The sequence below is a fragment of the Staurois parvus genome, unplaced genomic scaffold (genome assembly GCF_062004578.1).
Source record: "Staurois parvus isolate SC_StPar_1 unplaced genomic scaffold, SC_StPar_1.0 ptg001566l, whole genome shotgun sequence".
NCBI lineage: Eukaryota > Metazoa > Chordata > Amphibia > Anura > Ranidae > Staurois > Staurois parvus.
Genome location: NW_028319362.1, coordinates 240,257 through 312,345, shown reverse-complemented (window position 1 = coordinate 312,345; position 72,089 = coordinate 240,257). Strand labels below are relative to the sequence as shown.

Sequence of the window (72,089 nt, the reverse complement as noted above, 5' to 3'; positions counted from 1 at the left end):
GGTCTGGGAGAGGGGTTTACATGCCTTGTGCTGTATTTGGTCACTTTCTGGATGTTAGAAGCCATTCTGAAATCATGGCAAAGAATATTAGTTCCTCTTGACATTGTAATTATGGAACACATTAAACATCCCTTTGAATATCTCTCAGCATCTAGGGGCAGGTTTTTAGAAGTATACTTATCCAAGTATTAACATCTGACAAAGGTCACAAACCAGAAATGGGCTTAGCTGGAGCTGGTCTGTAAACTACAGCACTTGTAGAGTTTCTGGTCAAAATAATCAACATTCTAGCCAGAAATAGAGGTGCTAATGTGTTATGGTCATTGTGAAAAAATGTATGGCGAGAGATTAAATAATGCTTTCATATAAATTAAAAATAGAAGGGAATGGTGGAATTCAGAACCCAAGTTACTGTTAAATGATTGGATTGTACTGTCACATCCAAGTGTTGGATCATGGAGATGGCACAGTTTGATTTTACTTCTATAGATATGGGAAGACAGAACATCTCCATGTATAAAGTTTTTTGAAAATTAAGTGTAGGAAGATGATGTGGATGGTAAACAAATGGCAAGAAATCAAACACCCTAAATATAAAGAACATTAGTTTGTCCATTTAACTAGCTTATCTGTTCCAAAAAGAGTAGACTACTATTTTTAAACTAATTTTTTTTTTTTTTAAAGAAACTGTTTTAAATGTGTTAAGTAACCTCAGAAAATGAAGGTGTCCTGGTCCATCCTGCAGAGTTTGGTTTGTATTTCTTACCTCCTTCCTGCAGTGGTTCTCCTAGATCTGTGATTTAATTCACATGTGCTGCTGGCTTCTCTGTTTACCTATGGGCGTCACCTGCTCTACTGTGGATTTATAACCTTTTCCCTTATATTAATTTTTGGGACACTCCCATTTTGTGTGTTCAGTGCAGTCTGCTTGAGCAATGTCAGTTCTGATAGCCTGGATCAATACATGGGAAGTCAGTCAGCCACCCAGGCATTGTCCATGGTCTGTGTGCTTTTCTGCCTGTCCTGATCCCAGCTTGTCTACTTGATTTCCTGTTTCCTGCTGTTGTACTCTGCTCACGTGAGTGGTCTCTGCATCCTCAGCTGGGTGTACCTGGGGGCCGTGACCTGGTTCCAGCTTGCTGCAAGTCCATCCCCACCCTCAGGGGCCCTGGTGAAGAAGCAGGCTGGGGCTTAGGCTCCACGACCTGGGGAACCTTGAGTTGGCCATTGACAAGAGCTCACTACCACAGATGATTGACAGAAGGTACAGATGGCTTCTCAGCCAGTCTTCATTATTATAATTATTATTATTATTATTATTATTATTATTACATTGAGTTTATATAGCGCCAAAGGGTTTGCTCAGCGCTGTACAATAGGGGGGAGAATACATGGCACAGTACAACAAGAACAGACAGCGTATGAGGGGTAAGAGGGCCCTACTCTTTCAAGCTTACAATATAGGAGGGAGGGGGTAGTGGAACAATAGGAAGTGGTGGGAGGAATGAGGGAGGATGGCTGTTAGGTGAGGGTGGGGTAGGCTTCCCTGAAGAGATGGGAATCTTTTGTAAACTTCCCAACTGGTCAGTTCTTCTTGAAATAATTGCAATATGACAGTTAATCCACCCACATGCTTGTATGCATGCCTGACCATATCTGGGTATGCTTCTGAGATGGTGTCTTGGGGTTGTTCCTCCCAGATCTGGACCAGGGCATCACTGAGCTCTTGGCCAGTCTGAGGCGCAACCTGGCGGCTTCAGTTGGACCTAAACATATCCCAGAAATGTTCTATTAGATTTAGGTCAGGTGAGTGTGGGCCATGCAATGGTATCAATTCCTTCATCCTCCAGGAACTGCCTGCATACTCTTGCCACATGAGGCTGGGTATTGTCATGCACCAGGAGGAACCCAGGACCCACTGCACCAGTGTAGGGTCTGACAATGGGTCCAAGGATATCATCCCGATACCAAATGGCAGTCAGGGTGCCACGGTCTCACCTGTAGAGGTCTGTGTCCCATGGATATGCCTCCCCAGACCATCACTGACCCGCCACCAAAACAGTCATAATGGATGTTACAGGCAGCATAACATTCTCCATGGCTTCTCTAGACCCTTTCATGTCTGTCACAATTTTTTTTCTCCCAGGGTGGGTAAACTTTTGAGCACAACTTTCAAGTACCTGACCAGATCAATATCACAAGTTTAATTGACCTGATGCTAGACTGATTAAAGTTCCTTAACTTTTTTGAGCGGTTTATATTTTTATATATGAGAGGGTAAGATCTAAAATTCTAAAAAAGGGGGAGATTTACTAAAACTGGTGCAGCTGTGCATAACCAATCAGCTCCTTTCTTCAACTTGTTCACTGAAGCTTTGATAAAACCTGGAAGCTGATTGGTCTCTATGCAAAGCTGCTCCAGATTGTACTCCAGCTTTTAGTAAACCCCCAAATATTATAATCCATACCAAGAGTAAAACTCCTCACAGCCTACTTTTTTACATATATCCAAAGCTTGGTGATTGCCAAAGGTCTGACATGGAGGGGATGAAAGGGGAAGACCTGGATCTCTGCAGCATAGCTGTCCTGTCACAATATCCTAGAATGTATATACAACTACCATCCCATTATATCTCACTTTTCCATCAAACATTCTATATTCAATACTTGTTGTTTATAGGAGCCCAGAAACACTGTTGGAGTGACCACCATGCTCCATTATAGAAAACAAAAATCAGAAGGAAGATATGTTCTTCAGTGTTTCTCGTCATTGGTGACATCCACTTAATCCTACCAACTCCCCTTTTTCCCATACAGTGACCAAACCTATAATTCAGGAAAGCTGATCCAAAGGTCATTACTGAATTGGCTGTACCAAATTAAAACTTGAAATGGAAGGTTGATCCAGAAGCTGGTGCAGCATGATCAGATCAGCATTTTGGAATTCATTATTATTGGACTGTTGAGGATCCTTTTTATAACTTGTTAAATTTAGAGCCAGTAATGGACGTCAGATACTGAGATCCAGAAATCTGGTCTGTACAGATCATTAGGTGCTTAAAGGGTCTTTTCAGAATACACTACCAAAAGCTCCAAATGTTAAAGGAGACGACGTATAAACCATTGTGTCCTAGTCTCAGACCATAAGGTGATCTGAAATCTCCATTAACAGATGTATTTCTTGTAATTAGAAATATTTTTTGTTTGAATGTGGCTGTGTAATGTCTTGCCTTATCTGTTCAATCCATTTCCAACTATCCCCAGAACATGATTTGGCTGTAAAGGTGCCAAGCAGGGTAATCTATTCATTACGGGTGATACTGTTGAATGGCATGACAATAGGCTGAGGGCAATCTGGTGCCAGGATAGTTTATCCAAACAATAGGAACCAACTCCAGATATCGGCTTAAAGGAATCCATTGTTCAGATAAGCACTAAAGCTGGCCATAGATGGGCCATTTATAGGCTGAATTGTCGGCCGATAAACAGTCAGTTGTTGCCACCAATGCTTATGAAAAACTGATGTTTTATTCATGGATTTTCCAGCATGACCGATAAGAAAAACGAGAAGATGTATGAAAAACTGTCAATGGCATTGGCCCACTAACAGCGTGAATATCAGCAGATTTTTATTTTTGTTTCTTTAATACTTTATTTTTTACATAAGTATATAAAAGATCCTTTAGTTGGAGTATCTCACCTGTACTGGATGCAGAGCTTAATGTACCACATGACAATACAGTTAAAATCGTACAATAAATAAATTCACTCAGCAGTGTGATGTGCGCAGCAAATTCCCCGGACCATGTAGTGGTTTATGTAATTTATTCTAAATACATAGGGCGGTGTCCTCTCCCTTAAACAAAATATCACAGTGCCTCCAGCCGGTAAAATACGGCAAATATTTAATGAACCAATAATTTGGACACCTTAATAATTTGATCACCACTTATTATACCTTGAGTCCTTTTTAGCCAGTATGATTTCGTACCATATACACAAATTGCCTTAAATATAAATTTTGTACATAAATGTATCAAAATTAATACAAACGCAAAATACTGGTGATAAATGTATTCTTGTACATATAATCAAAAATATAACAGGCTAATTTCTATGATCCAATAATAGTAAAGAGATGGAAAAAAAAATCAAATTTCTGTATAAGTTGTAACCTTATAGTGCTTCAGAAATTATTTCTCACATTCCGTGGCCATAGAAATGTTAAAGTATTCTCTGATAAATTGCACTCTAACAAAATTACAATCGGTTACTATGCAATATCTAATTTCAATATCAAAATCCGTTTTTTAGCGATAATTATATATAGATCCTAATATTTCTAAACACACAATACAAATGCTATCAGTCTTTGATAAAATCAAATACAATATCCTAGCAATCTCACCACTCCTAGAACCTTGATTTTGAGGGCTCCCCCAGTGGAATGCAGTTGGGCCTTCAAATGGTCCTCAAGACAAAATGGCAGCTGGACTCCTTCAGCAAAATGGCCGCAGGTAGCAAGTGAGTGCAGTCTGGACTGTAGTGTTTAGAGTGGAGTTATTATGAGCAAAATAGATCAGAAGTATCATAGAAGTGTAGAAGTTCAGAGGTTCAGAAGTTTCAAAAGATTTAGAAGATCTTTAAGTTTCTCAGATGGTTCAGATTTCAGCTTCTTCAGTGTTTCCCTCCCCCCCCCCCCCCAATCTCACCCTCTTTCAAGATTTTTCTCTATTTCAGCTTGATTTTTTAGCTTTTTTTTTTTTTTTTTTTTTTTTTTGTGAGGTGCATGGCTTTTTATGCCATCCAACCCTTATGTTTTAAAAGACCCTCCCAACAGGCTTGTTTGGCCGGTCGAGGTGTGTGTGTAGATAAGATATCTCTCACCTGTCCACTGGGGGACAGCTGGGGATCAGAAAACAACTTGTAGTAATGATGACTCATCCTTTGATTGAAATAACATGTCTTTAGGTATCAAATATATATGTATCCTATTCAAGTATAGTTGATATTACTCTTGAACGAGAACCACAAAGATTTTGGAAATGTATAATTGACACCAATTCACGAATCATCTTCTTAATCATTTCACACTTAATTGAGTGGTATGCAATACCTAATCTTCTCAAATATTTCCCTTGATAAAAATTGTTAGTAATATGCCTTTGATAATGTCTCTGTGGGTAGATATCAAGTTCTTAGCTTTAGATGACCTAAGCTTCACCTTTTTGCTTAAGGAATGATGTTCCCATGAATAGGAAAGACCCTCTGTTTACCTGTTGATTGTGTGGGAGCTAGTGTAAACAGACAGTTATATTTTTACCTCAGTGGATAATAGTGTATTGTCCCATTTCAAGAAGTCTCCTCTGGGAATCCACACTTCCAAGGTTTTGTGTGAGCTCTCAGACAATCAGGTTTGGTTACCCTATTGTCACTTCCATACCTCATATGTCACCTGCTGAAGTCCAAATAGTGTTTGACTACCTATAATAGGGTTTCCTGCCATTGAAGTATCTCCTAGCTTTCCATAGATCATGGCATTTGTTTAGGAAACCTGTATCTGCCAGGTCTTAGACTAATCAACATCAGATCCCCCATTGTCTTTTCTGGGACTTTGTTTGATCACCTGTAGGCATTTCAATAGTGTCTCATTGTCTTTCAAACAAGCTTCTTCCACTCACTGGTTTTTGTGATAACCTCTTGAAATATCCCTTGAAATTCACTCTAAACTGTTAACCCCTAACAGTCAGCTGGGATTCCCAATTTTGGAATAAAATCCTTTTTTTAATACTCCCCCAAAAGTCACTACAACCATCATAACATGCATGACACCACTTACCCCAAGACTGTGGCCCCCTAAGGGTCCACTGGAGTATCCTGGTTGTGCGTTGTCAGATGTGCAGTGCTTGGGACAGACCCCCTGTCCCACACACCCTACATGGCACCGCCACATAATCACAACATGTAGAAACCTTACCGAATAAACCAGTTCAAACAAGCATCAAGTGTGTTTTTGGGGGGGAGGGGGGGGGGGCAGAGCTCACAGGCCCAAAGCCCCAAAGCTTTGTTGAAAGGACAAAGACATGCAAGAGAGTAAGGAGAGAGTATGTCTGAGGGTCTCCCCTTCCCCCTAAAGTCCAAGGTAAACTGAGGATCAGTCCTCAATGGACATCCCCCTCCCACTGGTGGATGAGGCACTTCCTGGCACACTATAAAACTGCTTTGTAGGCCTTAAATTGTGTTTGTGCCAAAGTCAGCCCACTATACAGCCAATTCCTAATGCCGTGTGGGCTAAATATGTAATAGCCGTGTTTGTAAGTGTTCTAAACATATGTATGGTTCTTGGCTGTCATTTGCAAAATATTTTGGTTGACAAATACACAATACTGTTATGTTAGACTGATCTGTGATCTTCCATCACATAACTTCATTCTTTTTAAAACCGGTTCAACCTTCAATTTAAGGACAGCATGCATAAACATAATTGAGAATATACTATCACACTATTCCTAACTAACTATATGACATTTCTAAGCTATAATATAGTTGGTTTTCTTTATAAAAGACATATTGCTTGGCTCTTAACTGCATTCCAAGTGATATTATTTTATTATAAAGTATTTACATAGCGCCAACAGTTTGCTCAGCGCTGTACATTATAATGGGAGACAGTACAGTAACAATTCAATACACGAGGGTTCGAGGGCCCTGCTCCTTGGAGCTTACAATCTAGGGGGGAGGGGATAGTGGTACAGGAGGAATTAGCTTTGGGGGATGGAGTGGTAGGAAGAGTGGAGGAGTTCAGTAATTAGCTGAGGGTGGGGTAGGTTTTCAGAGTGCGCCTAAAGGTGAGCAGAGTAGGTGATAGACTGATGGATTGGGGTAGGGAGTTCCAGAGGATGGGGGGGGTGAAGTCCTGGAGACGAACATGGGAGGAGACCAGGGAACTAGAGAGTAGGTCTTGTGAGGAGCAGAGTATGTTTTGGGTGGTATTTGGATACCAGATCGGTGATTTAGTTTGGGGCAGTATTATGAACAGCTTTATACGTCAATGTTATCATTTTGAATTTTATCCGTTGGGCAATCGGGAGCCAGTGTAGGGATTGGCAGAGGGGGGTGGCAGATACGGAGTGATTAGTAAGGTGGATGAGTCTGGTGGATGAGGGAGTTACAGTAGTCAAGTCGTGATATATAATGGAGTGAATGAGTTGCTTAGTGGTTTCCAGGGTTAGGAACAGACGTATTTTGGAGATGTTGCGGAGGTGAAGTCTACATGAGTTTGTCAGCGATTGGGGCTAGAAGGACAGATTGGAGTCTAGGATGACACCTAGTACTCTGGCTTGAGGGGTGGGACTGATGGTGTTGGTCTTGATGGAGAAGCCGGGGGGGGGGTGCAGGCTGGGGGGAGAACTAGCTCAGTTTTGGAAAGATTTTAGTTTGAGGAAGTGGAGTGACATCCAATATGTCTCAGTAGGCTTGTGATATGGGAAGAGACTGAAGGGGTGAGGGGTAGAGATTTGCATGTCATCGGCATAGAGATGGTGGTTGAAGCCGTGAGACTGTATCAATTGGCTAAGGGTGGAGGTGTAGATGGAGAAAAGGGGCCCAAAGACAGAACCTTGAGGGACCCCAACAGAGGGGGAGAGAAGAGGAGGTGGCAGCATTATAGGTAACACTGAAGGAGTGCTGTGATAGAGAGTGGAGTCTGAGGCCAAGAGTGGTTTTTTTGAGGGGGTTGTTAACATGTTGAAAGCCACGTAGAGGTTACGGAGTAGGAGCACTGAATAGTAGCCATTAGTTTTGGCGGTTAGCAGGTCGTTGGTGAGTTTGAGTAGGGTAGTTTTCGGTGGAGTGTAGGGGGTAGAAGCCGGACTGTAGGGGCTCAAGGAGGCTTTCAGTGAGGTGGGAACTCAGGCAATTATAGACTAAGTGCTCAAGGAGGTTGGATGTAAATACAGCAGGGAGATGGGTCTAAGTTTGTTCAGGTCGGTGGGGTCCATGGAGGGTTTAAGTATGGGAGTGATGTGCGCATGCTTTAGAGGGGAGGGGAATGTGCCAGTAGAGAGGGAAAGATTAAATATGTGAGTGAGGGGTCAAGGGGGCAGGTGGTGAGGCGGGCTTCTGAGGAGACTTTAGTGACCTCTTCAGTAGTAGCGAGGTTGAAGGAGTGGAGTGTTGAGGGGGTTTTAGTGTGAGGGATGCTAGGTGGGGCGGAAGTCTGAGCAGTGGCAATGTCCCTACGAATTGCGTCGGTCTTGTTTTTGAAATGGTTGGCAATCTTGTGGGCGGTGAGTGAGGTACTGGGTGGAGGTGGGGGCAGAAAGTTAAAAGTAGAGAAGAGCCAGCGAGGACTGGAGAGGGTATTGAGGGTTACAAAGTAGTCTTGCTTGGCAGCGTGAAGGGAGGAAGTGTAGGTTAGGAAGGCAGGTTTATATTTGGTGAATGTTTGTGTAAGGGACCACCTGGCAGCACCTCTAGCAACCCACTGGTCAGGCCTCCGGAGTCTAAGTCTCGGAGCACTTGTTCACCAGAGCCCCTGATGGTGGGGATGGACTTGGAGCGGTCCGAGACCAGGTCACGACTACCGGGTATACCCACCAGTGGTAGAGGAGTCTGCCAGAGGCTCCCGCCGGGTGAGAGTCTGATGTGAGGGGACCGGAAGATCCCAATTGGATGGATGAGCTAAAGCGAAGTCAAACAAGCAGAGTCGGTAACAGGGGGGTTGGTGCGGTGCAAAGAATGGTCGGGTCTCACGCTCAGTCAATAACAGGAGATCAGATCTAAAGGGCAACATCCAGGAGCAAAGTTAGACAAGCCAGAGGTCAGGCCAGGGAGAAGGCAGCAGAAGTCAAAACAATCTGGGTAGTAGTACTCAAACACAGGTAACAGGAATCACAGAAGTCCATTTGGCAACAAGTGACAGCACAGGGCGATTTAAATACCACGCCCTGCGCTGTCATTGGTGCCAGGCGTGCACTAGCGCACGCTAGTGTGCATGCGCAAACTTCGCTGCGGCGGGCCGGGCCCTAGCGCCCGCATCCCCGCCTGAGACGGCCTAATGCGCATGCGCCAGGGCCAGCACCACGGCGATCCCTGACATTGCCCACCTTTAAGGGCAACCTCCGGATGCCCAACTGATCTCTCCACTGCAGATGGGAACCAGCCCAAAATGTCCATGCCCAGAGACTTGTCCGGGAGTTTTTTTCATAGCCAAGAGTTCTCCTCTGGACCATAGCCTTTCCATTTGATCAAAAACTGGCTCTGGCCCCCCCTCTTTCGGCAATTTAGGATTGCTTCCACTTTGAATTCCTCTTGTTCCTCAATAGTGATGGCTTCAGGAGGTCTGGAGTCTCGGTCCGGGAATGGGTCTGGTACAACTGATTTTAGCAGAGAAACATGAAATACCCGGTGAATCTTAAAGGTTTCCAGAAGGATGAGTTTGTATGCCACCTTGTTAATCATGCGTTTCACACAGAAAGGGCCCAGAAATTTGGGTCCTAGTTTCTTTGAAGGACACAACATTTTCAGATATGTTTTTGCCAACCAGACCTTATCCCCCGGTTGCAGCACCAGTTCCCCCCTTCGTGTCTTGTCAAAGGCCTTCTTGTTGTCTTCCTGGGCCTTAGCCATGGCTTCCTGAAGCAATTTATTGTCTGGAAAAAAACTGATAGTGCTTTGGGTAGCTGAGACTGCACTCTCAGCAACCAGATAGGGCAAGAAGGTGGGGTGAAACCCATAATTTGCAAAAAACAGGGATTATCTTGTGGTTGAATGGTTCGCATTATTATAGGCGAATTCTGCCTAAGGCAGAAGCATCAGCCAATCATCCTGTAGGAAGGACGTGTAACCTCTTAAATATTGTTCTAAAGTCTGGTTGGTTCTTTGTGTGCCCGTTGGTATCAAATTGTCTCTCTCCTCTGCATTTCATCCACAGACCAAGTGCCTTACATAATGCCTTCCAGAATTTGGAGGTAAATTGAACTCCCCGATCTGAAACTATATCTTCCGGGACTCTGTGTAACCTAACCACTTCTCGAATGAAAATCTGAGCGGTTTCAGGCGCCGATGGGGTACTCTTCAGGGGTATGAAATGGGCCATTTTTGACAGGCGGTCAATGATCATGAATATCGCCATGTGTGGTCCAGGGAGGGAGAAAGTTCGACCGTGGCAAATGATTGCTATGGACTTCATAGTTGAACGGGTATAGGTAGTGGGTGTAGTAGCCCCCAGGCCTTGCTTCTAGGTGGCTTGTTCCTTTGGCAAGTAGTAAATGACTTGACGTACCGTTCTCTGTCTCTGGCCATGTTGGGACACCAAAAGGTGCGTCTGAGCAGCTCAAGGCTCTTTGCTAGTCTGAAGTGTCCTGCCATCGGATGATCATGACAATGTCCCAGGACCAGCGTCTGGACTTCCTCTGGCACCACGATTAACCCCTCTTTCCATATCAGTCCCCCTTTGTTCAAGAGTGGTACCCCAGGTGGGGTGGGCATAGTTACTAATGCATCCTGCAGCTTAGAGCATAGTTCTGTATGGAGAGCCAGAAAGTTTCCTGATGAAAGGATGGTATTGGGCCTTGGTTCTTCCTTAGGGTCCTCAAACATGCGCGAGAGGGCATCAGGCTTTGTGTTCTTGGAGCCTGGTCTGTAGGTGATGTGGAATTAGAATCGGGAGAAGAGTGCCCATCTCACCTGGCATGGTCGTAGGCACTTTGCCGTTCTCAAGTACTCCAAGTTTTTATGGTCTTTGAAAATCAAGATTGGGTGCATGGCCCCTTCTAACAAATATCTCCATTCCTCCAAAGCTGTCTTGATGGCCAATAATTCTCGGTCACCAATGTCATAATTTCTTTTATGGTGCAGAAGTTCCTTTGCGCCCTTCCTCTGGGACAGGATCGACCCTACTGCATTCTCAGATGAGTCTACTTCTAGGACATAAGGTAGTGCAGTGTCCGGATGGCCCAAAATGGGTGCCGTGGTGAACAAGCTCTTTAGGGACTCGAAGGCCGCCTAGGCCTCCGGCGTCCATTAAAGCGGATTCCTTGTTTGGTTATTTGCGTAATGGGGGAGACCAGACCTGAAAAGTTCCTGATAAATTTCTTATAGAAGTTGGCAAATCCAATGAACCGCTGGACGCCCTTATCGGTAGGAATTGGCCAATCGTGAATTGCTGAGACTTTTTGGGGATCCATCGCGACCCCCACGGTGGAGATGATCAAACCCAGAAAGGAGATACTGCGTTGTTCGAAGCTGCATTTGTCAGCCTTGGCGTACAGGCCGTGCAGGCGTAAGCGTTCCAGGACCCTTGTCACATGATCCCTATGAGTCTCCAGTGAGGGTGAGAAAATCAATATGTTGTCCAGGTACACAATGACTAAAATGTCAAGGTAGTCTCTGAATATGTCATTGACAAAATGTTGGAAAGTGGCCGGGGCATTGCAGAGTCCGAAAGGCATGACCAAGTATTCGTAGTGGCCAAAACGAGTGTGAAATGCCGTCTTCCACTCCCCCCTCCCTTATGCGAACCAGATTATATGCCCCCCTCAGGTCTAACTTGGGAAAGCAGGCTGCGGACTTTAAACTTTGAAAAATCTCTGGGACCAGAGGCAAGGGATAGCGATTCTTAATTGTGTCGACTACCGTGAACTGAATAGAATCACAAGGTCTTAGGGATTTCTTTCTTTTCCATGAAGAAAATTCTTGCCCCTGCTGGTGAGGTGGAAGGGCGGATGAACCCCTTTTGAAGATTCTCATCAATATACTCTTTGAGAACCCCCAACTCCAATTCAGACAGGGGGAAGATTCGGCCGAAAGGAATTTCGGAACCGGGTAACAGATCGATGGGACAGTCGTATGGGCGGTGGGGAGGCAAGATGTCCGCCCCACGCTTGCTAAAGACATCCAGGTAGCAATGGTAGGCCGCCGGAATGACTTGTCAGACTGGGGTCTTCTTCTGAGCACAGGAGGATCTAGGGGGTTCCGGGGCCCGGAGCGGGACAGTGTTCCTGACAATATGTTGAAAGGAACCTTATTGACCCGGTCTCCCAGTCGACTTGGGGGATGTGGGCCTGTAGCCACGGAAGCCCCAAGATAACTGGGAAAAGGGGTGACGCGATGGCGTCAAAACGTAAAATTTCCCGGTGTTGACCTGCTATGATGGTAAGGATAGGAGGGGTTTCCTGATCAACTACCCCTGATCTAATCTGGGAACCATCAGCTAGAAATTAAGACCCCACTTTCTGAGCTGTAGAGGAATCTCCTGCTGTCGTGCGAAGTCAAGATCCAAAAAACTGCATGCCCCTGAGTCAATTATAGCCGTCGTTTCCACGGTTCTTCCTGGGAGCTGGAAGAAGAGGGGTACAGCTAAGTAACTGGACTGACTAGTATTCCCAATAGAACAAGAAGGAAATAAAGAGGTCGACTTGCGCGCCTTCAGATGACAGGACCGTACCATGTGACCGGCTTCTCCACAGTAGAAAGATTTTTTTATAGTCTTTGTTGGCGTTCCTCGAGAGACAGGGCATGCCGAGCCAGACGAACTGCATGGGCTCCTGGGTGTCCACAGGAACAGGAGATCGGTTATCTTGAAACAGGCTGACCTGCCCCTCTGACCGGGCCCCATGTCATTCCCTGACCCTGGCCAGACCTCTGAAACCTGCGTTACCCGCAACCTGTGATCGATCTGGATCACCAGGCCGATCAGATCTTCCAGGGACTCTGGTAGGCCCACTCGGGCCAATTTGTCTTTTAGGGCCTCCGAGAGTCCGACCCGGAATTGGTTACACAAAGCAGCGTCATTCCAGTGTGTCCCACATCCACTGCCTAAATTTGGAAGCATATTCTTCTGCCGCCTGACAACCCTGTCTCAGAGAATATAGGGCTGATTCAGCAGAAGCTGCCCGCTCCGGGTCGTCAAAGTATGGCCATTGCTTCAAAAAAGTTGTTTACAGATTTCAGATGGGAATCACGGTTTTCCATCAATCGATTGGGCCCAGTCCTGGGGTTCATCCTGAAGCAGTGAGATTATAAATCCCACTTTAACCGACTCGGTAGTGAATGTGCGGGGCTGTAAATTAAAGTAAAGGAAGCATGAATTCTGTAAAGCCCGGAAACATGCACGGTCTCCCCGAAATCGTTCTGGTAGAGGAACACGGGGTTCAGTCAGAGGGAGTGCGATGGCAGCTCTCATAGCGGGCCCAGGGGTCTCCCTGGAAGTGGTGGTAGTGACCAGGGCCTGGGAGGTGGTGTCAGACATGGTCAGGATCTCAAAACGGTTCTCTAGATGGGTGTATTTATCTTGTAATGCTGTGACGGCTTGTGTCAGGGCCAATAAGTGCCTGCATATGTCCTCCAGTGGGGAGGATCCTCCGGACTCAGTCATGGCCAAATGGTACTGTAATGGACCACCTGGCAGCACCTCTAGCAACCCACTGGTCAGGCCTCCCCGGAGCGTGGAGTCTAAGTCCCGGAGCACTTGTTCACCAGAGCCCCTGATGGTGGGGATGGACTTGGAGCGCTCTGAGACCAGGTCGCGACTACCGGGTATACCCACCAGTGGTAGTGGAGTCTGCCAGAGGCTCCCGCTGGGTGAGAGTCTCATGTGAGGGGACCAGAAGATCCCAATTGGATGGATGGATGAGCTAAAGCTAAGTCAAACAAGCCGAGTCGGTAACGGGGGTTGGTGCGGTACAAAGCAGCAGGCAAAGAATGGTCGGGTCACATGCCAGGTCAATAACAGGAGATCAGATCTAAAGGGGAACATCCAGGAGCGAAGTTTGACAAGCCAGAGGTTAGGACAGGGAGAAGGCAGCAGAGGTCAAAACAATCCGGGTAGTAGTACTCAAACACAGTTAACAGGAATAATAGAAGACCATTTGGCAACAAGTGACAGCACAGGGCGATTTAAATACCGCGCCCTGTGCTGTCATTGGTGCCAGGCGTGCACTAGCGACGCACAAACTTCGCCGCGGCGGGCCGGTCCTAGACCCCGCATCCCTTCCTGAGATGGCCTAATGCGAGTGCGCCGGGACAAGCGCCGTGGCGATTCCTGACAGCTTGTTGGGATCTGGTTTTGCGCCATAGTTGCTCCAGCACACGACTGCATCGTTTGAGATTTTTGGTATGGTCAGTTTGCCAGGGTTGTAGCGGTGGGGGTCTGATGCTTCGTGTTGGGGGTGCTAGCGAGTCTAGGGCGGCTGCTAGCGAGTTGTTATAAACAGTAGTGGTCAGGGCAGGACAGGGGAAGTATACTGTCGTAAAGTTGGTCAGCTGCAGAGTGGAAGGGGCAGGGTTCAAGTTGCGGAGGATTCTGCTGGTGATAGTTTGATGTTTGGAGGGATAGGTGTTTGAGGACGAGGAGACTGAGAAGGTAATGAGGTTGTGATCAGAGAGAGCAAAGGGGGTGTCTGTGAGGTTGTGGGGAGTGCAGATGTGAGAGGACAAGGTCCAGGGTGTTCCTATCGGAGTGGGTGGTGGACTGTATACACTGTGCGAGTGCAGAAGAAGAGGTTAAGTGGAGGAGTCTCCAAGGATGATCTATTTTAGGATGTGAAGTCAATGACCTTCTGATCTTAGCCATGAAATACTATGGTACACTTGAACACCGGCTTACAGAGCCATTCACACGCACGGTTCATTTTAAGCTAGCTAATGCTGAGTTTCAATGTGGCTTTGGGGAGTCGGAAATATTAAAGAATACAGATGTCTGTTATAAGATAAATTTTTAATTATATTCTACAATATTCCCCTAAATATAATGTATTATATACATTCATGGCCCAACTACACACGCTGTGAATCAGTTGTTCCAGATGCACCACTTTCCATAACCAGGTCCATTAAGCCAGAGAGTTCTCTGCCTACAAATACCTGACCTGATTTCTTCACCGTTCATTAGTTTCTTGATCCATTTGTAAAATAGCTTCATTCTAATCACAATACAAATCAAACAAAATCATAATAAATATTAATGGATGTAGTAATATATTTCCAGGAGCTGCTGTTACTGAGGTTCCCCCACATTGATACAGTATTTTTAAACTTTGACCACCATGATGACCTGAAAATTCAGACCAATGTTTTATCTCTAGTAGATTTCCCTGTTCAAGCTTGAATATAATTTCTGCTTTCTGAAGTTATTCAGGCAAAACATTTATCCCTTATCGTTTTTGTATGTCTGCCCATTCTTTCCATGGAAACTCCTCTACTTGAGATATTATATTGTATCGGTGGAACACTTACATTTACTCTAATCCCATTTCTCCTGATTCCTGTAAGATCTCCTTCTATACAATACAAGGCCTCACTCAGGATATCTGTGTGCAGGATGGGAAGAAAGCTTTCAGTGTCTCATGACTTGAAAACAGACCTTCCTTTTACCTACAAGAGTGACCAAGTCAAATGAAGTCACTTTATCTATTCTTGCTGTACATAATGAATGATGGAACCAAGAATGAAAAATACCTTTTTGTCCTGTTTAGGCAAACAAATTACTTTTGGATAGGAAATGTAAACACATCTAGTTCTGGATCAGATCTATTGGTATCCAAAGCAAAGTCTGCAAACTGTAGCTGATAATATAACTGAGTATTACTAACTGGCAGTCCTAAGACTGTAACTGGAACTAATATTTGTTGTTTCCCAGGTTATTACCCATAAATCTGTATGGGGTTTTGTTTTTTTTTTGCAAATACATTTTAATTGGGTAAACGTTGCAAAATACTTGGGCGTTCCACTTTGGAATGCTTGTGCAATTATTTTAAAATTGGTAGAATACGCTGTATCTCTAGACATGTCCTGGCTATGTGGGAATGTTCTCTGTCCATTAAATTTAAAGTAACATCTTGTAAATGGAACACAGATGGTCCTATAACCGTAGCTTTCTTAAAATTTTGTAATATTAGATTTAAATTTCTTTGAACTTTATTTTTACTTCCCACTAAGCCTGCTGTTTCCTGATCAGACTTTAATGTATTAAAATCCATACTATTGGTAATACTTCTAATAGTACTAACTCCTCCTAGAATTCCTTCTACGATTCCTCGCTAATTCCTGTTTTTTAATATTGGTTCCAAACCATTTATCCATACCCAATTCCATAATAAATATTCTTGACATTTTTGTAAATGTTTTGGATTCTATACTAGCTTGTATTCCAATAGTTACTATGAAAAAAATAGTTGTATACAACAAGTAGCTCCATAACCTATACAAGCAAGTCCATACAAGTCTACGGCTGTGTCAGTATCTTGGAAAATTTCTGGATAAAAGCAAGTCTTTTGTAGGGTCTTAGACTTGTTCTCTGCTGGGCTGGAAAAAGTCATACATTTTTATAAATAAAAATGTCAGTGAGTCCTGTGATAACAAATTTTCTCCCTTTTTTTAATTGTTTATACTTTCTTTCTGTTTTTCTGATGTTATCAATATTTCTTCTTTGCGTTTGGCACAAACATGGTGAAACATCAAAGTAATGATACTGCATTTCTTTGCCAGAAATGACATCTAAAACAAAACCGTTTACATTATCCTGGTATATTATTTTTTTTAACAAATGTTAATTATGGGACAATAGTTTTATGAATTTGGAACACTATGTGAAGCAACATTTCTTTTCACTGAAAACTTCTATATATCAAAGTACTGTCCTTGTCCTGTCTAAGATGACCTAAACTACAAAAGTGTGAAATCTAGGTATGACGGGACGCAACATCTTTTTGGACATGACTCAAAACTCTGTTTTTGCAAACAGAGGTTTTGTATCACCCCAGAGATGACAATGGACTGTCTTATCTCTATAAAAATTAGAAATATGCGTAACTGTTTTCTGTGCTGATGTCATTCTGGTGTTGGACTGTTCTGCAGTAATACTGACTGGTTCCACACCACCTTCAGTTCTTGTGCTAAAAATGTGAGGTAAAGACTTTTCTGATACAGCCACACAAACATGTCGGTATGTGGGTTGTGTTTTTTTTGTTTTTCCTGAAAATGTCTTCCTGTTATCTCTCAATGTGTTTGGCTGACATAGAGTACCTTTCATGACATTTTCTGAAATTGTATTTCTCACAAATTCCTCCTTGATGAGCAGTCAGTCTGCAATATAATCCTGTTTGACTTCACTAAGCTCTGATGCTTTGATTGCATAATAAACACTTAGCAGTTGTTGTACATTTGACACAAGGTTTTTCCAATGATCACTCTGGAGAAGTAGCTAATTATTTTTTCATTACCTTTTTAATTGCGACAGTTACTGAAATTGCATTCAGATGCATGAGTTTTCAAAAAAAGGGGCTTCAGAACAAACCTATTATATCTAATGTTGGAGCCTTCTGCAAATCTTTTTTTTTTTTTTTTTTTCTTCCCTCAAGAGTTCTAAAACCTTATTTGGACAATTTTGGTCAACTATATTATCTTTACTCCTCAAAAGATTAAATGGTTTAACTTTCTTAGCAAAACTCATGCATTAACTCTTTGCACTCTTTTTTTTTTATTCAAAAATTGCTGCAATGCTTTGAGTTGTTGGAATGGAAGTGATGGAGCTGACTGTTTATTACAATTGTCTCTTTCCTTGACTAATCTGCATGTGAAGGTTTTTCAACAGTTGAACTTTCTGTGTTTACTTTTGGGCCTTAAACAACGCAGACAAAAGAGCAATATGTTCATCAATGTTCTGCATACTCAGCATAATCCTATCTACATGCTGAAAAATACATTGACTTTGATAGTATTTTCGCTATAGACTCATGGACTACACCATCACTGATATCGAGGCCAGCTATTAATCGAGTGAATGTATAGGTCTTTCTGGAACTTGAAATCTAGCTTGTACTGACAACTTTTAGCTAAGGGGATGGAAGAATGGCTGTTAGCAACTTCCAGTACTGAGAACACTTTGGCCTCGGCATCCAAATGTAACTTCATATTAGAATGATCGGGAACTGCTTTTTATTTGTAATATATATTCAGTGTCCTGAAGTCAATGGACAATATGAATTGTCAGCTTTTTTGATAGGCCAAATACAGTTATTTGCTGCTCACTGTGCTTTCTTTAACATGCCAAGTTGTACGAACTCTTGAATAATGGCAGAAAGCGGACCAATTGATTCTAGTGGTAACTCATACTGACTAAGAGGTATTGGTGCTTTTCCCTCCAATATTCAATTCTGAAAGTTCCTATGTCATTTGTAAACTTTGAGCACAAACTTGGAAAACTTTGTACCACTTCCTTTTTAAAGCACAATTACCATCAGTATCGGGTCATTTTTGCGTTGTAGACTTATTAGTCATGGAAACATTACTGTATACAGAGGGATCAATTAACACTATTATTGATTACATCAATGCCAAGAATATTCTCTGCACCATGACAAAACCAGATGTCAGTGTTGTCACTAGCCCAGGTACTTCTAATGTTACATTAGACACCCGTCTAGCAGTGGAATGACCTGTAATAAACCCTTTATATTACACATGGGTGAGTTAGGTTTCACAGGTATGATTTCTCTGGTTAGACTGATCTCAGATCCACTATCAACCAAAAATGTCATCTTTTTACCATTTAGTAAACCTTGTACATATGGTCTTCCAATGTCATCCAATACAATTGGAGCAACATATTCCAATGGTATTGGGGATGAATCTCAGTGTGTTTCTAATTTTGGCAATGGTAATAAACTATCGGTTAGTGACAGCCCTTTTCACCACCTTGAACCAGCAAACACAAATGCTCCTGCGCTTGGGGATGGACTCTATGCAGGCTACAACCACATTAAGAATGTCCTGGAACATGCACACCTTGCTGCCCTCAAATGGACCGGGGGAATCCAAATATACTGAATGAGGAAAGAACAAAGAGCCAGGCTCTGAGGAAGAGGCAAGTCCTTGAAACGTGTCACCCTATTGGATGTCTACACTCCCCATTGCAGACTTACTCAGTGCGGTGTTGACCCAGCTGTTATTTTATGATGTGCCTTGACTTTATTCTCCTTTGTGAGTACAACACCTATTTTATTTCACACTTTTTTTATGGTAATGTGCTACACCTGTTTCCCTTTGTTCTTTCCTTTTCACCATATTGTTTGACTAGTTGCTAATCAAATTACTAATCTGAGGCGTACAGCAATTCAGTCAAACTTTTTTTTTATTATGACAGAGCAGGTTGTACAAAAGCTGCTTTTTAATTTCCGATTTCCATAGTGTGTGTTTTTTTTTTTTAATTTCCAGCACTGTCTTCTCACATGGCTTGGTCCATGATGGTAAAAACATGTGGTAGACGCTTTGACTCACCAGCACCTGTTGTCATTCTTACTGGGACCTGTAGTTCCTGACATAACTGCTGCCTTTTTTTTGTTTTGTCACATTGAATCATGGTTACCTCATAAATGAGATTGTTTCAACTGTCTCCTAATTTTATCAATGAAACTTGCTATCTGGTTCAGATTTTGTCATTCCTGTGCTATGGCTAATGTTGGGTCAAGGTACTTACATTTCTTTACAAAAGCTTTAATCATAGCAGTCTTCCTGATTTTCTACTTCAAATATCACTTTATATGCTTTGGAAATTTTAATTTTAGACTCAAATTGGTCTAATTCCGCAGTCCATACTGCAATAGAGTCATTAAAGTCTTCATTTATTATGACAATATTATACTTACCATATATGCCTTGTACAGAAGGATTGCAGAACACACATTCCAATACACTTGACAATGAACAAAAAAAGTGAAAAGAAAACCAACAAAATTTAAAAACCATCAATTTGTTCTAATATAGTACACATGTTTAGGAGCTTTATTTAAATCTGTCTTTTTCTTGCTGGCTGGGCTGGACATATGATTCACATGTGTTTCCCATCCTCATCTATCCTCCAGCAGGGAACAGGTCCTGAATGCTGCTGCAGAGAACTGGGCTCATGTGATGCGGTGAGCTTGGCTCCTTGAATCATTTCCCTGTCAGCTCACAGAAGATGTTGCATAACATTGGGTGTCAAATCCTGGAAAAGACCGAATCTGGAGCAAAGACAATATGGGGCGGCACTAGAGCTTGGGGAGGGTGAACATTGCTTGTTTTGTAAACCGGCCCCCCTCCTACCACATGAAAGAATAAAACTAGAAATGAGTTTTAAGGCCATTTAAGGAGAACAATAAAATCAATGGTGAGAAGAAGTGCAATGTAATTTCTATGTAGTATAACCATGCCATTAGCTGCTCTGTGGCCCTGGAGCAGAGGGTCCCGTAATTTGACCATATAATATTTTCTTAGGCAGCGGAAGCATTGGGAGACTAAAGCCAAATAGAATGAATGTGTAATTAGTGTAGGTACCATGTAAGCATACATCGGTGTTATAGCTTTAGAATGGTATATGTTTGAATAGTGAAATTGTTTTTGAGAACTGTGGTGGAAAGAAGTGGACATGTGGTCCAATTAGATCTGTGCTTCTGTGGCTCATTATATACGGTTTTCCTACGCTAAGAGCTAGTATTTATGAAATCAGCAATTACAGTAGATAAGCAAACATGTGACCAGATACAGAAAAAGCCAGCAGTCCTAAGATTTAAACACTTACCTTCCCCTAGGACATGAGACTTGTATGAGGCAGAACTTGATGAGGCTCCACAATGGACAGCAGCACTCTGTTATATCACATGTATGACCGTTTTCCTGGTTAGATTCTCTGGAGGCATTTTTACTTTCCATGGCAGGTGGACATATTTTAAAATGTCCATAGCAGAACACCTCTCAGAAGCATTGAGGGACAACAAGTCCCAGAACATCTGCCTGGCTTCAATGGAGAATTGTTGCCACTTTCCTGGTGCCAAGGTTAGATCTTTATTTGTTTGCCACCAAGCAAACTCCCGATACATGGGGTCATGACCCCCTGCTTCTTCCCAAGGAAATGAGCCGGTCATAGCTGTGTACAACAGGACTCCAAACGCCCACACGTCAATGCTCGGGTGCAGCAGCAATTGATCCTCTTCTTTTAAGCTGCACAATTCCGGAGCAGTATATGGGATGGACCAGGACATACATGGTGCTTGAGTGCCCTGGAGCCTCGTCAGTCCAAAATCTGCTAATTTGACTTCCTTACATTCAATGTCCATGAGCAAAATGTTGTCCAGTTTAATGTCCCGATGGACCATTCCTCTGCTGTGCATAAAGTCTAAGGCACTTGCTATCTGTGGAACAAAACTCTTTACAACATCTTCATTTAAACCCACCTGTAGAAAAAAAAGAGAGAAAATTAGTCACTAGACACAAATATAGCACAATGTTACCCAACATATTGAACCCACCTTACCTCTTGTACAGGGAAACAAACATACATTAGCTGAATACACAAGGAGTATGATTAAAGGAAAACTGTCAGCATACAAAATGTTGCCATTAATGGTGCCAGATCCATCTTAACCCATCTTACTCCATTTTAAACCTTGCTTCATAACTTGAGTGATACACATACCTAAAACAACAAGCGTATGCCAACTATACATCCTAACAACTCACTGCCCTGGGAAAGGAATCTTTAAAACTCAGAAATGCTTTAAAGTAACTAAAACTAGAAATCGTGATTTAAAAAGATCAATAAAGTTTTGATACAAACTTACATTTGACTTTACTATTGACTGAAGATTTCCAGCTGGTGCCACCTTCTGGACAAAGACATAGTCGTTGCTGGTTTGGAAAGCGATTTCATGGGTTGCGATGATATTTGGATGGCCGCTGAGACTAAGACATTCCGTATTCCACTAGAAAGTTGTCCATTGGAGTTGTCTCTTTACTCATCAGTTTCATGGCCACCAACTCATCTGTTGAAAAGAGAGACAAAAAAAAGACAATGAGTATCATAAAACCAACATTAGAGAAATGATGAAGCTTGCTAAAAACCTGCTAAAGTTAGTTAAAAGTTTCTGTAAATCTAAAAGCTCTGACTTATTAAGATCCATAATCATCACTCAAAAACTGGAAGGGGGGCTTGGGAAAACTTAGAAACTTAAAAAATGCTATTCAAAGCTTTGGAAATGTTCTGCAGCCGAAGCATTCTGTTGATTCTTAGATCTTGGATGTCACACTCATATCTCAGTTTAGAATTAAAGATCCTTTAGAGATCTGAGCTCTAAATAGAACTAAATCTGCAGAGGGCACCCAGAGCATTAACTAGAATATGTAAATATCAGACTTGTATATTATGGCAGACTTGCTCATTATAGTCTCCCCTCCTCTGGTGATGCAATATCTACAGTATGATCCCCCTTCTTGCACCATGCAACCGAAGAACCTTTACCTGCTAGTTACTCTTTTCCTTAGTTTATTTCCACTCATTCAGAAGCACAACTGATTCTGTAAATCATTCTCTTTACATGAATTAGGCTACAAATTTACCTGAACCCCGATGTTTGGCCAAGAGAACCTTTCCGTACGATCCTGTCCCGAGCTCTTTGATGGGGTGGAAGTGGTCTGTGACTTCCATCATCGTCAGGTTTTCTGAGGTTTCGGCAATGAGCTCAAGAAGTTTCCTTGCAGTGTTCTTGGTTACTTCTACAATGCTAGAAGCCATTCTGGAATCACAACATCAAAACATACAAATTAGTTTCATTTGGCACTAATCATTAGTAAGCGGCATTAATCATCTCTCTGGATATCACCCAGTTACTGTTATTAATTGTCACCTTCATTAGAGGTGGGGGGAGGGGTAGTATTGTAACTAAAGACAGTTATTTTACATTTTAAAGCTGATATATGCTTACACTTCTTATTAAATACATGTTGGGCTTATGTTGATGAGCTTTTATTCACAGCAAGTGGATATTGTTTTCCTATATACAGTAAGTCTATGGTAATGCAAAACCCACTTGAAGCCGATCAAATTCACCTGTCAATATACAGTATTATAAGTTATTTTAGAAGGGTCTCAAATGGACATCAAACTGATTCTATGGCCACGAACCCTTACTCTGATACATACAAGTTATATGTAAGAAGTCCAATTATTTTATAGATTCCAAAGAGAGAAAGGAGTGATGTAGAATGGCACTGGGCAAAGGACCGAGAGTGCCATCATTCCAAACCAACAAATGACTACAACAAGGTAACAAGCGGGGACTTCCTAGGATGGCAGCCAGGGATATCAATTCAAAACATAGGGATACAAATTCCAAATGTATTAGTCACATCATACAAAAGTTTTTGTATTGAACATCATGTGTGAATCTTTTAAACTTTTGCATGATATGACTAACATTTATGAAAATATCTTTTATAGCTGGGTGATGACTGTCTGTCCTTAGGTGCCATCCTAGGAAGTCCCTGGTTTTACTTTGCTGTAATACAGTAAAATTATTTACTAAAGATATGTGACTTCCTGAGACTTCAAGCACAAATCCAACCAAAGAATTTGGACAAAAACCCAAAAGGGTTAGAACATCTTTTAACTTTTTATTGCCATTTCTGACGTCCGATCTTCCCTCACTTCATGTGTGTGGTCAGCAAAACCTCCTTTAGGAGAACACAAGTGGGGGAAGAATGAAAACCTTTATTAGGTTTTGTAAGTTTTTTTTGTCCCATGATATTTTTATTAAAGATTAATAACAGGTACATAAACAGAAGGTTTGGCAGCTATTTCCAAAGGTGACCAATATCAATTCACAATAGGAAATATACCAGAGTCAGGTATAACTGGACAATGAAAAACTGCATTCTAGCATTATATAGTAACAGGGAAATACAAGGGGTCCCTCATCATGGACCTATACTGGTCTTGCTATGCATACACCATAGATGAGTGTTTCTCAACCTTTTCTTAGCCAACGTGCCCTTTAAAATTCCACACAATCTTGAGGCACCCCATGCTAAAATGTAAGAACGAAACAAATAGTTTTACGTAACGCAGCAACATCCACACAAGTAGGACCCCCAACATTAGAAGTGGTTTGTTCTTTCATAGCTATTGCACCTTTGCACATTGCTACCAACATGTCCCAACATTCTCCCTCACTCAGCTAAAGTGACCCCAGTGCTGATGGAGAGGGGCAAACAAGGATTCAGGTGACTGATGTCCTCCTTTTCAACCAATTACATCATCCGTTGTTAGGATGTCAGAGGTTGGACCCCACAGAACCCAAGGTTGTAATGCTGCACAATACAAATTTGTGGTTTGTGTAACAAAAAGGCAGGACTGATCCATTTACTGTCATTGGGGAATTTGGGGCAATTTTCCCAAGTCACTGCTGAAGAACTCAGCACCCTGGTTTGGGAAAAAAAAAAAATCTACCACAGAATATTCTAGCCAGACTAGCAAGCCATGGATAGAAACAGAAAGATAAAAAGGCAGGTTTTGCATTATACATGTCATAGGACAAGATAGTTAGAGGACTCAGACTGATATCTTTGTCAGGTGTTTATTGCCATGTGTGTCCCAGTATTGGGTCACTAGTGGATCTTCCCAATAAGGACCCAGGTGGTAATAAAAACCTGACAGAAGTTATAACTCATTCATAAATCAGGCAAATAAATGGGATTGGCTGGAGTTGGCCTCTAGCTACAGCCATTATATTGAGTTGCTGGTCAGAGTTGCCAACATTCTAGTCAATGTTATGTAAGCTTGTCATTGTAACAATATAGTGGAGGAGAACATAGAACCCCACATGTACTAAATATGACAAATGGGAACAGTGGAATTTGGAACCCGATTACTATAAAAAAAAACATTTTTTTGCTGGATTGTGATTTCAAACCAAACTGAAAATTACCTAACAGACAATCTAGGATGACCTAAGAAAACCGGTATAATTTTACTTCTAGGATACATGAAGAAAGAAAATCTCAATGTATGTATGAGGTTGGTTATATTCTAAAAAAATGCAATCAATACACAGACCTCTAAACAAAAGAAAATAATTTATTCATACTTGTAGGGCAATAACAGGCAATTTAGATAAAAGGTAAAAAATCTAATTGAGGGAACATAAAAACGTTTGTCTATTTAACTTACTGCTAAAACAGGTTCTTATTGGAAAATTTGGAAAAATAAAGAAAATTAGGGGGGAAACAAAGTTGCATGTACAAAAAGACAGACAGGAATGGTGAAAAATCTTTTGATGGTGAATTGTTGTTTAACACACAACTACTAATCTACAATCTCTCAGACAACCTCGGATGGAACGGTTTCATTTTATTTCAAGGGAAGATGAAGAAAGAACATCGGAATGTAATGCATGAGGTTGGGTAGATTGTAGAAATAAAATATTGCAGATATTCCATCAATCTATGGATCGCTCAACAAAAGGCAATCATTTAATCCTTCTTGTAGGGTAATAACAGGCAAGTGAAATAAAGATAAAATCTTCTAAATTCTGGGAACATTAAACATTTTTTATTTATTTAATCTTTTTGCTACGACATTTGTATTGCTGGGTTGTCATTGTAAAATATGATGAATGAGAAATATAGGAAAACAATGGCGTGTACAAAAAGACAGACAGGAATGGCAACATATGAAATTTGGGGAAATAAAAAATCTTTTGGTACTGAATTGTTTAGCATGCAATTGCTAATCTACAACCTACCAGACAACCTAGGATGGAACGGTTTCATTTTATTTCAAGGATACATGAAGAAAGAACATCTGAATGTAATGCACGAGGTTGGGTAGATTGTAGAAATTACATATTGCAGGATAATGTGGATATTCCATCAATCTATGGATCTCTAACCAAAGACAATCATTGAATCCCTTTTGGTGGGCAATGTAACCTTCTGCTAAGAAATCTGTATTGTTAGGCTGTCATTGTAAAATATGATGACAAAGAAAATTAGGAAAACACTTGTATGTATGAAAGTCAGACAGGAATGGAAAAATTACAGGAATGGCAAAATTACAAAAATGGCAAAATTACAGGAATGGCAAAATTACAGGAATGGAAAAATTTTGAACTCAGTAAAAAAACTTGATTTTGAATTGTGTTTAACAAGCAACTGCTAATCTACCATCTAACAGACAACCTGAGGAGTAATTGTTTTTTTAACTATTTCAAGTGTACATGAAGAATGAATATCTGATTGTAAAGGTTAATGATGAATATATTTTAAAAAGTAAATTAGCACAATATCATGTGGATATTTAATCAATATATCAATCTCTAAAATAAAAGGCCTATTTGTCTGACAATAAATAACAGGTCAGTGAAAAAATAGAGAACATTCTACATTTATACTATTTACATTTCTGCTAAGTACATCTCTTAATTGTAGAGAAAAACCCTAGAAAAGGATAAAACTGAGGATTATAAAACTATGAAGTTCTATGACTTACTTTGGAAAATGAAGGTATAGATGGTCTCCAAGTCGGTCTTCACGGAGGAAATCTATGCGGTCTTCTGAAAAGCAATTCTGGCGGGAAGCAATGTAGAATATAAATCACTTTTTGCTACAAGAAAAATGAGAGTCACTGAAAGTAAGGAGTGGAGGTCTGGTATATATGTGAGGAGAAAATGGAATTTGTTAATTGATGGGAGATTCTGATTGGCCAACACACAGAAGCTGCTCATTAACATATGATTGGTGACTTTGGAATGGGCTCCTGAAGGGTGGAGCAGGTAGGTCCATATGAATGGGGATTGTTTATGCTGTGCCAGTGTGATGAGGGCGGGGAAATTACCCTGAAACTAATTTTAAATGATTTAATTAACCAAGGAAACAGTTTCTAGATGCTAAGATTTATAGAGATAATGTATAAAATGTCTTAATATTCTTTTTTCTTTATAATATCTTTTTATTAAATTGTTCAGCATAAATTTACAAAAATGCTAAATATCACATATATACAAATTTAAAGATAAAAAATACGAAAAGAAAAGAAAAAGGGTATAATAAATACTACAACACATTCACAATATATGAAATACATTAGATAATATTCAGCGTAGGAGTGCTTTGTTAGATATCATAGAATCTGTTAGAGTAAATAAGGGAGGAGCTCTGCTGACTTCCATCATCCAATTATGTACAAGCACAACTTATTTTTTTTCTTAATTTTCCTGGCATGTGATGTGACAGGTTGATGAGATTTTTTGGCTAGAATGTTTTAGGGTATATAGCTGTGTATATGTGGTCAGAGAATCAGAGATTAATTATCTTCTATTTTTTATTCTTTTATCATCAGTTGAGTTTGTCTCATTTATAGGGAATATACAGGGGTTAGACAAAAGATGGAAATACTCCACCATTTGCAGGTGTGAAAGTGACCCCATGTTTGGAGGTGAATGCAGAGGTGATGTAACACATTTATTCTTCCGCTGTGTGATGAGACACCTAGCTAACAGGTGGGAAGCCTCACTTTCCTCATTCTCTGCATGCGCTGCTAGTAATACAGAGCAATGTCAGAGCTTAATGAAAGAAAAAAATATTTCCAGCTAGCAATAAATGAAATCATGTTTTGGTACTGAATTGTTTAGCATGCAACTGCTAATCTACAACCTACCAGACAACCTCGGATGGAATTGTTTCATTTTATTTCAAGGGAACATGAAGAAAGAACATCTGAATGTAATGCATGAGGTTGGGTAGATTGTAAAAACAACATATTGCAAGTTAATGTGGATATTGCATCAATCTATGGATCTCTAAACAAAAGACAATGATTTAATCTTTTTTGTAAGGCAATAACAGGCAAGTGAGAAAGAAAAAATAATTTAAATTTTGGGAGAATTAAAAACAGTTTTTTTTCTATTTAACTTTCTGCTAAAAAATCTGTATTGTTAGGTTGTCATTGTAAAATATGATGAAAGAGAGAATTAGGAAAACACTTCCATATATGAAAAAGACAGACAGGAATGCAAAATGTGAAACTTTTGATTCTGAATTGTATTTAACATGCAACTGCTAATCTACCATCTATCACACAACCGAGGATGGAATTGTTTCATTTTATTTCAAGGGTACAAGAAGAATGAACATCTGAATGTAAAGCTTAAGGCTGAATATATTTTAAAAATAAATGACTGCAAGATAATGTGGAGATTTAATCAATATATAAATCTGTAAAATAAAAGGCCTATTTGTGTGACAATAAATAACAGGTAAGTGTGAAAAATAGAGAACATTAAACAGTTTTACTATCTAACTTTCTGCTAAGTACATCTTCTAATAGTAGAAAAACCCTAAAAAGGATAAAACTGAGGATTATAAAACGATGAAGTTCTATATGACTTACTTTGGAAAATGAAGGTATAGATGGTCTCCAAGTCGGTCTTCACGGAGGAAATCTATGTGGTCTTCTGAAAAGCAATTCTGGCGGGAAGCAGTCAATGGAGGAAATAAATCACTTTTGCTACAAGCAAAATGAGAGTCACTGAAAGTAAGAACTGGAGGTCTGGTATATATGCGAGGAGAAAAAGGATTTTTTTTAAATGAGATTCTGATTGGCCAACACATAGGAGCTGCTCATTAACATATGATTGGTGACTTTGGAATGGGCTCCTGAAGGGTGGAGCAGGTAGGACCATATGAATGGGGATTGTTTATGCTGTGCCAGTGTGATGAGGGCGGGGAAATTACTCTGAAACTAATTTTAAATGATTTAATTAACCAAGGAAACAGTTTCTAGATGCTAAGCTTTATAGAGATAATGTATAAAATGGCTAAATATTCTTTCAATAATATATTTTTATTAAATCACTCAACTTAAATTTACAAAAATGCAAAATATCACATATATAAAATTAAAAAAAAAAATAGTGGAAAACATTGAAAAAAAAAAAAGGGAAAAAATAGAAGGGTATAATAAATACCACAACACATTCAAAATATATGAAATGCATTAGATAATATTCAGAGTAGGTGTGCTTTCTGTTAGATATAGATGTATATAAAACAGGACGTTTAGCCCAAATCAAACATCTCAAGGGTGCAGTATGGGCAAATCCTGTCCTGTCCTGTCTCTGCCAATCACATCTGTGAGGCATTTCTCCTGGTAAGCTAGAAGAGGTTATTTTTTTTATAAACTAATAAACAGTGAAATTTTTTTTTAAATCTGAACATTAGAACATTGTCATAGCAACGGAGGGTTTGAAATATAAGCTTTTAGTTCTATATAAAGTTAATCAGCAGTAAAACAAATTAGAAAAATCCAAATCTGAAATCGGAACATCATAGAAAGGTTTTCCGGATATGTATTAGTACTACTAGTTGTAAGAAGTAGTAAGTAGTAGTAGTAATAGTAATAGTTAAAACACATTTAAATAATATTTCATAAACCAGAAGTGGAGATACACAAGAGCACCACCCTATGCACAGGAGGAGTAACTGCAGAATAGAAGTTACAACATTATGCAGCCGGTGGGGGACTTGATCTCAGGCTCAGACTTTGGAATGGGCTCCAGTAGGGTGTAGCAGGTAGGTCCATATGAATGGGGGTTGTGTATTCTGTTCTGTTGTGTTGAGGGTGGAAACCTGAGCCTGAAACTAAGTTTTCTAACCAGTTTTAACATATATTATGTAATGGGCATATAGTGATTTGTTATAATGCTCCAACGTTCTAAACACAATGACATTGACCCAATTTATCCATGGAGAAAAGTCTATGTATAAAATATCTGTCTAAATAAATGAAATATAAACATGCATCCATATATAAATCATAAATATACAATCTAAAATCAACATAGAACTCCACCCACCTGAGACTATAAAGTGGGCAATATATATGAACTGACAAAGGCTGGAATGCTGAGCTGTGATTGGACCCTGAAAGTAAAGTTATTCTTTAAAGGTTTTAACAAAGATGTTCCATCACTAAAAGCTTCAAATATCTTCTGCAGATTCTTACGATATATACTAATCTTTTACAAGCAGAGGATTTACATATAAAGTCTGAGGGCCAAAATACATTTTTCTGCTATGGGGCTTCATCACTAGTCATTTTTAGTAATGTGGAACTGCTCAGACTCAGCACTGCGCTCATACACATATATGTTCATTGGGGGGATGAAGGAACTTTCCCTGAGATGGTGAAATGTATGTCTTTATTGTCATGTTTGGTTTGTATTTGTTGTATTTTGTCTCCACAATCTACTTTACTTTAAATGTTCACTTTGAGGTCACAAAACCGAAAGTAGAGAGTACTCCATTGTGACAAGTCCAGATCACATTGGGAGCTATATTATTTTAACTGAAAAGGTTAATAAACCCCCTGATGTTGGTAAAATCCAGATTATCTTCTCTCCTAAGGGTAATGAAGTGTTTTTGGGGTGCCATAGTAAAGGTAAGGAGGTGGCCTCACCAGTGTGTCCCATACTTCCAGTAGTTTATTGAGCAAGGCATAGGGAATCATAGACCAAATGTGGAGGAAATGCAGGAAATAACCAGCTACTCTGCATTAGGTTGGATAGTAGAACATGCTTGATAATTACCTTCTATATTACTAGATTGCTGGATTGCCATATTCAGGAAAAGGATAATGGAAGAACCAACTGAAGCCGGTCAATTTAACCTCTTGCCGACCGCGCATAGCCGAATGACGGCTTCACCGCGGCCGGCCAGTTCTGAGTGGACGTCATATGACGTCCTCCCAGAACGCGCTCTCCCAGAACCCGGCGATCTCCGTGATCACTGTGTCCTACGGACACAGCTGATCACGTGATGTGGTGAAAGGCCGATCCCACCGGCCTTTTACCACGTGATCAGCGGTGTCCAATGACACGCTGATCACAGGGAAATGCAAGTGCCGGTTCTCGGCTGCCCTTTCCTCACGCTGTCAGATCGTGAGGAAAGTACTGCCGAGAACCGGCAGTTGTCAGAGCGGGGATTGGCACCGATGATCAGTGCCCTGATGATCGGTGCCCAGCAGTGACACCCGCAAGTTCCGCCCAGCAGTGCGCCCACTAGCCCCGCCCACCCGTTCCCAGCAGTGCCCCCACCTGTGCCCAGCAGTGCCCCCACCTGTGCCCAGCAGTGCACCCACCTGTGCCACTCTGCAGTGCCACCTACCTGTGCCCAGAAGTGCCACCTACATGTGCCCAGCAGTGCCACCCACCTGTGCCCACCCACCTGTGCCCACCAGTGCCACCCACCTGTGCCCACCAGTGCCACCCACCTGTGCCCACCCACCAGTGCTGCCCACCAGTGCCACCCACCAGTGCAGCCCAGCAGTGCTGCCAGTCAGTGCCACCAGTCAGTGCCCAGGGGTTGTGCCAGTCAGTGCCGCCAGTCAGTGCCCAGAAGTGATGCCAATCAGTGCCGTCTATCAGTACCCATCATCAGTGTCACCTATCAGTGCCGCCTATCAGTGCTGCATATCAGTGCCGCCTATCCGTGACCCCTAATTAGTGCTGTCTATCAGTGCCGCCTATCCGTGCCACCTCATTAGTACTGCCTATCAGTGCCCTTTAGTGCTGCCTATCAGTGCCCATCAGTGCCGCCTATCAGTGCCCATCAGTGCCACCTCATCAACGCAAATCAGTGAAGGAGAAAAAAAAACTGTTTGAAAAATTTTATAAAAGAAACAAATAAACTTTTTTTTTTTTTTCAAATTTTTTGCACATTTTTTAATTTATAGCACAAAAAGTAAAGTGCCCAGTGGCGATTAAATACCACCAAAAGAAAGCTCTATTTGTGAGAAAAAAATGATCAAAATTTCATATGGGTACAATGTTGCATGACCGCGCAATTGTCAATCAAAGTGCGGCAGCGCTGAAAGCTGAAAATTGGCCTGGTAAGGAAGGGAGTATAAGTGCCTGGTAGGCAAGTGGTTAATAGGGATAATAGTAAACTGAAGAGGAAATATTATTTTGTTTGATTTTATTTTTTTTGTTGTTTATTTTATTATTAAGGTAAAAAATCATGAATTGACAGATTTTTATTTTTTTAAAACTTGTTTTAGTTTATTGTGATTTGTTTTATTGAAATGCATTGTATTTGTATGAAATTAAAGCTAAATGTAGCAGGGAGAATGTTTGGTAATGCACACATTTTAGGTTCCTCATTTTTGGAAAAGTGGAACTTTGTAGAAAATGAATAAAGTAAATACAGATGTTGCAGATAAATTATAGTTTTATTTTTTTCTCTGTGCATTGTGAAAACTTTCTAGTGTATAAAGCTGTGTGTGGTCAGTGGACCAGAGTATGGAGTATTTTTAGGTTCTTTTGGTATACACTACAAAACATTGTTGTTGGGGGAAATGGTAGCCATTGTCATTGTCAATTGTTTCTGCTGAGTGTCTGGGTGTTCACCTCTATTATTGTTTGTTTACTGTAATTACCAAATCCCATCACCATTGCCTTCAGTTCCTCCTCTGTGTATTGTCTGTTGGGTGTAGGCTGAAACCATTCAGGGTAGATCTTATTGTTATGGTAAATTTCTGTGCTCCAACACCTTGGGTGTACTGAATATTGTAGTCTCAGACTAATGGCTTAAAAAAATAAAATGTTTTTTGGTTTTCTTTGTGTCATTTATTTTTCTATCACTTATTTTCTTGCATTTTCTCAACTTGTTAGTGGAACTCTGAAAAGTTTTAAGGTAATTACTTGGAAAGTGTGGGCACCATCTGCTGGAAATGGCTGCCATGTTTACTAAAGAAAGATTTGTAACTAAAGCCCGCCATAGAAGGTTCAAATCTTGGATGGTTCAGCAGGGACCTGCCAAGATTTAAACTATGTATAGACTGGGTGAATGTACCTAAGTTAATCGATCGATCAAATATGGTACAACCAACCTGTTGGGATTTCTATGTGATTATTGCTAGCAGCCAATTTAGACTCCCCATGCCATCTATCTCCACCAGGGGAACACAATAGCTCCATGGGAAGGATTCCCCCATCAACACTGACTGGTGTTGGTGAGTGAATCAATCAATTTTTGTTTCCTGCAACTCGTGACTATAAGACTATAAACTCTCTGGGATCTATTATCTCTAGTGGTATAATTTAGTAAAGTATATCGATTGGGTAACTTAATTTGTGACCACTTGTCAGAACACTCAACTGAGGGTTTCAGTCCAACATAGTGGGTATTAGAAGCCCTCCAAAACAAACAGGGAGGATACACCACAGAATTGTTTTTCAATATTTAGATCTCCCATAAATATATTGGAAGAACCATTAAACACAGTTCAATTTAATGGGGAGGATACCAGTAGTGGGAATTTTTGGGTTTAATTTGATTTGTTTAAAAAGTGCTCAACTTACTTCAGTTTCTTGGGTTTGTGTTTTTGTTGGTGAAATATTTTTATTAAGAAGGAACAGAAAGATTGTTTTTTTTTTTTAAAGTTTTTACTTATTTTTTTCTCAGTATGTTTTTTTTTTTTATAAGGCAAAAAAGCTTGACTTTTTTTAATAAAAGCATTAACAGTTTTTTCATTATTTAAATTTTGTGTCACCTAAATGCATTGGGGTTGATTTACTTGCTGTGTAGCTTCCCCCTCATGTCAGCTGTTGTTCATCAAGGAGGCCTACTGCATGGAGATGGTCACTAAAAGAAGTACCTAAAATCTGAAATGTAGTGAAAAATATAAAACAAATAATGTAACAATTTAGGTAAATGTAACAATACAATAGAGATTGTGATATTCACTAAAATACTTGCTTCATAGCAAAATGTAGTTGCTAAATATAGAGAGAACTTTTACCCCCCAGGACAGAACTGACCATAATAATGGTGATGGACTTGTGAACTGATATGGTAAAGAGGAGGTAGAACACCTGGCTGAGGTGTGACTGATGATACTGTTCCCATCACAATGGACATGTTTATGGAAGCCACCCTCCATTGTTGGGACTAGGGGTGTCCAACTGTGGCCCTCAGGACTGCCAATTTTGCATGATAATCTTAGTATTGGAAGGGAGACAACTGCTTACATTAGCAACCATTGCAAGAGTTGCCATAAACATCAACAACCCAACTATTACACAGGTCTGCAAAAAATACATATCAGACCAGTTGGACAACTAAAATACCTTAAGATACATGCATCTGCACAAAGGCAATGGGAGGGAGCATCCGGGCATACCATGAGAGGCCAGTCAATGAGGGGACCCCACAAAGTTGGGGGGGGGGCAAGCCGCCTGCCCTGTGTAAATACCTGATGTATAGAAAGTATGTAATATTTGAAAACAGTATAATTGGACCCTCTTAATGGTTAATACCACTATGATTATAAAAATCCGATTAGAGGAAAGGAGAGGAGAGAAGGGTAGAGATTGGGAAAGAGAGAGAGAACAGGGGAGGAGGATGAGAGAGAGAAGGAGTAGAAATAAGGAAGAAAGAATGGAAAAGAGAGGAAACGAGAATGGTGGGTAGGGAAGGCAAAGAGAGAAAGGAAAGGGGACAGGCTGGGTGAAAGAAAGGAGGGGAAGAGAGAAAAGAGAGGAAAAAGATTGGAAAGTGAAAAAAATGGAGATGATTGGTTCCTGTAAAGCATTGAGATGTGGAAATCAATTCCCAGCACAGGGTGGTTACTGTGGGGACATAAACATCGCTCCAAAGTGCCATGTCCTATTAAAATAGTATTGGAAGAACAAGACCCTTATGGACTTTATAGGCACTACAACATGGTCCATAAAAGAATATCTCTTTATTAAGCATACATAGACATACAATGATACATACAATTATAAAATGATTACAGAGTGTGAACCACCCCTGTAACATACAGCTATGTGTAATCAATGCAGATACATGTACTGCTAGTAGGTCCCACAGTAAGAAACACTGTAAATCGGCAAACGTTAAGGGAAGACACTCTGATAGTAGTAAGTGCGATAGCTCAACATGTGTTGTGATAATATCACTTCTTCAGGAGCTGTAAGGAGACTTCTATATGAAGAGATATAAGGTGATGAGCACACATTATAATCATTACCAATTGTATACATATCAGACCAGTTGGAAGACTAAAATACCTTAAGATACATGCATCTGCACAAAGGCAATGGGAGGGAGCATCCGGGCATACCATGAGAGGCCAGTCAATGAGGGGATCCACACAAAGTTGGGGGTGGGGCAAGCCGCCTGCCCTGTGTAAATACCTGATGTATAGAAAGTATGTATTATTTGAAAACAGTATAATTGGACCCTCTTAATGGTTAATACCACTATGATTATAAAAATCCGAGGAGAGGAGAGGAGAGATTGGGAAAGAGAGAGAGAACAGGGGAGGAGGATGAGAGAGAGAAGGAGTAGAAATGGGGAAGAAAGAATGGAAAAGAGAGGAAGCGAGAATGGTGGGTAGGGAAGGCAAAGAGAGAAAGGAAAGGGGACAGGATGGGTGAAAGAAAGGAGGGGAAGAGAGAAAAGAGAGGAGAAAGATTGGAAGGGATGGAAAGAGAGAGAGAGAGAGGGTGGAGGAAAGTGAGAGAGTGAAGGGGGGGGGGTAAAGAGAGGGGAAGAGAAAGAGAAAATGGAAAGAGAGAGCAGGAAATTGGAGTGGAAGGAGGATGGAGAGGACAATAGAAATTTGAGAGGAAAAAGGGTAAAAAGAGAGAAGGAAAAACAAGGGATCACTGCTGACCTTTCATTCTAAAGATTCTATGTACCTGACTGTCCTACACAAGTCTGGTTGTTTTGCTGAGGATTAAAGATGAAGAGATGATGAACCCAATTCATGCAAGAAATATGGCTAAGTGGTTGACTTACTAATGTATGCATATAGGCATGTATTTCTAAACCTGGCTGAAAGATTTGCTTGAAATTTCAGTGCAACAGAAAAAGTGCTGTTAGCTCAAAGAGGAATTTAGGAGCTCACTGGACTTCTGGCAGGATCAAACTGTATTTTTCTGTACAGAGACACATCAAGAGCACCACCCGGTGCAAAGGAGGAGTAACTACTTATATATGTACAAGTTACATCTCCCATGTACCAGGCAGGGGTCTTGTTCATCCATTGGGGATAGTCCAGACTTGTCATCTAAAAAAATTAAAGAAATATTGTTAGAAAAAAATATAGAAGTTATCTGTGAAATGCAAACAAGAAAATTAAATTTATAATGACAAACTGCATGTGGTCAGTTCAACGGTGGTAATATGGTGGGACAAAGAGTAATGACTACACACTTAGATCAGAAATGCTAGTGTGGCTTGCCCCTAAAAGTTTGAATTGTGGAGCTGACTACTACAAAATACATATAGGATCTTTTGATGCTTTAATTTTCTCAAGAAAGCCACATACCTGAGAAAGTTGACCATATGTGATGTTCTTTCAGATGTGCCATCACTCACCAATTCTTCTTTACTCAATGTGTATTTCTGCTCCAATGTGTAAAGAGAATTCATCATCAAAAATCACTAGTGCCTCTTCCATGTCATCTTTGGGTGGCTCTGGAGTCATCTCCGACTGGGATTCAGAAGTGTCTATGATCAACTGGCCAGATGTAGAGCTGAAACTTGACACAATGGATTTGCTGCTCTGGTGGGAGGCCTCACACAAGGGTTCATCAGATTCCAAAGACGAATAGATTTCTATGGCATCCTCATCCTTTTTCCTTGTGGCTAAACCTGGGCTTTCTGCTTTCCAGCTTTCCTTTGTGTATTTCAGCACTTCCGTAGTCCGACTTCTTTTAGTATGGTCAATGGCCAGAAGATCACTAATCATCCTTTGTATCCCAGAGGCGACCTTGGTCAATGCTTCCGGAGGATTCTCACTCTTGACATTGTTTTGCCAGTCAACAAAACCTTGATATTTTTCATCGTCCGGAATGGCATCCTCCCATGGAAGCTCTCCTGTAAGTAGACAACAGATGACTACTCCAAACGCCCACACATCAAGGCTGCCACCTACAACCATTCCATCTGAAGTGTCAATTTGGCACATTTCTGGAGCCATGTAGGATGCGGTGCCACACTTGCCTCGAATCACTGTTCCTTTGACCTTAGCAAGGCCAAAGTCTGTGAGCTTGATGGAATGGCAGTCCCGGTCAAAGACTAAAACATTCTCTGGCTTCACATCCATGTGCACCAATCCTTTTTCTGACATGAATTCAAGGGCACTTGAAATTTGCACAGAACACCTCTTTACTGCATCTTCTGGAATTCCCACCTAAAAAAATAAAGGGGAACTTCAGATTACTTATCCAGAGATTGGAAATATAGAGTATTTATCCAGAAACAATTAAATGATATGTATAGCTGCAACATTTTTAGTTTTAGACTAGGGATGGATTCTTTTGTCATAAGTATGTCCGTATGTGCTCAGAACAAGTACGAGTAGTCAGAACAAAAGGCAAATGAAAATCTTTCAACATGGACACCTCTACTAATGTCAAATAAGAGAGTTTCCCTCACTTCCTGTTGCATCTCTAGGCGAGGAAGTGAAAGGAAATCTTTCCAAAAGGATACAGACAACATAAAATAACTTGACAGGAGTTGTAACTCTTCTTAACTCTATGCAAACCAAAGAAAAAATAATTCTCTATACTTCAATCTTAATGTACTTACATTTGGTATAATCATGGAGAGCAGATCACCAAAAGGTGCCAATTCTTGGATAAATCCAAAGTGGTCGGTGGTGGTGAAGGCGTTGCCATAGCATCTGATGATGTTGGGATGGATTGAAAGTATACACGAAATACTGAATTCCCAGAGGAAAGACCGCTGAGTGGTTCGGTTTTTTTCTGTGACCTTCAATGCCATTCTTCCACCTGTGCAAAAAAAAAATTTACCTTAGATCAATAACTGGACATTTTAAGCCGGTAATTTCTGAATATTTTACTTGAAAATCATTCTAATAAGATCTCTTGCACCCAGATGTATTCCTTTCATAAAGATGTCATAAATTCTATCATTGGGCCATATAGGTTCACTCCATATTCCTGCTATTCTTCATTTAAAGTGTTACATGGGAATTCTACTTTACTTCTGCTTTTAGAGTACATCTAAAATCAGTGAGCTCTTGAAAAAAAAGTCTATGTGTTGCAGATCGTATTTACATGCATATACATAAATATTTATAGAGGATATTGAAATGGTGGATAGAATTATTCACTGACCTGTTTTCCTGTCGTTTGCCAAGAATACTTTCCCAAATCCACCTTCTCCAAGTTTCTTCACAATGTGGGCGTGCTTCTCTAAGTCTATCTTCTTTAATCCTCGGGAATAGAAGGAGACCTTTCTATCCAGAAGACGTTCCACATAATAAGCACTGGAGGCCATAGTGTCCTGGAGAGAAAAAAAAGAAAAGGATGAATGTGACCTTACCTTAATGTGGTGAAGATTCCGCTGTGATGAAGTCAAATCAGTTTTCTTTGAGTATTGGGTTCCTCTGCAGATCAACACCGGACAACGTCACCAAATCTCCAGCTGGGCTGTAGTAGATGAGTATACCGGAATCTCTGGAAGTAGAGTCACTGATGAGAGGAGGGAGAGGCCCGCTTTATACAAGGGAGATGGGCGGGAAAGGCAGAGAAGGGAGGTTTTTGATTGGCTGACTTCTAATAGAAATGTTGTGTAAATAAACCCGGACTGTTGTTGCTGATTTGCATATTAAAAGGTTTTCTAGAGAATAGGTGATACAATTAAACATGATGAAACCCAAGAATGTTGAAACTTTACTGAATTTTAAAATGAAACTTTCCACCATATTAACAATGAAATGGAAAATTAGTTTTATTTTATAAGATTTATATTTTTAGAAGAACTTAGAATTTTAAAATAACTAATGCAAGAGTGAGTACTAACCAGATAATGAAATATGAAAAAAACGAAACAAATCTCATTGTCACAATGGCTGTAGGTTCTTACTGTTCTTTTATACCATTAGGTCTTATTTCTGGCAGCATTGTACACCAATGGGGTTACTTTAAAAATGACTTGATTGAAAATAAAAAATAAATGACTATAAACTGCAATCAATAGAAAACTAGTTTGCAGGATTAAAAGGACCTGTCAGGATAGAAATATTGGTGCTTCCATATCTGAGTTTATTTCTAGAGATTCATCTCCAAACATCCTCATCATTTCTTCACTACTTGGTGGGTCAGTGACCTAGAACAAGCCATGTGTAGATCAAGTAATGGAAAATATCATACTGACATGATGTTCTGGGTGAATGACAAACCAAGTGTTGAGGCAAGGTACCCAGATCTGTAGATATTTAGATATCCCATAAATATGTTGGGAGAACCATCAAAAACAATTCAATTGAATGGGGAGGATATCAGAAGGCATTTTTGGGTTTAATTTGATATGTTTAAAAATGTGCTCAACTTACTTCAGTTTCTTAGGTTTGTGTTTTTGTTGGTGACATCATTTTATGAGAAAGAATCAATTTCTGCCACTGACACCAATGATCTTTTCAAGCTATCTGTAGGAGACATTTTCTTCCATTGACCACAAATGTAAGGAACATTCTTCCCACTGACCATCACACTGATGTAGACGGAGATGAAGCTCTATCTATTATTAGCAGAGGTTCTCTGAGACTTGGAAGTTATGTCAAAGGTTCCTCCTTGTTGAAAAAGTTGAGAATGGATGGCATAGACACTCTTTCTACAAAATGTAAATCATTTAGATTTGTATATGACAATGTTCAGCTTAAAGTGGAATTATACATAATGGTCCCCATGAGTTACAATCTACGTTTATGTGACATCTCCATTGACAGGTGTAAATAATCTTATAACAAGAAATATATTTTATTTAGAGTTTGATGGATGTGGTTGTGTAATATGTTGTCTTATCTGTCCAAGTTCTGAAGAAAGATGGGAATTGTTTGATATTCTATTATTAATTACAGGTGATACTGTATGCCTGAAAGTGTGACAATAGGCGGAGACTATCCAGTGCCTGGGTAGTTATCTAGACAATGGGATCCAAATCTTTGTTTTCCAGATATCCATTTCAAAGGATCCTCTTGGTTAGATATGCAATAAGGGTGTCCAGCCTTCCAGGAATGCATAACTTGACCATTGGAGACCCTGTAATTCTTGCTTCAAAAAAATGTGCTGAAAGGTTGCTGAGACAATGAACTCTCTGGGATCTATTATCTCTAGTGGTATAATTTAGTAAAGTATATTGATTGGGTAACTTAATTTGTGACCACTTGTCAGAAGACTCAACTGAGGGTTTCAGTGCAACATAGTGGGTATTAGAAGCCCTCCAAAACAAACAGGGAGGATACACCACAGAATTGTTTTTCAATATTTAGATCTCCCATAAATATATTGGAAGAACCATTAAACACAGTTCAATTTAATGGGGAGGATACCAGTAGAGGGAATTTTTGGGTTTAATTTGATTTGGTTAAAATGTGCTCAACTTACTTCAGTTTCTTGGGTTTGTGTTTTTGTTGGTGACATATTTTTATTAAGAAGGAACAGAAAGATTGTTTTTTTTTTGTAAAAGTTTTTACTTATTTTTTTCTCTGTATGGTTTTTTTTTTATAAGGCAAAAAAGCTTGACTTTTTTTTAATAAAAGCATTAACAGTTTTTTCATTATTGAAATTTTGTGTCACCTAAATGCATTGGGGTTGATTTATTAAAACTGGAGAGTGAAAAATCTGGTGCAACTTTGCATGGCAGCCAATCAGCTTCTAACTTCAGCTCGTTCAGTTAAGCTTTGACAAAAAAACCTGGAAGCTGATTGGTTTCTATGCAGGGATGCACCAGATTTTGCACTCTCCAGTTTTACTAAATCAACCCCATTTCATTTTGCAGGAAAGTGAAACTAGGAGAAACTTATGGAGATGATTTTAATGTTTTAAGCATTCTAATTGCTGGGAAAGTGGAAATGAATTCATTACTTCCAATTATTTTAAATAGATGAGTTTTGGTCTTTCTGTGCAAGGCTAAAACACGTTCTAGGGTATGGAGCTGTGTATGTGTGGTCAGTTTAGCAGATACGTATTTGTTGGATTGTGTTTTTAATATCTGTTACATCTAGAATACATTACTATAAGTTGAGGTTGACTTTTGAGGTGTACTGCCCCCCTAACATTGGCTGGTGAATTGCTTGTGGTAGTTATTAGCATAACACAGCCAATGTTTACTGTTCCTATTGTCTTCCTGGGGGGTCCACCTGTACTATTGTTCATTCCATGCTTACTGTACATACAGGATCCCATCACCATTGTTCATCATGTCCCCTCTGTCTATTGACTATCAGGTGTTGGCTATTCAAAGTAGACACCATTGTTATTCTAAATTTTGTGCCTCAATCCTTTCTATGGAATATTCCAGTCTTAGAACATTGTGGGATACGTTTTTTTTATTTGGTGGTGGTGTACCCATGAATAGCTACTAAAAATGTTGAGCTTTATGGAGAAGTTGATGGACAAGATTGGTTAAGTTGAAGAAAGGACTGAAATGATAAAAGTAATGAAGGAAGCCCATGGCACCAGACACAGGAGGATGTGAAATTAAGGTTTATCAATAAAATTCAGTAAATGTGATGGAAAGACTAGGCTAACATTTGCTGCTGTTGGTTGGTTGAGCAGTGTGAATATTTAAAGGTTCAAAAAGAAGAACTTTGAATGAGTATCTTTGGATACCCAGGCCTCCTATCCCTCTTGCATTGAACTGTATTGTTGCTGTATTGTCTCCCGTTATATTGTAAAGCGCTGAGCAAACTGCTGGCGCTATATAAATCCTGTATAGTAATAATAATTTGTGCTCACACTAAAAAAGTATAATTTCAGGAAGTCAAGAAAGCTGATCCAAAGGACTTAACTAAGTCAGCTATACCAAATTAAAATCTTTATGGAAGGATGTTCAAGAAAAAAATGCAACATGATCAGATCACATTTCAGACTTATTTATTATTGGACTACTGAGAACTGTGATCTGTGATTTTTTTTTCTTTTGTGATTATGAACTTAGTACATCCAGAGCAAATGATGGACTACAGATATTGAGATCCAGATCTATGGAAGAGAGATCACAGAGCTGTACTGGAGTCTACCTCCATGCTGCCTGCCAATGGGGTCCAATCTGCCTCCATTCTGCCTGGCTATGGGGTCTAGTCCCCCTCCCTGCTGCCTGCCTATGGGGTCTAGTCCCCCCAAAGCTAGAGTTTGATCAATGTGGTTATGTAATATGTCTTATATTGTATGTCCGGGTTCTGAAGATAGAAGGGAATTGTTTGATTTAAATGTAAGCTGCCAAGGGGCGATATTCTATTAATTACAGGTGATACTGTATGACATAACAATAGACCGGGGTGCAGGAAGGTAGTCATATTGGCTCATTATAAGGAGAATCTGATTCCATCTTATCATATTTGTTGTAATTCACCTCTTCTCATTATTGTTCTACCTGTCTGAACAGACTGAATACAATCAATACACTTGCTGTGTAGCTTCCCCCTCATGTCAGCTGTTGTTCATCAAGGAGGCCTACTGCATGGAGATGGTCACTAAAAGAAGCACCTAAAATCTGAAATGTAGTGAAAAATATAAAACAAATAATGTAACAATTTAGGTAAATGTAACAATACAATAGAGATTGTGATATTCACTAAAATACACTTTGGTTTTGCTTCATAGCAAAATGTAGTTGCTAAATATAGAGAGAACTTTTACCCCCAGGACTGAACTGACCATAATAATGGTGATGGACTTGTGAACTGATATGGTAAAGAGGAGGTAGAACACCTGGCTGAGGTGTGACTGATGATACTGTTCCCATCACAATGGACATGTTTATGGAAGCCACCCTCCATTGTTGGGACTAGGGGTGCCCAACTGTGGCCCTCAGGAATGCCAATTTCGCATGATAATCTTAGTATTGGAAGGGACACAACTGCTTACATTAGCAACCATTGCAAGAGTTGCCATAAACATCAACAACCCAACTATTACACAGGTCTGCAAAAAAATTTTTTTGAAGAGCTGTTTTGGTTATTCCCCGTAATCTTTATGTTTTTTTGGTGCGCTGAACCTGAACATGACCTCCATTTTGTCATAGGACATCACGTTTCCTGACAATTTAGGTAACTATGTTAAATAAGGCAATACCTCAAAATAAATGGAAATAGACTTATAAAATTAAAGTTTTATTACAATTTTTTCATGAAAATCCTTTTTTTAACTGAAATGAGCTCACCTACACACACTAAACTCGATTCTTCTTCCCTGTGAGGCTCCTCTTGGTGCATTTAGGCTTGTGAGTAGCATCTGGAATGTCTCTCTGAAGCATTCAACAGTAGTCTGCCATCATTGTAATGCTCCATTTTCCCTGGTATCGCCTTTCCATCTCTTTAATGTCTTGGTGGAATCGTTCACCTTGTTCCTCACTCACAGCTCCCAAATTTTCAGGAAAGTAGTCAAGGTGGGACTGGAGGAAAAGAACTTTCAAACTCATCAGGCAACCTAAAGCTTGAAATGCTTTCAGCATTCGTCCGACGATCTTTTTGTAGTTAGGATCTTTGTTATGGTCTAAAAATTTCTGTACGACTTCTTTAAATGCAATCCACCCTTCTTTGTGAGGATCCGTCATGGAATTGACAAACTCTTGATCAACTATAAGCCTTCTAATGTCTGGTCCGACGAACACACCTTCCTTCAATTTTGCCTCCAACAGGCCTGGAATCTTGGTGACCAAGTATTTGAAGCATTCTCCATCTCTTGGAAGTGATTTTACAAATTGCTTCATCAATCCCAATATTAATGTGGAGAGGTGGTAGAAGAACTTTATGGGAAGGTACCAAAGTTTCTCGGAGGACATTTTCTTCACCGACTGTTAGCACCCTCGGCTGCCAACTCTTCTTTGTCCAGTGATTTTGTCGGTCTCGAATGTCCCATAGACACAGAAAACAAGGGTATTTGGTATCCCACCCGCAGTCTTTGTTGGCTGGATTTCTGGAAGTGGATCCTTGCACAAATTCACCTTTATTTTTTGCACTGAGCACCGTTTTATTTCATTGATCACAAAGATATGTAATGGTTTCCTTATAAGTATGATTTATAGGATTTGATGAGAATTTATTTGCCACTTTCATGAATTGATTATATGTTTCACTGCTGATGAGTGAATCTTGATGAAATATGATGGTTGAATCCTCTTTAAATTTAAATGCAATGGACAAATCTTATTTTTGGTGAAATCTATTATGTTGTACAGTATGTAGATCAGGAGAGCTCAACCTTTTGAAGAGCAAGGGCAACGTAAGTGATTTCATAACCAATCAAGGGCCACGATTAGATAAAATGGATCAGAATTTATTTTTTTTTATTTTTGCACAGCGTAATGAACATTTTCCTCCTGCAGTCTCTAAATGCGAGCAGATTTCAGCAGTTTCAGGAGGAAAATGGAGATGATTGGTTCCTGTAAAGCATTGAGATGTGGAAATCAATTCCCAGCACAGGGTGGTTACTGTGGGGACATAAACATCGCTCCAAAGTGCCATGTCCTATTAAAATAGTATTGGAAGAACAAGACCCTTAAGGACTTTATAGGCACTACAACATGGTCCATAAAAGAATATCTCTTTATTAAGCATACATAGACATACAATGATACATACAATTATAAAATGATTACAGAGTGTGAACCACCCCTGTAACATACAGCTATGTGTAATCAATGCAGATACATGTACTGCTAGTAGGTCCCACAGTAAGAAACACTGTAACTCGGCAAACGTTAAGGGAAGACACTCTGATAGTAGTAAGTGCGATAGCTCAACATGTGTTGTGATAATATCACTTCTTCAGGAGCTGTAAGGAGACTTCTATATGAAGAGATATAAGGTGATGAGCACACATTATAATCATTACCAATTGTATACATATCAGACCAGTTGGAAGACTAAAATACCATAAGATACATGCATCTGCACAAAGGCAATGGGAGGGAGCATCCGGGCATACCATGAGAGGCCAGTCAATGAGGGGATCCCCACAAAGTTGGGGGGGGGGGCAAGCCGCCTGCCCTGTGTAAATACCTGATGTATATAAAGTATGTAATATTTGAAAACAGTATAATTGGACCCTCTTAATGCTTAATACCACTATGATTATAAAAATCCGAGGAGAGGAGAGGAAAGGAGAGGAGAGGAGAGAAGGGTAGAGATTGGGAAAGAGAGAGAGAACAGGAGAGGAGGATGAGAGAGAGAAGGAGTAGAAATGAGGAAGAAAGAATGGAAAAGAGAGGAAGCGAGAATGGTGGGTAGGGAAGGCAAAGAGAGAAAGGAAAGGGGACAGGATGGGTGAAAGAAAGGAGGAGAAAGATTGGAAGGGATGGAAAGAGAGAGAGAGAGTGGAGGAAAGTGAGAGAGTGAAGGGGGGTAAAGAGAGGGGAAGAGAAAGAGAAAATAGAAAGAGAGAGAGAGCAGGAAATTGGAGTGGAAGGAGGATGGCGAGGACAATAGAAATTTGAGAGGAAAAAGGGTAAAAAGAGAGAAGGAAAAACAAGGGAGTGAGAGAGAGAACCTCTAATGAGATCATTACAGAGTCACTGCTGACCTTTCATTCTAAAGATTCTATGTACCTGACTGTCCTACATAAGTCTGGTTGGTTTGCTGAGGATAACAAAAGCCCCAAATATTAAAGGAGATGACATATAAACCATTGTGTGTCCTAGTCTCACCGAGACCATGAGGTTATGTGATCTCTCCATTAACAGATGTAAATTATCCTGTAATTAGAAATATATATTTTATTTAGTTTGTGGGTGTGTAATGTCTCCTTATCTGTTCATGTTCTGAGAATAGTTGGAAATGGTTTGATTTGGCTGTAAGCTGCCAAGCAGGGTATTCTATTCATTATGGGTGGTACTGCTTCTTGAATGGCATGACAATAGGCTGAGGGCAATCTGGTGCCAGGATAGTGTTTATCTAAACAATGGATTTGAAGCTGAAATCTGGAATTGATTCCTATTCAGACAAACACTAAGGGTGGCTGACCTTCATCACACCCGCACATGTGTGATTTTCTCCAAAGGGGCCCACTGGCTGGACATATTAATGGAAATTTGACTGATTCAGCAGAGACCAGCTGAATTTTGATCTGTGTGACCCCCTCCTGCTTCATAGAAGTTTATTTAATAGACTTCTGTTAGGTGGTTTTCCAAAATTCCCATTCAAGTTCCATGCAACGTGGTACTATGAGACAGCAAGTGAAGAGGTGCTGAACCTGCCCAATCTACTCTGGCTCACAATCCAGTGTACCCTCTTCAATTGCTCATCCTTGCACATTTCATTATCAACATCTTCAGGGGTAAGGAGGAAGGGTAACATAAATGTCTTTGTGTGGGTTTACCCAGCTGTATGAGCAGCATCTGCATAACTGATTCACTGATCTATCATCCAAGTGCAGATAAAAGCATATCTAGAGGACCACGGAGGCAATATAAACAAAATAACTAGACTGTAAAAGTTAAGACAATGCATTAAGTGGTAGAACCTCCAACTCTAGAACAACTCCATATTTCCATTAGTCTTGTAAATACATGAAATATGTAAAACATTTAGACCAGAAAAAATTATGAAATGTTCATGAAATTATTAGAAAAATGTGTATATACCGAGCATCCAGAAAGTATTCCCAGCGTTTAACTTTTTCCACGTTTTTGTTACAGCCTTATTCTAAATTTGATTCATTTCATTTTTCCTCGTTAATTTTTAATGACAATGTGAAAGGTTTGTTTTGAAGTCTTTGAAGTTTAATAAATAAAAAACCCCATGTACATAAGTATTTACAGCCTTTGCCATGACACTCATAATTGAGCTGTGGTGCATCCTGTTCCCACTGATCTTCCTTGAGATGTTTCCACAACTTGATTGGGAGTCCACCTGTGGGGAATTCAGTTCATTGGACATGATTAGGAAAGACAAACATGTCTATAGAAGGTCCCACAGTTAACAGTGCATGTCAGACCACAAACCAAGCCATGAAGTCCAAGGAATTCTGTAGATCTCCAAGACAGGATTGTATCAATCCACAGATCTGGGGAAGGGTACAGAAACATTTCTGCAGCATTGAAGGTCCCAATGAGCATAGTTGCCTCCATCATTAAATGGAAGAAATTTGGAACCATCAGGAATCTTCCTAGAGCTGGCCGCCTGGCCAAAATGAGTGATCGAAGAAGGGCCTAAGCCAGGGAGGTAACCAAGCACCCGATGGTCCCTCTAAAAAGAGCTTCAGTGTCTCTGTGGACAGAGAATATTCCAGAAGAACCATCTCTGCAACACTCCACCAATCAGGCCTTTATGGTAGAGTGGCCAGACAGAAGGTAAATGGCAGTCCATCTGGTGTTTGCCAAAAGGCACCTGAGGGACTTGGGCCATGAGAAACAACTCTCTGGTCTGAAATGAAACAAAGATTGAACTCTTTTGCCTAAATGCCAAGCGTCATGTCTTGAGGAAACCAGGCACCACTCACCACTCACCACCTGGCCAATACCATCCCTACAGTGAAGCATGGTGGTGGCAGCAACATGCTGTGGGGACGTTTTTCAGTGGCAGGAACTGGGAGGCTAGTCAGGATCGAAGGAAAGGTGAATGCAATGTACAGAGACATCCCTCATAACCTGTTCCAGAGCGCTTTGGACCTTAGACTGGGGCAACAGTTTATCTTTCAACAGAACAACCCTAAGCACACAGCCCACAGAGTGGATACATGCCAATTCTGTGAATATCCAGGAGAGACCCAGCCAGAGGCAAGACTTGAACCCAACTGAACATCTCTGGAGAGATCTGAAAATGGCTCCCCTGACATTCCCATCCAACCTGAAGAAGCTTGAGGTACTGCAAAGAAGAATGGGAGAAACTGGCCAAAAATGTTGTGCTAAGCTTTTAGCATCATACTCCAAATGACTTGAGGCTGTAATTGGTGCTAAAGGGGCTTCAACAAAGTATTGCGCACAGGCTGGGAATACCTATGTATTTTTAATTAATACATTGCAAAGATTTTAAAATTAACTTCTTTGACATTGTCATTATGGGGTATTTGTAGATTGAGGGGGGGGAAAGAATAATGAATTTTGGGATAAAGCTGTAACATAGCAAAATGTGGCAAAAGTTAAGGTGAATTGTGGTTTAAGAGTAAGAATAGAGGTGGAGTTTTGTGGATTTCCTCTAGTCAGCCAGTGAGGCCTAATTGGAAGACATACTGCAATATAGGAGATCGGACAAAACACCAAGTGTATGCTGGAATGGTCTCCATTTATTACAGATGTGACATGTATATAAAAACAGAAGATGCAAGGCATCCAGTCTTTGGTCAGCAGTCAGTGACAATGTTAAGATGCTGGTGACAATCAGGTGGTGGTGACTATCAGTGGTCATGTTTGACAGCTTTTGGGTTTTAGTGGAATTTTGTATTTCCACGTTCATGATGTAATGTCTTGAGACTTGGCACTGATGTTTGTGGTCCTCAGTTGTGACTCTCAAATGCATATTAACAATGAGAAACAAGAGCTGAGATTAACTTGGGGACAACTTATAAAGTCTTCAGTACATAAAATCATTAGTTATTTTAATGACATACAAAAACATATCAAGGTATGGGAGGAGTGAGGATGAAGATTATGGAAGAGGATAATATTTTGGGGCACCTTTTTGGAGGGGTCTTTTGTTTTCTATAAAAACAAATGCCATTTTCGGTTTATTTAAAAACATTTTCTCTAAATGTGTATGAAAAATAGTCCTTGATCAAATAGTTTTGACCGTGTGAATTGTCCTTTTAGGACAGTGAGCCCCCCCCTCCCCCCGTGCTGTTCTTTTATAATCCTTTACCTATTAACCCAGAAAATGGCTATTTTGATTCAGCTACCATTGATTTCAGTGGGGTTCAAGTTCACCATCTGGTTTTCTTTGTAGTTCCCCAAACCCTGCTAGAACATATTCCAGGGTAGTTTGACTCATCCCTAATGCTGTTGCTCCCTTAAAATATATAATAAATGACCATAACAATCAAGCTAAAAACTACAAGAAAGTGAGAATAAAAAAAAAACTCCTACCCAAAACATTAAACCAAACTAACACCTTTTTTTGGCTTTGTGTAAAGGATTAAAAAAACTACCTAGTATTGACATAATGCTAAAACACCCCAAACCAATCAGGTTAAGGGGACTTAAACTCAGCTCTTCCTAGCCATAGATGACCATTCACTGCAAAAGTATCAATAGAAAAATATATACAGCACACAATATAGTAATACATATAGCAATGAATGCAGTTTATTGCACAATACTGGAAGCACATGACACTAACCAGTCTTTCCCTTCAACAAATGTCACTCACACTAAATCCACCCACACTGGCAAATGGGTGCTGTGAAAGCAGCCTTAGTGTGGGGTGCAAACTTTACAGTGACCAACATTGGCCAATGTCTTGCTCCTAACTAGAGGTCAAGTATGACCTTGGCAAACGATGGCCCAAGCAATGCATTGTGGGACATTTGGTCAGGGGATTCTCGCCAAACAAAGTTCACGTTTTCTATGAACAGCCAAACTGCAAATGTTCAATTTGAACCTATGCTAGGACCAAATGTTATCCTCATCTCTACTTTTCATAAAGATTTGCCAACACTATTAATTCCTGAAGCCTATCCCTTCCAGGGCCATCTTCATATTATGATACACTGATCTATAATTCTAAAGACTGTAAACCATGTAAGCAAAAGATCAACAGTGTTCTAAGATGTAAGTGTTCAGCTAGGACAGGAGGCTTGTACAGTTCCCCAGAGTGGATTCAACAAGTTGGTCTCTTGATTATTAGGTAGTTGAAAGGACATGTGTAATTTCTACCTCAGCTCCAATAGTCAGGTTGTCTCATGGTCAGGTATAAGACATGGGGCAGCACTGGCATAGCTGTGGAATGGACATCACTTGCTCTATATGCCATATGTTCTGTATAACAGTACTTGTAAGGTTTTCTGAAAGCAATTCATCTTTCTATGGCAGATGAAGATATTAGAATGTATCTGGATTAACACCTTTTGCTAGCTTTATATTCACAAACTAAGGGTAAACAATTTGCGTACACATGGCTTCAAAGTTGTCCTGTTTGTCTACAGGTAAGCAATTCTATTGATACCTCCTGGCTGCAGTGGTTCTGCTAGATCTGTAATTTCATTCACATGTGTTGCTGGTGTCTCTTTCCCTATGGGCGCCGCCTGCTCTACTGTGGATTTATATCCTTTTCCCTTCTATTACTTCCTGGGTCACTCCCAGTTTACTTCCCTATATATACACATGTGCTCAGTGCAGTTGGCTTTGCTTGAGCAATGTCACATTTCTTTGAGCTCCTGGGTGGTTGCTGGGTATCTGTGTACATATCCTGGCTTTGTCCACTGTCTGCTTGTTTTCTGACTTTGACCAATCTACTGGATTATATCTGTTATCTTTTCATGTTCTGAGAATAGTTGGAAATGGTTTGATTTGGCTGTAAACTGCCAAGCAGGGTAATCTATTCATTATGGGTGGTACTGTTTCTTGAATGGCATGACAATAGGCTGAGGGCAATCTGGTGCCAGGATAGTGTTTATCTGAACAATGGATTTGAAGCTGATATCTGGAATTGATTCCTATTCAGACAAGCACTAAGGGTGGCTGACCTTCATCACACCCACACATGTGTGATTTTCTCCAAAGGGGCCCACTTGCTGGACATAGTAATGGAAATTTGACTGATTCGGCAGGGACCAGCAGAATTTTGATATGTAACCTCTCCTGCTTCATAGAAGTTGATTTACAGATTGACTTCTGTTGAATGGGAATGTTGGAAAACCACCCAAGTTGCATGCAATGTTGTACTATGTAACAGCAAGTGCAGAGGTGCTGAACCTGCCCAATCTACTCTGGTTCACAATCCAGTATACCCTCTTCAATTGCTCATCCTTGCACATTTCATTATCACCAACATCCTCAGGGGTATGGAGGAAGGGGAACATAAGTGTATTTGTGTGTGTTGGCCCAGCTGTATGAGCGACGTCTGCATAACTGACTCACTGCTCTATCATCCAAGTATAGATAGAAGCATATCTAGAGGACCACGGAGGCAATATAAATAACTAGACTGTAAAAGTTGTTTATACAAAGCATTGAGTGGTAGAACCTCCTCAACTGGGGAACTCCATATATCCATTACTCTTGTAAATATATGAAATATGTAAAACATTTAAATTTCAATGCTCTGAAGACCAGAAAAAACGTATGAAATGTTCATGACATTATTAGAAAAATGTGTATATACAGAGCATCCAGAAAGTATTCGCAGCTCTTAACTTTTGCCACATTTTGTTATGTTACAGCCTTATTCCAAAATTGATTAAATTCATTTTCCTCAACAATTTGACAACATGATGTAAACAATAAAAATATGAGCGCTGGGTGACAATGAGCAAGATACAGACGGGAGCAGCCAGTATAGGAGAGGAAACAACCTCAAATCCTCCAAGAGATGCCAAGAATAAAAGTACAAAATGCGGCGCTCTCTGATAATATTTACAATATGCAGATGGTATCAGAGTATTCAAACTTATTAGGTATAATACATATGAATTAATGTGACTGTTGTGATACAGTGAGCAATAATAAAACTTTTTGTGACTGTGGTACTAAATACCAGCAGCAAAGCTTATTGGATATAGTTCATGCACGGTGATTGGACTATAGGTACACCAAAAATAAAGGTTGATATTTGTGACTGCTGTGGCTAGAAGCAAAAAGCATACTATGCACCAATTAGTGTCCCATAATAACAAACTTGTAGGATATAGTTCATGCGGAATAATGTGACTGTGGTGACACAGAACAGCGGATAACTTTCGTGACTGCTGTGGCTGGAAACAATGAGCATACTATGCACTAACCAGATAGCACAGATTAATGTGCGTTGGAGTAAATAAGACCTACTCCTCGGTACTCTGGGGGTGGGAACTCAGCATGCGGATGTGATCATCAGGTGGAGGTAATTCACCAGCTGTCGTCTCTCCAATGCAGGATTCCACATCTCAGGTCAACCGTGTCCAGCAGTACAATTTCCAACCAGCAGGGGGATCATACAAGCAGGTGGGAACCAGGGAAGGATCCTTCAGGATGAGGACTCTCAGTGCCAGATAAATGAGCCCAGAGAAAAGCACTCCAATAGTGTAGTATGTTTATTGGTAATATGAGAATAACATCAAGGTACACGTAAATGAGCAGAGCCAGCACTTACATCTGAGGTAGTTGGCAGGTAATGTAGTTAATATTCGATGAGAGAGGGTATCTCCCTAACGCGTTTCGTGTAATAACACATTTTCAAAGGGAGAGAACCCTGTCCCAAGAGCATCCTTAAATAGTAACAGACCAAATGAGTTCATTCTATGAATCTGCGGCATTGCGGGCTTCCCGCGCATGCGCACTAGCGCGAGTGGCTGCCATGTTTTTGGCTATATTGTCTAGAGGACAAATAGCAGTTGCGCATGCCCAGAGACCTCCGGCGGCCATTTTTCTAAGGATTAGAACAGCACAGTGATACAGGATACACACTTGAAGCAGAGAAAATATTCCTGAGTGTCAAAAGTTTGTCCGGGCATGTGGACATATAGCAATTACTTCTGGGTGGTGCAATAGAGCCTCTAATGCTAAAAGTATGATCTTTAATATTATACTGCAATCTAAATTGCTATGTAGAGATCTAATGAGGGCCGCAGCAACATCCCCACCTAGTGGCCAAATGTGGAATAGATGGTATAGGAAAAGGATCTCTCCTTATAAAGCCATAATTCATATGTAAAGCAAAACCTCTGACACAATAAATAAGGTTTAGCGAAGAGATCTGATAATGACAACATTAAAAATAAAATACCTCGTGATGGCTGGATTAATAATAAGTTAAAAACAATTCAAAAAACAAGTATGATAAAAATTATGATAATCGTATTCCATAATGGTGAAACATATATAAAAAAGGTAAGAAGATAATAATCTATATCATAATGCTTAAAAAAACCAACAAAAGGGCCATTAGAGCCCAATATGTATTAGATAGTGACATAGATGAATAATAAGAATATAATATACATGATAAGAATATAAACTAAAAAAACCACTCCTACGAGGGGTGAAAGGGATAATGATGACCATAAAAATCAGAAGAAAGGGCGTACTCTATTAGGGGATATGGGATTGTGTGATGTTGTTAACTGGTATCAATGAAGCAGTTAATATCAAGATCGATATTCAGGCCAGATGGTGACAGCGTTTGTAATAAGTAAATCCACTTTGTTTCTAGCTTAGATACAGCTCTTTTACTATATGTACCTCACCATTGTTTTTTGATAACATCTATTCCTGTAAATTTCAGACAATGTGGGTTTCTGTGATGATGTTGTCTGAAATGCATGGATACAGAGTGTTCCCTAAACCCCTTTGTGATGTTCTTCAAGTGTTCACGCAACCTGTCTCTCAGCCTTTGGGTTCTCCCAACGTATTGCTTCCCGCAGGAACACTCTAAGAGGTAGACCACATGTGTAGTGTTACATGTGATGGTATTTTCGATGTGGAAAGTTTTACCTGTGGTATTCGATCTGAATGATTTTACAGTACTCTTGTGTATGCCGTTATAAACGCACAACATGCATCTGTTACAGGGGTAGAAACCACTGCGGTTAAAGAAAAAGCTAGGTTGTTTGGGAGGGTTAATTATATTAGGTGCCAGTTTGTTCATGAGTGTTGGTGCTCTACGGTAGGTGATTTCTGGTAAATCCGGTAACGTGTTGCCTAACACTGGGTCATTTTTGAGGATGGTCCAATTCTTCCTGATAATTTTGGCAATATCTTTGTATTAAAGTTGGTGATGAAAGGACAAACTCTTTCAACTTGGACCTTTTGGTTTGATGGTTAAAAGGTCATTCCTATCCATATTGATGATTTTGTTAATTTCACTCTCTAATGAAGTGGCATTGTATCCTTTCTCTATAAACCTATTTTTGAGAATGTTGGATTGTATGATAAAATCTTCACGATTAGTACAGTTCCTGTGTATACATAAAAATTTGTCCTCTAGGTATATTAGCTAGCCATCTTGGCAAATGGCAGCTGTCTTTGGGAATGAAACTGTTCCTATCCGTTGGTTTAAAATAAGTCTTTGTAGAGATGGTGTTACCGGTGTTGAAGTGTAAGATCTAAAAAATTGATAGTAAAATAATCATACTGAAAAGATAACTTTATGTTTAATTCATTATAATTTAAAGTGGTAAAAAAATTCATTAATGTAAACTTGTCCCCCTCCCATAAAAGCAGGATGTCATCTATGTATCTGCGGTAAAAAATTAGTTTGGGCCAATCGCGAGAATAAATCAGGTCTTCCTCCCATCTTGCCATAAATAAGTTGGCAAGGCTGGGTGTGAACTTCGCACCCATAGCAACTCCGGTCCTTTGCAGATAGTACTTATTGTTGAACCAGAAGTAGTTGTGACTCATAGAAAAATCAAGTAACTCCAGGATAAAGTGCTTTTGTATTAAAGGGATGTCATCAGCAGTGTCTAGATAGAACTCAACAGCTGCGTGGCCATCAGTATGTTTAATGTTGCTATATAAAGCTTCTACATCCGCTGTTACAAGATATGTAGGATTGCCGAGTGTGATGCTCTTAATGTCTTAGAGCTTGTTTCTTATCTTTTAGATAAGATGGTGTGTTACCAACTCAGCTGTGGTGCATTCTGTTCCCACTGATCATCCTTGAGATGTTTCCACAACTTGATTGGGAGTCCACCTGTGGGGAAATCAGTTGATTGGACATGATTAGGAAAGGCATAAACCTGTCTATAGAAGGTCCCACAGTTGTCAGTGCATGTCAGAGCTCAAACCAAGCCATGAAATCCAAGGAATTGTCCGTAGATCTCTGAGACAGGATTGTATCAAGGCACAGATCTGGGGAAGGGTACAGAAACATTTCTGCAGCATTGAAGGTCCCAACGAGCACAGTGGCCTCCATCTGTAAATGGAAGAAGTTTGGAACCTCCAGGAAGCTTCCTGGAGCTGTCTGCCCAGCCAAAATGAGCGATCAAAGGGCCTTAGCCAGGGAGGTAACAAAGCACCTGGCGGTCCCTCTGAAAGAGCTTCAGTGTTTCTCGAGAAAAGAGAACCTTCCAGAAGAACCCTCTGCAGCACTCCACCAATCAGGCCTTTATGGTAGAGTGGCCAGACGGAAGGTAAATGGCAGCCCACTTGGTGTTTGCCAAAAGGCACCTGAGGGACTCGGGCCATGAGAAACAACTCTGGTCTGAAATGAAACAAAGATTGAACTCTGGCCTGAATGCCAAGCGTCATGTCTGGAGGAAACCAGACATCACCTGCCACCTGGCCAATACCATCCCTACAGAGAAGCATGGTGTTGGCAGTATAATGCTGTGGGGATGTTTTTCAGTGGCAGGAACTGGGAGGCTAGTCTGTACATTACTGAATTCATCTTTCAGTTGATCCTGAGACATCCTTGATAACCTGTTCCAGAGCACTCTGGACCTTTAAACTGGGGTGACGGTTCATCTTTCAACAGGACAACCTACGCACACAGCCCACATAACAACAAAGCAGTGGCTACATGCCAATTCTGTGAATGTCCTGGAGTGGCCCAGCCAGAGCCAAGACTTGAACCCGATTGAACATCTCTGGAGAGATCCAAAAATGTCTGCCCTGACATTCCCATGCAACCTGATGAAGCTTGAGGTACTGCATGGAAGAATGGGAGACATTGCCCAAAAAATGTGATAAGCTTGTAGCATCATACTCAAAATGGCTTGAGGCTGTAATTGGTGCTAAAGGTGCTTCAACAAAGTATTGCGCAAAGGCTGTGAATACTTGTGTACATTTTTTTAAATTTGCCAAGATTTCAAACAAACTTCTTTCACATTTTTGTCATTATGGGGTATTTTTAGAATGCTGGGGGGGGGGGGAAGAAATAATCCATTTTCAAATAGAACTGTAATATCAAAATGTGGCAAGTAAAGGTGTCTGGATTAGTAGCAAAAGGAGAGGAATGACTCTGTGCTCTCACCGTTAGTGGCTTATTCGGGACCCAAGATTTTTGGAGGTACAGAGTGATGTTTAGTGGAAAAGGACCTCCACTCCTGACTAAAGTGAGATTGGAGGACTAAGAATGGAAGAGGACTGAGACATGAGAATTGAGGTTTAGGAGTGAGGATAGAATTGGAGTTTTGTGGATTTCCCCTAGTCAGCTAATGAGGCCTAATTGGAAAACACATACCACAGTATAGGAGATCTGACAAAAGATCAAGTGTATGCTGGAATGGTCTCCATTTATTACAGATGTGACGTGTATATAAAAACAGAAGATGCAAGGCATCCAGTCTTTGGTCATCAATCAGTCTGTGACCCTTTTGATAGGGTGGTGGTGACTATCAGTGGAAATGTTTGACAGCTTGTGGGTCTTAGTGGAATTTTTCATTTCTACATTCATGATGTAATGTCCTGAGACTTGGCACTGTTTGTGGTCCTGGGTTGTGACTCTCAAATGTATCTTCAAAATAAGAAAGTAAGAGCAGAGGTTGGCTTAACCCCTTCACGCCTAAGGGTAAACCAAATCTAAAGGCCTAAGCACAATTCTGCACCGTTGACATGTGATAGCAAAACCGTACATATCATCACAACTACTCTGCACATCCAGGTGGATTATACCTTGATTTTTTCAGGACAAATTGGGCTTTCATTTGCTGGTAAATGGTAATGGATATCTCCTAATTTCTTTTTTTTTTTATTAAAGGAAAACTGGCCAAAAATAGTAAAAAAATCCTTTTTTTTTTTTTTTTATTTAGCTATGTGTTTCTTGTTATGACCATAACCTACCACCAAAGAGAAACCCAAAATAAATTCTCCAGCTCTTGACGATCGCAGTGATACCATATATGTGTATGTTATTTGTTTGTACCCGTAGTACAGCCCAGAAACCATAGTGCGCATTTTGTTTTTGTTTTTTTTGTTTTTTACCTAAAACACATTAACACTAACTGACACCAATTTTTTTTAAATCCTGAACTTGACCTTTGACCCTGACCTAAACACTAACCCTGGCACTGAACTAGATCAAACCTTGATCTAGGTTTTTTTTACTTTTTCTTTTATTTTTTTAATATTTATTTTTTTTTTTTTTTAACAAACTTTTTTTTTCTTCTCTCTGACAGGAGTTCGAGAGATACAATGTATCTCTCTTCTCCATTCATAGAGAGAGGAAAAAAAACAAGGGGGCCGGGCTGCACAGTGACTGATCACTGTGATAGCCAATCAGAGGCTATCACAGCGATCATGTGACCCGGGACCGGGAGTCCCGGGTCCCGATCGTTAGAACAGGACCCGGTGCTCTCAGTGACACCGCGGTCTCGGTGCTGGGAGCGCGCTGAGGGGCGCGCTCCCAACACAAAGACAGGTACGCAAATATGCGGCCCCACGGAAAAAAGCCCAGGTCCGTGAGGCCGCATATTTGTGTTATGTCGGCGTCAAGGGGTTAAGGAACTGGCTTATAAAGTCTTCAGTAAATAAAATCATTAGTAATTATATTAAAGACATGCAAAAATATATTCAGATATAGAAGAAAGGAAAATGGAGTGCTGAGAATGGAAATAAAGGAAGAGGATACTGTTTTGGGGGACATTTGGAGGTGTGTCCTATGAGGACAGTGCCCCCCTCTCCCCCATGCTGTTTTTATAACCCTTTACCTATTAACCCAGAAAATGGCCATTTTGAGTTGGCTACCATTGATTTCAATGGGGTTTAAGTTCACCATCTGGTCTTTGTAGTTCCCAAAACCCGGGTTGTGACTCAGATCTTAAATAAGAGCAGAGGTTAGCTTCAGCAACTAGCTTATAAATCATTACATAAAACCATTTGTAATTTTAATGGCATGCAAAAATACCTCCAGGTATAGGATGGGAGTGAGGATGAAGATTATGAAAGAGGATAATATTTTGGGGGACCCTTTTGCTTCATATAAAAAAAAATACCATTTTCCCTGAATGTGTATGGTAAGTCCTTGATCAAATAGTTTTGACTGTGATTGTCCTTAGCACAGTGAACTGCCCCCCCCATTGCTGGTGGGTTTTTCTTTTTTTTTCCCAGAAAATGGCCATTTTGATTCAGCACAGGTTTTTTCTTGTAGTTCCCCCAAACCCTGCTTTAACATATTCCAGGGTAGTTTGACTCCTCCCCAACACTGCTGGTCCCTTACAATTATATATGACCATAACCATCAAGCTAAAAACTACAAGAAAGTGGAAATAAAAATGTAACTCCTACCCAAATCATTAAACCAAATTAAAACCTTTTTGGCTTGGTGTAAAGGATAAAAAAAACTACCTACTATTGACATAATGCTAAACACCCCAAACCAATCAGGTTAAGGGGGCTTAAACTCAGCTCTTCCTAGCCATAGATGACCATTCACTGCAAAAGTATCAATAGAAAAATATATACAGCACACAATATAGTAATACATATAGCAATGAATGCAGTTTATTGCACAATACTGGAAGCACATGACACTAACCGGTCTTTCCCTTCAAATGTCACTCACTAAATCAGTGTTTCTCAACTCCAGTCCTCATGGACCCCCAACAGGTCATGTTTTCAGGATTTCCATTATTTTGCACAGTTGATTTGATCAGTTTCACTGCCTTAGTAATTACCACAGCTGTTTCATCTGAGGGAAATCCTGAAAACATGACCTGTTGGGGGTCCATGAGGACTGGAGTTGAGAAACACTGCACTAAATCCACCCACACTGACAAATGGGTGCTGTGAAAGCAGTCTTAGTGTGGGGGTGCTAACTTTAGTGACAAACATTGGCAAATGTCTTGCTCTCCTAACTAGAGTTCAAGTATGACCTTGGCCAATGATGGCCCAAGCAATGCATTGTGGGACATTTGGTCAGGGGATTCTAGCCGAACAAAGTTCAAATTTTCTATGAACAGACAAACTGTAAATGTTCAGTTTGAACCTATGCTAGGACCAAATGTTATCCTCATCTCCTTCATGAAGTTTTGACTGCTATTCCTGAAGCCTCACTTCCAGGGCCATCTTCATATTATGATACACTGATCCATAATTATAAGGACTGTAAACCATGTAAGCAAAAGTTCAACAGTGTTCTAGAATTTTAAGTGTTCAGGTAGGACAGGATGCTTGTACAGTTCCCCAGAGTGGATTCAACAAGTTGGTCTCTTGATTAGGTGGTTGAAAGGACATATTCAATTTCTACCTCGGCTCCAATAGTCAGATTGTCTCATGGTCAGGTATAAGACATGCAGAAGCACTGGCAGTAGCTGTGGAATGGACATCACTTGCTCTATATGCCATATGTACTGTATAACAGTACTTTTAAGGTCTTCTGAAAGCAATTCTGCTTTCCAAGGCAGATGAAGATATATTAATGTCCCTGGATGAACACCTTTCAGAGACCCCAGGTCCCAGAACATTTATTTAGCTTCAAGACTTCTTCCACTTTGCTTGGTGGCAAGTCAATGGATCTCACATTAGCACCAGAAAAGTCCCTATACATTGGGTCACAGCCCTCTACTCCTTTCCAAGGGAATGACCTAGTCATAGCTGTGTAAATGACACCAAAGGTCCATGCATTAAATACTTGGTGTAGATGCAACTGTTTTCCTTGTTTCAGGCTACATTATTCTAGAGCTGTGTACAGTATGAACCAGGACATAGTTGATGCTTCCGTACATTGGAGCCTTGCCAGTCCAAATTCTGCCTCTTTGATCATATTACATTCAAAGTCCATTAGCAGAATAATGTCCAGCTTGACACGGATCATCCCTTTGCTGTGCATGTATTCCAATGTACTCGCTATCTGAGGAATGCATCGCTTCACAGTATCTTCATTTAAACAACCTATTAAAAAAACAATTAGTCAAGATGCCAACATGACAAAGTATGGATAGCAACAGGGAAAATGTAATCCAATAAATCCATCGTACCATCCTGAGACATAGAATATTTGCTCAAAAGGATGATTAAAGGAAACCTGTTTGTATACAATTGTGAGCCGCCATTGATGGTGCAAGATCCTCAAATACTTTAAGGACAGATTTAATTCTTAAAGATTATTCTTTTCATACAATTTACATTTGGCTTGGCCTCCTGGACAAACATATTCTCTGCTTATATGAAAGGCAACTTCATGAGTCCTGATTATGTTTGGGTGGCTACTGAGGCTGACAGGCATCCCATATTCAACTAGTCCATTAGCAGAATATTGTCCAGCTTGACACGGTGGATCATCCCTTTGCTGTGCATGTATTCCAATGCACTCACTATCTGAGGAACACATCGCTTCACAGCAACTTCATTTAAAGCACCATGTAAAAAAACAGGACAAAATTAGTCACAAGATGCCAACATGGCAAAATATGGACAGGAACATGGAAAAATGTAGTAATCAATCATACCATCATGAGACATAGAATATTTGAGGAACACAATGCTTCACTAGATCTCAATTTCAACCAACCTATGAAAAGTAAACTGGACAATTAGTCACTAGACACCATATGTACTGTATAACAGTACTTGTAAGGTTTTCTGAAACCAATTTTGCTTTCCATGGCAGATGAAGATATATTAGAATGTCCATGGCTCTGCACCTTTCAGAGGCAGAGGGCCAAAAGGTCCCAGAACATTTGCCTGGCTTTAAGAGAACTTCCACTTTTCTGGTGCTAACGTCAAGCCCTTTGACTTGCCACCAAGCAAAGTCCCTATACATTGGGTCACAGCCCTCTGCTCCTTTCCAAGGGAATGTCATAGCTGTGTAAATGACACCAAAGGCCCATGCATTGATGCTTGGGTGTAGATGCCTGAAACAAGAACAGTTGCTACATTATTCTAGAGCTGTGTACAGTATGATCCAGGACATAGATGGTGCTTCCGTACCTTGGAGCCTTGCCAGTCCAAAATCTGCCTCTTTGATCATATTACATTCAAAGTCCATTAGCAGAATTATGTCCAGCTCGACACGGATCATCCCTTTGCTGTGCATGTATTTCAATGTACTCGCTATCTGAGGAATGCATCGCTTCACAGTATCTTCATTTAACCACTAGCCTACCGGGCACTTGTACCCCTTTCCTGCCCAAGCCAATTTCCAGCTTTCAGCGCTGTCACACTTTGACAATTGTGCGGTCATGCAACACTGTACCATATGAAATTTTTATCATTTTTTTGTGACTAAGCTTTCTTTTGGTGGTATTTAATCACCTCCTGGGTTTTTTATTTTTTCCTAAACCAAAAACCACTGAATTTTGAAGAAAAACGTTTTTCTTAGTGGTTATAACTTTTTGTAAAGTGATTTTTCTCCTTCACTGATGTGTGCTAATGAGGCTGCAGTGATTGGCACTGATAGGTGGCACTGATTGGCATTGATGGATGACACTGAAAGGCAGCTCAGATGGGCACTGATAGGTGGCATTGATATGCACTGATGGGCACTGGCACGTGGCACTGCTGGGGCTACACTGATCATCATCGCCCTGATGATCAGTGTACATGTCCCCTCCACAGAAAGCAGATTACTGGCTCTCCTCTCAAGCTGTGTCGAGGTCCTACCTTTTCCCTGAGGTTTTGTTACTCCATGTGCTGGCGTCCATTTTGGATTCTGCTGTGCATGGTGGGAATCTTTTTTTTTTTTTTTTTATGCCTTCAGGTCTCTGAGGTCCTTCCCCCAGAGGGGTGTGGCTGATGAAATAAGCCTGTGACCCGCACATGCTCTTTGCACTTGTGTCTTGTGTCTTTGTCTTCCTACAGCTCTGTGTATACGCTCGTGACTCTTCTGGTATCTGACTCGGCTTGTGATTAAGACCATTCTCTGTGTTTTCCTTCGATCTGACCTTCCGTTGCTGAACCCGGCCCGTGACCTGTGATTCTGTCTATTGTTCTTACTGTTCTGTACCGTTTTGTCCCATTGTTGTCGACCCGGCTTGCCTGACTACGCTATTGTCATTCTCACCAGCTACACGCCATTGGCGGCGGCCATTACCGCAGCCGGGGTTTCTCTGGGGCCGCGACCTGGTTCCTGGCTGCGTCAAGTCCATCCCCACCATCAGGGGCCCTGGTGAAGGGCAGCCTGGGACTTGGACTCCGCGCCCTGAGGGACTTCGGTCTGTTGGTGGTGGTTGTCGTCAGCCAGTGCGTTACCCTGCCACTAGGCCTACCTGTCCATTCCACAGCCCTGCCCTGACAAGCTGTCAGCATGACAGCTCGAAAGGAGAAAAATGCTGATAACTGTCATTTCCGTGTTTACATGTGATCAGCTGTGATTGGACACAGCTGCTCACATGACCGAGCCAACATCTTCGGCTCTTTCCGTGATTGGTGATCCGCTGTGTTCGAGGGACACAGCGCATCGCCGCGCATGCGTGGCGAGAATGGGAGGACGTCATACGACGTCTTCTCAGAATGAGAGAACCACCTTGTGCCTGTCATTGGACTATATGGTGGGTGGGAGGTGTTTTAAAGAGCCTATATAAAAAGGACAAAATTAGTCAAGATGCCAACATGGCAAAGTATGGATAGGAACAGGGAAAATGTAATCCAATAAATCCATTGTACCATCCTGAGACATAGAATATTTGCTCAATACACTCAAAAGGATGATTAAAGGAAACCTGTTTATATACAATTGTGAGAGCCGCCATTGATGGTGCAAGATTCTCAAATACTTTAAGGACACGAAGAACAGATTAATTCTTAAAGATTATTTTCATACAATTTACATTTGGCTTTATTAGAGTGCAGAGTTCCAGCTGTTGCCACCTCCTGGACAAACATTCTCTGCTTATGAAAGGCAACTTCATGAGTCCTGATTGTTTGGATGGCCTCTGAGGCTGATGGACATCCCATATCCAACCAGGAAGTTGTGCATTGGAACCTTTTCCTTGCTAAACAACTTTACAGCCACTAACTGAACTCTCAGAAGATAATTAGCAACATAAACCCGATGCAGAATCTTACTAAAAGCCCATTGAAGTGCGCTGAAAGCTTGATTAAATCAAGAGCAGTGACCCATTAAGATCCATAATCATCACCCCAAAACTGGAAGCGGGGGGGGGGGGGGGGGTGCTATAAGAACTTACAAGAATGCTGCTTAAAGGAAGGTTAATGCTTTGTAAATGCTTCCTGTACACAATGCTGAGGCTAAAGCTGTTCATAGATGGTTTGATTCTTGACCAGTTCAGCAGGGACCAGCCAAGATTCAAACCATGTATAGGCAGGCTGAATGTACCCAAGTTGATCAATCATTCAACTTGGGTACAACCAACCTGTCTAATTTTACATTTGATTATTGCTGGTGGTTATAGCTTCTAGAAATAACTGTGCTCCTGGGGACGGCACCCCCTGACCCCCGCTGGGGGAGCTCAATGGCTCCACAGGAAGGAAATCAAATGATTGTGAATATAAAGCTGGCAATTTTCTCCTTGTAACATACTAAGGGTAAACAATTTGTGTACACATGGCTTCAAAGTCACCCTGTTTGTCTACAGGTAAGCAATTCTATTGAATCTTGGATGTCAGATTCTGCATAATTTTTTTTTTCCCTTTTCCATAACAAACCTGCCTCTTCCAGAGACCTGCTGGCAATTTGGAATTAGAAAAATTTAATTATGAAATATTCACTAAATTATAAAAGCGTGAAATGATTTATATAATTACGGGCTTCACCCATGATGGGTGAAGAAGTCTGGAGTGGTAGCAAAATGAGAGGAATGACTCCATGCGCTCAACATTAGTAGTGGCTTATTTGGGACCTGAGATTTTTGGAGGTACAGAGTGATATTTAGAGGAAAAGGACCTCCACTCCTGACTAGAGACTGGAGGAGGAGACTTGAGAAGGAGTAAGAATATAGGTGGGAGAATTGAGTATGGAGAGAGGAGAATGGAGGATTAGAAGTAAGAATAGAGGAGTTTTGTGGATTTTCCCTAGTCAGCCAATGAGGCCTAATTGGAAGACATACTGCAGTATAGGAGATCAGACAAAATGACAAGTGTATGCTGGAGTGTTCTCCATTTATTACAGATGTGACATAAGTATATAAAACAGATGCAAGGCATCCTGGCTCTGGTCATCAGATGTTTGACAATCAGGTGGTGGTGATGATCAGCGGACATGTTTGACCGGTTTTGGGTCTTAGTGGAAGTTGACTGTTTATAACATAATTTAACATGAAAACTGTTTATTGCACAAGTCACTAACCAGACTTTCCCTTAACAAATGTCATCCGTCCTTCACCCACACTAAATCCACCCACAGTGACAAATGGGTGCTGTGAAAGCAGACTTGGTGTGTGGGCACATGTTTTACAGTGGCCAACACTGGCCAATGTCTTGCACCTAACTAGAGGTCAAGTATGACTGTGGCCAATGATAGCCTGAGCAATGCATTGGGGGACATTTGGTGGGGGGAATTCTAACCAAACATCCTTAAAGTTCACATCTTCTATGAACAGCCAAACTGCTAATGTTCAGTGTGAACCTATGCTAGAACCAAGTTTGCCTCAACTCTACCTACAATATGAAGATTTGGCCACTTTTTTTATTTTTGAAGCATATCACTTCCAGGTCCATCTTAAACTTGATATGTTGATCCATAATTATCAGAACTGTAGATAAGCAAAGTGTTCTAGGTTTTAAATATTCATTCTTTCAACTAGGACAGGAGGCTTGTACAGTTCCCCAGAGTGCATTCAACAAGCTGGTCTCTTGATTATTAGGCAGTCGAATGACTTATACAATTTCTACCTCAGCTCCAGCAGTCAGTGAGGTTTTCTTGGTCAGGTAGAAGATATGCGGCAGCTCCAAACTGGACGTCACTTGCTCTGTATGCCATTTGTATACCAGTACTCCTTTTTTGTAAGGTTTTCTGAAAGCATTTCTGCTTCCATGGCAGATGAAGATGTATTTGAATGTCCATGGCTGAGCACCTTTCAGAGGCTTTCAGGGCCAAAAGGTCCCAGAACGTTTGCTGGCTTCAAGCAAACTTCCTCCACTTATCTGGTGCTAAGGTCAGATCTTTTTTGACTTTCCACCAAGCAAAGTCCCTATACATTGGGTGATGGCCCTCTGCTCCTTTCCAAGGGAATGATCCAGTCATAGCTGTGCTAATCACGACACCAAAGGCCCATATCAGTTCTGGTGTGTAGAAGCAATTGTTCTTGCTCCAGGCTACAGTTCTGGAGCGGTATGAACCAGGACATGGGTGGTGCTGCAGCTACATTGATGCCTGCCAGTCCAAAATCTGCCACTTTGCTAATGAATGTCGAGTGTAATATGATCAGAGTTTTGTCCAGTTTGCTGTCACGGTGGACCATCCCTTTTGCTGTGCAAATATTCCAACGCACTCATTATCTGAGGAATTCATCGCTTCACGGGATCTTCATTTAAACTGAACAAAGAAATCGGAACAATTAGTCACTATATGGCAAAATAGACACCGACATGGAAAAATGTAATCAAATAAGAAGCCTCTTATCCATCATATAAACATATTAGTCACCATTGATGGTGCAAGATCTAGGACTATTGTCCATAACATTGCTCCACAGCTGAGAAAGTTACATGCCTATAAATCTAACAATCTCACTGTAATGAGTGGGGAGTTCTTAAAGCTCAAATACTTCCAGTCCGGACACTTTCACCCCCTTCCTGCCCAGGCCAATTTTCAGCTTTCAGCGCTAACACACTTTGAATGACAATTGCACGGTCATGCAACACTGTACCCATATTACATTTTTGGCTTTTTAGACTGATAAAACTTTATTTTGGTATTCACCACTGGGATTTTTATTTTTGCAAATCTCATCATAAATCTTGGCCAAAATGTATTTTTAGTTAAACAAAAACCCAAATTAGTTTATAACCCAAAATTTTATAATTTTTAAATGTGTGTGTTTTTTTTTTTTTTTTATATATACCTTTTTAACAGTCACCCTAGCAGTACATTGTCACCATAGTGACACTGTACTAATAGGGGGTGATTTTTTTTTTTTTCAGTAAAAGCAATTGTTCATCTGTGGCTGCATTCTTGCAACCATTGAGAAATACTGAGAGCTGTGATTGGTCACAACTTGTCACATGGTACAAGGCTGATAGCCCTGTACCATGTGACCTCTGATCATTCATTCAGATTTCACTAGTAGTAAGCAATGATGTCAGAAGTGACATCTTGCTTACTACTAATGTGATTACTGATTGGCCAATCAGTGATCACATGACTGGGACCTCAGAGGTCCCATCCAGGGAGCACACAACCTGAGAATGCAGGCGCCATTTATGAATGGCAACCCGCTCCTGCACTTGTCCTATCTGGCCATTTATGTACATGGGCCAGACGGGAAGTGATTAAGCACAGACGTTAAATCTTTTCTAATTTTTTTTTTTTTCTTACAAACTTATATTGGGCTTTATTAGGGAGTAGAATTCCAGCTGGTGCCACTTCCTGGACAAGCTGTTTAAAGAGCCAGCTGAAGTTAAAGGGACACTCCACATAGGCTGCTGGTTCCAGGTGTGAGGCTTGTCAGATTTCAGCAAATTGAGAAGGCACTCAAACCAGATGCCATATGTACTGTATAACAGTACTTGTAAGGTCTTCTGAAAGCAATTCTGCTTTCTATGGCAGATGAAGATATATTAGAATGTCCATGGCTCTGCACCTTTCAGAGACCCCAGGTCCCAGAACATTTGCTTGGCTTCAAGAAGACTTCTTCCACTTTTCTGGTGCAAATGTCAGATCCTTTGACTTGCCACCAAGCAAAGTCCCTAGACATTGGGTCACAGCCCTCTGCTCCTTTCCAAGGGAATGACCTAGTCATAGCTGTGTAAATGACACCAAAGGTCCATGCATCGATACTTTGGTGCAGATGCAACTGTTCTTGTTTCAGGCTACATTATTCTAGAGCAGTCTTCAGTATGAACCAGGACATAGATGATGCTTCCGTACCTTGGAGCCTTGCCAGTCCAAAATCTGCCTCTTTGATCATATTACATTCAAAGTCCATTAGCAGAATAATGTCCAGCTCGACACGGATCATCCCTTTGCTGTGCATGTATTCCAATGTACTCGCTATCTGAGGAATGCATCGCTTCAGTATCTTCATTTAAACAACCTATTAAAAAAGGACAAAATTAGTTAAGATGCCAACATGACAAAGTATGGATAGCAACATGGAAAATGTAATCCAATAAATCCATCATGCCATCCTGAGACATAGAATATTTGTTCAATACACTCAAAAGGATGATTAAAGGAAACCTGTTTGTATACAATTGTGAGAGCCGCCATTGATGGTGCAAGATACTCAAATAATTTAAGAATTTAAATCTCTGTCCTTAGTGTCCTTTAAAGATTATTCTTTTTCATACAATTTACATTTGGCTTGGCCTCCTGGACAAACATTCTCTGCTTATATGAAAGGCCACTTCAAGAGTCCTGATTGTTTGGGTGGCCGCTGAGGCTGATGGACATCCCATATTCAACCAGGAAGTTGTGCATTGGAACCTTTTCCTTGTTAAATAACTTCACAGCCACTAACTGACCTGTCAGAAGATAATTAGCAACATAAACCTGATGCAGAATCTTACTAAAAGCCCATTGAAGTGTGCTGAAAGCTTGATTAAATCAACATCAGTGACCCATTAAGATCCATAATCATCACACCAAAACTGGAAGCGGGGGGGGGGGTGGGTGCTTTAAGAACTTACAAGAATGCTGCTTAAAGGAAGGTTAATGCTTTGTAAATGCTTCCTGTACACAATGCTGAGGCTAAAGCTGTTCATAGATGGTTTGAATCTTGGCCAGTTCAGCAGGGACCAGCCAAGATTCAAACAATGTATGGGCAGGCTGAATGTACCCAAGTTGATCGTTCGTTCAACCTGGGTACAACCAATCTCTAATTTTACATTTTGATTATTGCTGGTGGTTATAGCTTCTAGAAATAACTGTGCTCCTGGGGACGGCACCCCCTGACCATCGCTGGGAGAGCTCAATGGATCCACAGGAAGGAAATCAAATGATTGTTACAGGAAGAAAATTGCTTTATCTATTGACCGCTTTATATTCACAAATGAAGGGTAAACCATTTGTATTCCAATGCACTCTCTATCTGAGGAATGCATCGCTTCACAGTATCTTCATTTAAGCAACCTATTAAAAAGTCAAAATTAGTCAAGATGCCAACATGACAAAGTATGGATAGCAACATGGAAAATGTAATCCAATAAATCCATCATACTATCCTGAGACATAGAATATTTGCTCAATACACTCAAAAGGATGATTAACCTCCCTGGCGGTATGATTATTTCAGATTTTTGGTGCTGAAAACGGTACCATTATTCCTAAAAATTACAGCCTACAATAAAAAACTACATTTCCATGCAAAATAACTCACTGAAATCTGTCCAAACAAGAGTCTAGTAAACATCCCGGGTATGATATTTGAAACACAAAATCATAAATTATAATTTCATAATCATAAAAAATAATTTAATTCAATAATATAATCAAACCAAAAACACTGAAATGTGAAATATAGCACCAAGTTTGCACATCGCTGAGCAAAGTCGCAGAATCGTTTTCAGTGTCTGATGATGAATTTCCCCCATGAATCATTATCACTCAATTCTGCAAGTGGTTCTGATTTACTATCGCTGTTCTCTAGCTGATCTAAACCCACTTTTGACCTAAAGGGATGCTTTTTGGACGCCATGGACTTTTCTAAGTTTCCAGGGTAGAAAGAACAGACAAAATGCAGGCAGGGCGCAGGACAAAGCACTCGGGACAAAATGTATGTGAAATGGGTTGAAACAGCAATGTTTTACTATGTAAAATCTTTTTTTTTTAAGAAAATGACTTTTTAAAATAAAAAAAATTTCCCGGCGCCCTTACGTCCCGACGTCACGGGGACTGGAACACAGAAGCCGGATGCCGGCATCAGCTGAAGGAGATGGCCGGGGATGCTGCAGTAGACACATTGCGGGAGCGAAGGACAAGGTAAGCTCTGCAGGGACTCTCTATGCAGCGCCGCATGGTAAGCCCGAGTGTAGCTCGGGGTTACCGCTTTTGGTACTGACATTTTACCCCGAGCTACACTCGGGAATACCGCTAGGGAGGTTAAAGGAAACCTGTTTGTATGCCATTGATAGTGTCTTTAAATTTGAGAATCTTGCACCAAGGACAGAGATTTAATTCTTAAAGATTATTATTTTTCATACAATTTACGTTTGGCTTGGCCTCCTGGACAAACATTCTCTGCTTATATGAAAGACCACTTCATGAGTCCTGATTATGTTTGGATGGCCACTGAGGTTGATGGACATCCCATATTCAACCAGGAAGTTGTGCATTGGAACCTTTTCCTTGCTAAACCACTGCACATTGAAGCCATGTATACACAAATGGTTTACCCTTCATTCGTTTAGCAAAGTCATGCTGTTTGTCTACGTGTGTACTTCAGAATACACTACCAAATGCCCCAAATATTAAAGGAGATGACATATAAACCATTGTGTCCTAGTCTCACTGAGACCATGAGGTTGTGATATCTCCATTAACAGATTAAATATATTTCTTATTATAAGATAATTTATGTTTTGTGGGTGTGTAATGTCTGCTTATCTGTCTATGGTTTGATTTGGCTGTAAACTGCCAAGCAGGGTAATCTATTCATTATGGGTGGTACTGTTTCTTGAATGGCATGACAATAGGCTGAGGGCAATCTGGTGCCAGGATAGTGCCTATCTGAACAATTGATTTTAAGCTGATATCTGGAATTGATTCCTATTCAGACAAGCACTAAGGGTGGCTGACCTTCATCACACCCACACATGCATGATTTTTTTCCAAAGGGGCCCACCTGCTGGACATAGTAATGGAAAGTTGACTGATTCAGCAGGGACCAGCAGAATATTGATCTGTGACCCCTCCTGCTTCATAGAAGTTGATTTACAGATTTCATTCTGTTGCATGGGAATGTTGGAAAACCACCCAAGTTGCATGCGATGTTGTACTATGTAACAGCAAGTGCAGAGGTGCTGAACCTGCCCAATCTACTCTGGCTCACAATCCAGTATACCCTCTTCAATTGCTCATCCTTGCACATTTCATTATCACCAACACCCTCAGGGGTATGGAGGAAGGGTAACATAAGTGTATTTGTGTGGGGTGACCCAGCTGTGTGAGCAGCATCTGCATAACTAACTCATGCTTCTATCTTGGAGGATAAAGCGGTATCTAAAGGACCATAGAGGCAATATAAAAAATAACTAGACTGTAAAAAGGTTGTGGTAGAACCTCAACTGGAGAACCCCATACATCCATTGCTCTTGTAAATATATGGAATATGTAAAACATTTAAACTTCAATGCACTGAAGACCAAAGAAAAATATGAAATTAGAAAAATGTGTGTATACAGTGCATCCAGAAAGTATTCAGAGCTTAACGTTTGCCACGTTTTATGTTAGCCTTATTACAAAATGGATTAAATTCATTTTTCCTCAATTTTTAATGACAACGTGAAGCTTTTTAAAATCTTTTTAATTTATTAAATTAAACTGATCTATTTACAGCCTTTGCCATGACACTCAAAATTGAGATGTGGTGCATCCTGTTCCCACTGATCATCCTTGAGATGTATCCACAACTTGACTGGGAGTCCACCTGTGGGGAATTCAGTTGATTGGACATGATTAGGAAAGACATAAACCTGTCTATAGAAGGTCCCACATTGCATGTCAGAGCACAAAGCAAGCCATGAAGTCCAAGGAATTGTCTGTAGACCTGACAGGATTGTATCAAGGCACAGATTGCTAGGACCAAATGTTATCCTAATCTCTACTTATCATAAAGATTTGCCCCCACTATTTTTTATTCCTGAAGCATCACTTCCAGAGCCATCTTAAAGATGTTCTAAGATTTAAGTGTTCAACTAGGACAGAAGGCTTGTACAGTTCCCCAGAGTGGATTCAACAAGTTGTCTCTTGATTATTAGGTGGTTGAAAGGACATATGCAATTTCTACCTCAGCTCCAATAGTCAGCGAGGTTGTCTCATGGTCAGGTAGACATGTAGCAGTACTGGCAGTAGCTCTGGAATGGACATCACTTGCTCTGTATGCCATATGTATGACAGTACTCCTTATAAGGTTTTCTGAAAGCCTTTCTGCTTTCCATGGCAAATGAAGATATTTTAGAATATACATGGCTGAGCACCTCTCAGAGGCATTGAGGGCCAAAAGGTCCCACAACATTTACCTTAGAACTTCCTCCACTTTGCTTGGTGGCAAGTTAAAGGATCTGACTTCAGCACCAGAAAAGTCCCTATACATTGGGTCACTGCCCTCTGCTCCTTCCCAAGGGACTGATTCAGTCATGGCTGTGTAAATCATGACACCAAAGGACCATACATCAATGCTCGGCTGTAGAATCCACTGTTCTCCTCCTTGTTTCAGGCTGCACAGTTCCGGAGCTGTGTAAGGTATGCACCAGGCCATAGATGGAGCTTCGGTACCCTGGAGCCTTGCCAGTCCAAAGTCTGCCACTTTGACCATATTACATTCAAAGTCCATTATCAGAATATTGTCCGGCTTGATGTCATGATGGACCATCCCTTTGCTGTGCATGTATTCCAATGCACTCACTATCTGAGGAACACATCACTTTACAACATCTTCATTTAAACCAACCTATAAAAAAGTGACAAAATTAGTCACTAAACACAGACATGGAAAAATTTAATCTCAGCCTATTTTACCCATCATACAGGGACATAGAATATTAGCTCAAGATTACACTCAAAGATGCTTAAAGGAAACATGTTTGTATACAAATATGAGAGCCACTGTTGATGGTGCAAGATCCTCAAATACTTTAAGAAAAAGACATAATCTTTTCTTAGTTTCCTTAAAGATACTTATTCTTTTCAAACTTACATTTGGCTTTATATTCTTTTCAAACTTACATTTGGCTTTATATTCTTTTCAAACTTACATTTGGCTTTATTAGAGTACAGAGTTCCAACTGTTGCCACCTCCTGGACAAATGCATATTCTCTGCTTGTATTAGAGGCAACTTCATAATTCCTGATGTTTGGATGGCCACTGAGGCTGACAGACATCCCATATTCAACTAGTCCATTAGCAGAATATTGTCCAGCTTGATGACACGGTGGATCATCCCTTTGCTGTCCAT

At 40.6% G+C, this 72,089-nt stretch overlaps 1 protein-coding gene and 1 pseudogene across 1 annotated transcript; both read right to left on the bottom strand.

Annotated features, from left to right (window-relative positions):
- Positions 1–20,626: 20,626 nt before the first annotated feature.
- On the bottom strand, positions 20,627–22,545 carry LOC149435263 (serine/threonine-protein kinase SBK1-like; annotated as a pseudogene).
- Positions 22,546–22,819: 274 nt separating this feature from the next.
- LOC149435262 (serine/threonine-protein kinase SBK1-like) lies at positions 22,820–60,876 on the bottom strand. The gene is made up of 5 exons (XM_089662839.1): positions 60,786–60,876; positions 59,580–59,747; positions 37,410–37,612; positions 36,618–37,011; positions 22,820–22,860 (listed from the first exon to the last, which is right to left on the bottom strand). Exons 1-5 carry the CDS (start codon positions 60,874–60,876, stop codon positions 22,820–22,822), a joined length of 897 nt encoding a protein of 298 aa, XP_089518965.1.
- Between the last annotated feature and the right edge of the window lie 11,213 nt (positions 60,877–72,089).

Coding starts and splice junctions, on each gene's coding strand:
- LOC149435262 (XM_089662839.1), bottom strand. CDS start 60,876: ATGATCCGTGTCGAGCTGGACATAATTCTGCTAATGGACTTTGAATGT. Junction 37,012..37,409: donor TCTCCATGATTATACCAAAT/GTAAGTACATTA, acceptor TTATTTTTTTAG/GTGGGAATTCCAGAAGATGC. Junction 22,861..36,617: donor CTGGCAAAACAATGTCAAGA/GTGAGAATCCTC, acceptor GTATATTGACAG/GTGAATTTGATCGGCTTCAA.